General features: G+C 33.1%; 1 protein-coding gene across 1 annotated transcript; it reads right to left on the reverse strand.

Moving 5' to 3' along the window:
• Window positions 1-7,217: 7,217 nt before the first annotated feature.
• LOC103574273 (catalase-like) lies at window positions 7,218-60,209 on the reverse strand. The gene is made up of 7 exons (XM_053743127.1): window positions 60,061-60,209; window positions 47,453-47,627; window positions 47,225-47,366; window positions 46,405-46,735; window positions 8,055-8,246; window positions 7,736-7,972; window positions 7,218-7,661 (listed from the first exon to the last, which is right to left on the reverse strand). The coding sequence occupies exons 1-7, from the start codon at window positions 60,112-60,114 to the stop codon at window positions 7,260-7,262; spliced, it is 1,533 nt and encodes a 510-aa protein (XP_053599102.1). The 5' UTR covers window positions 60,115-60,209; the 3' UTR covers window positions 7,218-7,259.
• Window positions 60,210-72,089: the final 11,880 nt, after the last annotated feature.

The raw sequence follows: 72,089 nt of genomic DNA on the forward strand, positions 1-72,089 counted from the left end.
TTAAGAGCTTAAATTTGGTAGGAATTTTTGTTTCAGCATAAAAAACAATATTTTGCTTGACGAGCAACGAAAAAAATACTTTCGCCGGAAACGAAGCATCCTAATATATATGTATGAATATTATAGTACTTCGTTTCCGGTGAAAGTACTTTTTTTGTTGCTCATCAAGCAAAATATTGTTTTTCATGCAAAAACCAAAATTCCTGCCAAGTTAGCTCTTAATTCCAATCCTAAGTACTTTTCATTTGATTTCCAAGATTCTCATTTAAAATACACGTAAATTAAATTACTTTTTTTTTAACTTTCTAATACTCAGCTGCGTTGTATGATATCAACGCGGGTTTGGTCGCAAATTGTAGGGCATTTGGTGTTCTTTAAAAGTGCCCGTAGTAACTTAGCCGTAATTCCAGCTGTTTCACTTGTGACCGCTTTGGAAGTCATTTTTCTTATCAAATTGACCTTTATTGGCTTGCAGAACGTAAATTAATGAATGCACGCCAAAAATTTCAATAGGAATTTTATAGGAAATTTTATTCCCTTAAAAAAAAATCCTATGAGTCAAGTCACTAAAGTCTATAGTTTCCGAATTATAGTAATTTTTATAATTTAAAAAATAAAATGTCAAATGTAATTTGTTTTTTAAAATTATATTTTTTAAATTATAAAAATAACAAAACTTTGCTTGATGAGCAACAAAAAAAATACTGTCTCCGGAACCGAAGCACCCTAATGTATATATATATTTGAATCATTGATACTTACCGAGTAATGTCATATTCAAATCTATCTATATACTATGTACACTTACTCTCAGCTTAGACGTACCCCACACCTGCACTTCTCTTTCTAACGCCAAAGGGGGAACGGCAAGAGAGAAGCCCTAATTTTACGAGTAAGACTAAAACACACTAGTATTAGTTCTCTAATTTCTTTATTTCTCTATTTCCATTCGAGACCCGCAGTCGAGTGATTTATGAGCCATAAAACCTCGGCCCTGACATTATTTTTGTCACCCAATGATTTTGGCTGTCTTCCAAGAGCTCTCGTTTTAATTACCAAGTGACTCTTCTACTACCTCTGGTGCTGAGCAGTACCTCTCAAGTTGTTGCCATTCCATTCGTTAATCTGGGGGCCTAGACGACACGTGGTACCAGCACGGACAAGGCTATTGTTTGACCAACCAAGAGCTTTCATTTTAATGACCAAACGATTTACTTGTTTCTATTGGCTACCGACTACGACCGGTGGTCGTCCTAACGCTTTAAAACTCTTTTTCTAAACCAATGAGCTCGATGTTACTCCTCAGAATCCACCACCTCATGTACTCTTGTAGAGGTTCAAATAACTCTTCTACCACCTTTAGTGCCGAGCGGTACTCCTCAAATGGCACCCCTCCACCCGCCGGCTTGGAGGTTAAGCCGAGATGACGTGTATCATCCAGGACAAGTCTACATTTTACTAATCAAAGTGACCTCTTCCAAAACCTTCTTACGCTAAAATTGTATCAATTCCTACCTTTCTAAGGGTATGCTGAATTTTTCGGATAACGCATCCGTATTAAAATATTGTATATGAAAGGGACAATCCGAATATCAAATAATTTGATTATTTATTTTTTTTTTTCTTTCTTTTCTTTCTCTTTTCACTTTGACTTAATCTTCATCTATCCTGGGCTACCGCACGTGCAGAATAGAACCGCAGCAAAAGAATTACGTTTAGAAGTCACTAGAAAACCCCTAAAAACTGGACGCTAGTACAGCTGGTATATTTTTTTGTACAAGAGCAAAGGGCACGGTCCATGATTTACAACATTTCCCCTCGATTTTGGACTAGATAAACTCGAGGTTTTTCGGTCTAATTGCCCAATCCACTCGGTTCAGTCGAGTCTAAGCCTCAGTCGCGATTTAACTTCTTCGCTCGTCTCTTTTAAAAAGGTACTCGGTAAATTTCTCAACGATCCAAATATTATTAATCCATGCAGTCAGCCTAGAGGTGCTAATCAAATAGAAATTGCACGTGGAATCTCTGCCTTACTCATCATACGATTTGCAATAACTGAACGATCTTCCAACCAAAAACAACTTAATTGTACAACTGAAGCTGAATGAAATTCATGTAATCAACTGTAAGTTCTTAAGTTTTGTTTATTATTTTAGAGTAATTCTTCATACTGATTACTATTTCATACTCGTTACCGTAACGACGAGGTCTCCGTCGCTCAAGTAACGGACTTAAGTGTATTGACTCAAAATAAGAGACTGTACATAATAATTGTCTTTAATTGCATGTTAGACGTAACAGAGGTGAAATTGGAGGGGTTTGTTGATTTGTAAAATCGAATCATGTTTTTAAGAGATATTGTTGTCGAAGAAAATTTAGAAAAAAATTTTTTTTTTTCGAATTAAGTCAAAATCATCAACGTAACGTGAACACAAGAACTCAGTTATGATATCGTTGTAGATACGTGGTATTGTAAGCTTGCTTACAGCGGTATTGCAGTATCACTCAGGATATGTTTATTCATGATGCTTAGATGAATTGAGCACAAAAATTTAAACTTCCTGTATATGATCATGTATAATGATATATTCACACATAGCTTTTATTTTCACGTACAAGTAAAAAAATTTTGTGTTTTATCATATATGTTCTTGCCTGACCATATCTGATTTTATATGCGTTAAACATCGTGTGAAGAATTTTCGTGTCTCTTCATACCTGACTATATCTTATTTTACAAAAGTTAAACAACGTGTAAGAAATTCTAAGAACTATAATGTATGTTCATTCCTGATCATATCTGATCTTACACAAGTTGGACATCATGTAAAAAATTTTTATGTTCCTTCATATATTATTAGGTGTACAAAAAAGTTCTACCCGTTTTTCGAAGATGGAGTTATCTAACAGCTATTTATAAGTTAGCTATGAATACGTATATGTACATGCACAGCTGTTTGTACTCTTTAAATTCATCAAACTTTTAATATATTAATCTTCGATATATATATTTTTTTATTAAGTTAAAAATGGAAGTAAGTAATGAGCATATCCGCCATTGTCTTTTATATGAATTTCATCAAGGAAAAAGTGCTGCTGAAGCTCAAAGAATAATCTGTGCAACTTATGGTGACAGTGTTATTGATGACAGTACTTGTCGAAGATGGTTTCGGAAATTCACAAACGGAGATTTTAATTTAAATGATAAACCACGCTCTGGAAGACCTTCAACAATCAGTGACGAGAAATTGGAAGAATTACTGAATCAAGATTCTGCACAAACACAACAAGAACTTGCGAAAAAGTTAAACGTTACTCAACAAGCTATTTCTGAAAGATTACATGCTTTAGGTAAGATTCAAAAAGAAGGAAAATGGGTACCTCATGAATTAACTCCAGAACAACGAGAGAGACGAGTTGACACCTGCCTGTCGTTGCTTTCACGACATAAAAAAAAAAGTTTTTTGTGGAAACTTGTAACAGGGGACGAAAAGTGGGTTTACTATGAGAATCCTAAACGTCGAAAACATTGGGTAGACCCAGGACAACCAACGACATCAACACCAAAACGTAATGTTTTTGGGAAAAAAATATTGCTTTGTATTTGGTGGGATGAGTGGGGCGTGCTATATTATGAGTTACTCAAACCAGGAGGAACCATTGCTGGAGAACGCTACAGTTGTCAATTAAAAAAATTAGCAGATGAAATCAACAGTAAAAGACGATTTGCGGGACAAAAACCTCAACCAGTGATACTGCAGCATGATAACGCCAGGCCTCATAGAAGTTCAATCATCCACCACACTATAAATGATTTACAGTGGGAAGTTTTACCGCACCCGGCGTATTCACCAGACCTTGCACCGTGTGATTTTCACCTATTCCGTTCATTGCAAAATTACTTGGCTGACAAACACTTACAAAATGAAAACGAAATGCAAAAAACATTAGATGATTTCATTTCGACAAAAGATCAAGCCTTTTATCGCCGTGGGATCCATCAGTTGCCTGAGCGTTAGCAAAGGGTAGTAGATGCTGATGGTGGTTATTTTAATTAAAATTTGTATTTTATTTAAAATTTTTAAATATATTTTTTTTTGACAAGAAACGGGTAGAACTTTTTTGTACACCTAATATCATGTGACCATATACACTAACGCAAAAAATTAAAGGAACAGAAAAATTTTATAAATTTTTTAGTAATTTATAGAAGGTTGTAACTTTGCGAAAAATAATCGTATCAAGATTTTGAAAAAAACATTTTATAGCTTGAAATCTCTAGTTTCGGTGCATTTTGATCAAAATTTTTTAAAAGGTCTGGCTATTACGCTAACATGAGAAATACCGCAAGACAAAAAATTTCTAAATTTTTTGTTTTTTCCAAAGAGCCCACGGACCGTGGAGAAATTTTGTCAACTAAACCAATGCATAGGTCATTTGACAAATTTATTCAGCTTCAATTTGGCAATTTTTGTAACCTCGTAGGACAATGTGTCGCAGAGATATCAGCCTTCAAACAAAAAATGATCCTTTTGGCTTTGATCATCGATACTTCGGGTACCAATGATTGCACAGTAAATTTAAGGGTGGCGTTAAAAACTTGAATAAATTCCCTGCAAGACCCTTTCATCATTTTTTTTGGAAAAAACAATTTTTTTTATTTTGAACATCCTTTAGAAGTAAGTACAAAAAAATGTCTTTTTTTTGGTTTTCTAGTAAATCAACCGCTATTCTGCAAACATTGATAAAAAAAATATTTCTGTCAGGGACTTTTTTAGCTTAATGTACCCCTAATAACCCTATAAATTTTTGAATTGATCTATTGAGCCGTTTTTCGGAGGTGATCGATTAAAGTTTTGCTAAACAATTAAAGGAACAAGTTTTGTTCCTTTAATTGTGTAATAATAATCAAAATGAAAAAATAATTTTTTTTTACTTTCCTTTCATTTTTACATCGGTAACTCAGTAAATGTGAGGGAAAGAGAAAAAAAAACGAAAAATTTCCAAAAAATAGCCAGACCTTTTAAAAATTTTGATCAAAATGCACCGAAACTAGAGATTTCAAGCTATAAAATGTTTTTTTCAAAATCTTGATACGATTATTTTTCGCAAAGTTACAGCCTTCTATAAATTACTAAAAAATTTATAAAATTTTTCTGTTCCTTTAATTTTTTGAGTTAGTGTATAATCTTATATGGATTGCATACCGGTTACAATTTTTTTTATATCTTTAACTTCCCGCTAAGGAAAATCATTAATTTTCAAAAATTCGGGAAGTTATTGGTTTCGACCCGATTTTCGAAAATCGAGTTTTCATCAGATGTTGAAATTTCGAGATCCTAGGAGCTATTCTGATTATTTCATGAAGGATGACCGAGTGTGTGTGTGTGTGTGTGTGTGTGTGAATGGATGGATGTAAACTCTTCACATCTTTTTAATCAATTGACCGATTGAGATGGTTGAGGTGGCTATTGAAAGAGTTCGCTGGTCGTCAACTTCTCTGAAAATTTCGTATCGATCGATTGAACGAACTCTAAGATATAGAAGAAATACAAAAAAAATTTTTCAGTTTTTTAAAAATTTTTTAGAGATGGCTCGATCGATCGATTTCAAAATCTAATCAGCTCTAGAATTTAATAGAACGCGCCGATTGCCGTCTCAACTATCTTAATCGGTTTATTCATTCGAGAGATATCGATGGAGAAAAAATGGTAAAAAATGATTTTTTTCGAAAAAAAACGGCGTACAAAAGTATTTTCGAACTCGAAGAGCTCAAAAGTGTATTCACAACAATTTTTTCGAGCTCAAGAAGCTCGAGAACAGCGGAAAGTTTTGGGGCTATCCCGCAGGGCCAACCTATGCCCAGATTTTTTCATATCTGTTCACATATGCCCATATATGATCATGTATGATCTTATATTACCTGTATACCGGTTAAAAACTTTTTATGTATCTTCATATATGTTCGTATGTGCCCATATATGATCATATATGATACAACATCAAGCATTTTCACTCGATATTCAGTCTACACGAGATTTAAGCATAAAAATATGTTGACTTGAAAAAAAAATATCAATTTAAGATATAAACTTCTAAATAATTATTTACTTGATGTAAAAAAATTTTGATTTCTCAAATCGTTAAAAGAAATTTCTTGTAGCAAGAATATTTTTCTTGGTTCACGTTAGCTGCTATTACTGGGTAGATAAATTACAATATAATAGACGTGAGAAATCAAAATTTTCTTGGACCAAATAAATAATTATTTTAAAATTTTTATCTTGAATAAACATTTTTTTTCCTTTACCTAACATATTTTTATGCTTAAATTGAAAAATTTTTATTTGTTTCAAGAGTTTTTATTATTTTTTACTGTGAGGAATTTTTTTTCGAGGAAAGTTTTATTTCGAAAATGAAAATGAACTGTATTGTTTAATCGAGCAACTGAAAGCAGAACATAGTGAAATGATAAGTCATTCGAAAATGCAAGTAGTAGTAAGACGAATTGTACCTATTATGAAATCTGAAGGTTGCTTATTAAGAAAACTGAAAGATTTGAAAAGTATTTTTCAGCTTGTAAAGGTAAGAGACGGCAGAAACACCATATAAATGCGGTGTAACCACTGCATAAATATAGTACAAACGCCGTCTAAATATGGTGAGAACATTGTATGAAAACCGTGTAATCACTGTGCAAATGAGGTATAGCAACCGTATAAATACATTATAACTAACGTTTAAATACAGCATAACAACCATATAAATGGAGTATAATCATCGTACAAATACGGTATATTCAAAGCATAAATACGGTATAACCACAGTATAAATACGGTATAGTCCCTATATTAATTCGGTATAAACACTTCAATTTACGGTTATATAGTTTCACAAACATACCGTATTTATACCATAAGTATACCGTAATGATAACTTAACTCCGCAAGGGTTAAGAAGAATCTTAAGCAAGTCCTTATGAAGTCTTTGACAAGTATACCTATGAAATACACCTTCTTCAAATCTTGTTGAAAAATAAATTCTATTGATAAAACCTACCATGAAATTATTACAGACTTTTTTATTACTACAAACAAAATTAGCAATACCCAGCATTAATTATTACGTCAGATTAACTTTACAGTATTTTATTTGATTAGTTACATAGTCATATAAGAATTTATTATAATCACGCCTATGACTTATGTTAATGAAAACATTCGTCTATGAAATTATCTTTCAAAACAATCGAAATATATTTATAAGTTAGCGCATTTTTCAGAAACATTAATAAATTTTCCTGTCTTTTGTAACCCTTCTCTTAATCTCTTGCCAAAGTCAACGTCTACTTGAGAAAAGTTTTTAATAGCACGTTCAACGATGAAAGTTGAAGCTTTTGACAGACTTGCAACGATATTGTTTACTAGTCGAGTCTTTGCGTCAGCACCAAGCACTTGGCGCCAGAAGGTTGTAGCTTGCCCAAAATTGTCTTCATTAACAGGCTCGTAACGGTCTGCATCACCGAAGATACTAAATGGTGGAGATTTTACAGCAGGGAGTACTTCAGGTCCCTTGAAGCTATTAGGATAATAGTTTGGAGCTCCATTCTGATCATATATCGTCATCGTACCATCACGCTGATAGTTTATCTCTGATATGAACTGTATTAAAAAAAAACATTCATATTATATACATATATAAAAAAAAGTTTTAGTTTGTATGGAACATTTATTACTTTGTAAGGACAGTTTACAGGAATCTGAAGATGATTTGGTCCAAGACGATGTCTATGAGTGTCTCCATACGAGACAAGACGACCTTGGAGTAATTTATCTGGGCTTGGTTCAATACCAGGTACCAAATGTGCGGGATCAAAGGCCAATTGTTCGACTTCAGCAAAATAATTAGTCGGATTTTTATTTAATACTATTTTTCCAACAGGAATCAGTGGAAACTCTTTGTGAGGCCATACCTATTTTGAAATTAATTAAATTTCAATTATAAATCTCCATTCATAATACAAAACTAAAAAATAAAATGAACCCGACGATCACCTTTGTCACATCAAACGGATTCCACCGGAATTTGTCAGCCTGTTGTTCGGACATGACTTGTATGTAAAATGTCCATGAAGGAAATTTTTCCGTAGCTATCGTATTGTATAAATCTCTAATAGCATAATCTGGATCACGTAATCTTCTTTCTTCAGCTTTTTTATCATCGAGGTTTTTAATACCTTGTTCGGTCTGATAAGTAAATATTAGATATATTAATAATTATATAGAAGTATAAGCCTACTCCGTCGTTAGTTTATCAGTTTTTAAGTTCATTTGAACCAATTCATCAATTGCAAATCAACGGCGATAATCGTTTGAAGGAAATTGAATATTTTGTTCAAATTTGGAAGGAAGTGATGGTGTATACGGAGGGAGTCAGAAGATTGTTAGAATGTTGGAATTGGATTCGGAGGTCCGAAGGATTGTTTGAGTGAGTCAAGATTATGATAATTGTCTGTTGAATTTGTTAATTAATTAATTAAAATCACAATGTCGTTTTTATAAATTTTATCAGTCAAGTCAGTCAGTCATCCTTATGTTAATTTGTATAAACGAGTCAGTCCACAGTCTCATATCAGTCGAAATTCAGTCAATTTTATTATAATTGTTAGACCCGGGAAAAAATGCTCAGATATGATCATATATGATCATGTGTGATCATGCAGGACCATGTATAATCATCTATTACTATACACGATCATGCAAGACCATTTTTCAAACCATGTATGATTGTTTATGATCATGTACGATCGTATATGATCATGTATGATCGAGAGGATCTTTTTCGAATTCTATTAGATCTGAGTATTCATACGATGTTCTTTGAAAACATCAAATTCGTACACCTGGGAATATAATGTCTGCACATATTTGCAAAAATAATTGTATACATCATCATTAAAATTTATGTTATATAACATGAGTGTGTGCACTTATGTACGTGCGTGAGAAGTTATACTTCGTTAGCATCATTAAAAAATAGTTTCCATTTGCATGCAAATAATTAATCTCAATAAAATAATAAAGAGACTGGAAAATGATAGTCAACACAGTTGATAAAAATTAGTTGAAATTTAAAAAATTAAACAAATGAATATTTATATTCTTCCATTAAGTTGAACATGAATTTTATTTTATTATTCGAATGTTATTTCTAAATTATGTTCACTGCCATAGTTTCTTTCGATTGTGATAGTCCTTACAAATTTCCGCTGTAACAGGGTAAAATGAGTTATTCAATTTACAAAAATCATTATAATTCACTGATGGTCATTTACCCTACCCGTAACCCCAAACGAGCATTCAAATAAGTTTTTCGACTTGTCGCCGGGTGCGCTAATAGACAGAGCTGGGAGAGCTGGGTAACCAACGAGACGTAGAAACTGCCGACTACCCGAACATCAGGTATTAAAGTAATAAAATCAAGAGTATAAATTACGAGAATATCGAGGCGGAACAAAGGAAAAGAACACGAGACGATCTGGGCCAGTATCGACAATCAAGAAATATACCAACGAGATAGAACCAAGACGAGGACGAGATACAAGTCTCAGCTGCAAATAAAATCGTCAGATATTTATTAATTTAATTCTAGACCTAGGCTAGAATTAATAAATCAATAGTCATACAAAATCATACGTCGTGACCATTACGTGATCGTTGCGTTTAGGGCCGACTAAGTAAATTATTTATTAATTATTAATTATTCAACGTGGAAATAAGTTCATAAGCCAGACACTAAACAATTTAGTGTTCTTGAAGTTTCTCGAAGAATCCAGGCAACATAGCCAGATTTACTGCGTCGTAAAATTTTCCAGGCCATTCAAGAGAACCGCGTGCCCGAAAATTATTCCTAATCTAGTCAATAATCTAATCATTGATATTAAAGAAGTTTTGATTCATAAATTAATTAATAATAAAAAATAATTAAATGAAATAAAATCAATGAATTTATTAATATTAAATGTGATGAAAAGTTAACGTGAGAGTTAATATTCAAGTTTTGAGTATTGCAAGTTGGCGATGTTGGCGATGTTGGCGAAAATAAATTTATTAATTGATTGATAAAGGAAATGATAATGGTTATTAATGGTGACTTGAAAACAATAAATAAAATTAGGGGATCGTAATTAAAATAATGGAATTTTATATTGTTGAAAGAATATGTGAGTGGAAAAGTGTAATTATGAAAGTTAGTGATTATTAAAATTGTAAAGTTTATTCATGTAGAGGGTCAAGGTGACCACGTGAACGAGAAGTTAAAATCACGTCAAAGGTTCAGGGAACCGCGTGTATTAAAAATAAGTGTTTAGTCGCGTAGAGGGTCCAGTGAACTGCGTGACCTAAGGAAATCGTTATAGGTTTTAGTCACGTAGAAGGTCTTCGTGACCACGTGGTAGTTTAGGTTAAGGAAATCGCGTGTGTGTAAATAATAGTCCAGGGGACTCAGTAGTGTGAGAGTGTGTGTGATAGTCACAGATAGTCTACTCAGTTAGTTATAAGGTTCAAGATAAGTCGAAAGTGAGTAACTAAATGATAAAGGTTAAAATTGTTATTTTAAATAAAGTGTTAACGAATTATAAATTATCCGTCCTCTTCCATCTTTTACAAATCAAATTTTACAACGACCCTGAACATTAGAATCTGGCTGTGGAATACCGTTGAATATTTCAAGTGGTGCCCTTAAAAAGGATGACCAAGGTAGCAGACAACCTGTTATACCGAATTTGTTTTAACCATCTTAAGAACAGGAATAGAAATTTAATAGTACCATTAAAAGTCATAAAATCTACAATCACAGATTCGTACACGGAAAGAACAAGATGATACTAGCTATCATCTCAGATTATACTATAGGTTGATGAATTAAATTTATTGTCGACTCGCTGACCCGGCAAACTTCGTACTGCCTTAATCGATTGTAGAACGAAATAAAAAAATCAACTTTGTTTAGGTTTCCACTATATAAAATTGGTGTGTTACCGTACGATGGAAGGTGTGGGTTAATGAGTTATAAATTTAATTTGAACGGAATATAGTATAGTGCTGGATAGCTCAACTGGTAGAGCACTCGGCGCGATACTGACATGGTCTTGGCTATATTCTTAGTACGGGCTATCTAAATTTTTCTCAATTTATCTGTAAATTGTTTTATTGAAAAGGTTTGCATGGTTAGGTATCCACTATATTAAATTGGTGTATTATAGTACAATGGCCGGTGTGGCTCAATAAGTTATAGATAAAATTGAACGGAATATAGTATAGTTCCACGCCAAATCGGACACCATTTAGCTTTTGCACCACTGTTTTTCTTGTAACTTGTAATATAAGTTGAAAGAGGCCTTCATGATTTTTTTCAAAATTTTTCCCCTAACCGTTTTCAAAGTATTGAATTTTGAAAAATGTTGAGATTTGTTTTCAAACACCTGTAACTTTGCAAAGTGGTTTAAATAAAATTTTCAAAGAGACAAAAAATGTTCATTTTTAGACATCTTTTCAGTAAAGAATATCAAAAACATTTTTTGAACCATGCTTCTATTGAAATTTAATCTTTTTCGCATAAATTGTCGATTACCAAAAAACATGTACTGATCGATTTTCCTCATGATTTTTCACAGCAAACTCTCACCCATTCTTCAACTTTTCCAGCTACGCTCATAATGGAACAACGATAGGATCTATTTTTTTTTTTATTTTGTAACTTTCATATTCCAATTTTTTTTTAAGAAAAATGTCTTAAAATAATAGCACGCTCAGGATTTACTGTTAATAATTATCTGACACACAACTATCATCAAAATTCATTAATTTTCTTTCCTCAGAAAAATTATTATTAATTAATTAATAATGATTGTTATTTATTGAAATTATTATTTATTAATTAATTAGTAAAAATTTCCTGTGGAAAAAACTTTGAAAATTTTGATGAAAGTTGTGTGTCAGATAATTATTAACAGTAAATCTTGAGCATGCTATTATTTTAAGAAAATTTTCTTAATAAAAACTGGAATATGAAATTTAAGAAATTTGATAAGAGTAGAGCACATCGCTGTCCGATTGTTAGCATAGCTGGAAAAGTTGTAGAATAGGTGACAGTTCGCTGTGAGAAATCATGAGGAAAATCGATGAGTCGGTGTTTTTTGTTAATCGACCATTTATTCTTAAAAGTTAAAATTTCAATCAAAGCGTGGTTCAAAAATTTTCTTAATATTCTTTACCCAAAAGATGTCCAAGTTGATATAGTGAAAACCTAAACATGCAAACCTTCTCAATAAGACAATTTATTGATAAATTGAAAAAAATATAGATAGCCTGAACTGAGAATCGAGCCCAGACCATGTTGGTATCGCGCCGAGTGCTCTACTAGTTGAGTTATCCGGTGTTATATTATATTCCGTTAAAATTAAATTCATATCTTATTAAGCCACATCGTCCATCGTACGGTAATACACCAATTTTATATAGTGGAAACCTAAACAGAGTTGAATTTTTTATTTTGCTGTACAATCGATTGAGGCAGTACGAAGCTTGCTGGTTCAGCTAGTATATATATATATATATATATATATATATATATATATATATATATATATATATATATATATATCTATATATATATATATATATATATATATATATATATATATATATATGTAGAAGCGGAAAAATATTTAGTTGTAAATATTTTCTCCGTTTTTTCCAGCTCAAGTATTTTAAGTAGTTGTTTAAGTAAATATAAGATTTTAGAGCGTCGGAAATTCAAGGATTAGGCGGTAACAAAGGCTACCCAACATGCTGTTGCCAGATGATGAAACGTGGCCAGTTTTAGCTAGTCTCGGTTATTGCAATATTGTATGACGAAGTGAAAATGTATGTTGCGTGAGAATGAGAGAGAGAATGAGAAAAATGCAGAAGTAGGTAAATGCCGAAAGGACTGTTGGTACCTAGTCGTTCAGTCGGTCTAAGACCGTCGGGACTACTGTAAAGACGTACATGTCAATTTGTCCAAATAAAGAAACACTTCTGTAAAATTTAAACCTGCCGTCACACTGCAAATCTTAATTCAGTAAAATTCAAATTAATAGTATCAAAACCTACTGTCCTAATTTATCATTTTTACTACATTTGGGGGCTCGCAGTACGGCAATTATTTTACAAAAGTTTAATAAGCTACGACGTAAGACGAACGGCAAGTGACATTTAATTAAAGACGTGGAGTGTTGTTTCTGTTCAAATAGTTAAGTGAGTTGCGTGGAGACAATGGCTGATGAAGTTATCGACGATGTTGCGCGGGGTGTAAATGCGATGGAGCTGGAGGAGGATCAGCTCGCGCGAATGAGGGTCCCTGAGCTCAAAGCGGAGCTCAGACAACGGCACTTGCGAACCGTTGGTCGTAAGCGTGAGCTACTTGAACGTCTGCAAGCGGCACTTTTAGTTGAACGGGAACGAGTTCCAGAAGAAGAAGAAGAAGAAGAAGCAAACGACGACGACGACGAAGAAGATGAAGAAGAAGAAGAAGTGGTTGATCCCGAAGGGGACAATCCCCCGAACCGACCCCAGGTTCAGGAAACTGACGACGAAGAAGGTGCTCAAGGAACACCGCTTACCCGCTGGCCTCGAGCTAACCGGCAACGCGTGCTTTTGACATTCAAGGACGTTGAAGGTACATTAAAGAAGTTCAGTGGTGACGACCATACCGATATACGACGATGGCTCCAAAAGTCCGAGGAGATGGCCGAGCTGTGTGAATGGAACGACGTTCAAAAGGTCGCGTACGCCAAACGACTCCCAGATGGTTCCGCGGAATTGTTTGTGAAGTACGAAGGATGCGGCAAAACGTGGGCGAAGCTGAAGAAGGCACTGAAGGAAGAGTTTGAGCAAACTGTTGATAGTTTACAGGTGCATCGAGAACTTGTGAAACGAAAGAAGAAACCAGATGAAACATTACAGACGTACGCTTACAAGATGCTTGAGATCGCTGCTCAAGTTAACTTGGAAGTAAGTGTAGTTATTAAATACATAATTGAGGGTATACCGGATGAAGCGGTAAACAAATCAATTTTGTACGGAGCTCAAACAATTAAGGAATTGAAAAATCGATTCAGCCAATACGAGAGTATGAAGCAGGAAGCCTCAAAGACGAAGCCAAAAACGCCGGAACGGAACGATAAGTCTGGAAAACCCGATGATAGAAATAAAAAGAAAAACGGTGAAGTGAAAACGAACGCAGTAGCAGTGAAACGTTGTTTTAATTGTGGAAGTGATAAACATGTAAGTTCCGCGTGTCCTGATGCGCAAAAGGGCAAGAAGTGTTTTAAGTGCAATGGGTTTGGGCATATCGCTGCAGAGTGTCCAGATAAAGATAAGCCCAAAGATGTCTACGTCATTTCAAGACCCAAGAAAAAAAATATCAGAAGATTGTTTCTGTTAATGACTGTAAGACCTTAGCTTTAGTTGTCACAGGTAGCGATTTAACGCTTATTTGTAAGAGTGAGTACGAGAGGTTGGGGACACCGACCCTTAAAAAAACACAGGTATGTTATGAAGGCTTAGCGTCTGGTATGAATGTTACTTTAGGTGAGTTTACTGCTAACATGACTGTAGAGAATGATGTCTATACTGTTAATTATCATGTTGTACCTGATACTATCTTAAAACATCCTATCCTCCTGGGTACTGATTTTCTAGACCAAGTTGAACTCCGAGTCCGTCACGGTGACGTTACATTTTTAAAGATTAATAAAGACGATCATCTTGAATTAAATGAATCTGACGAATCTTACATTCACCGGATTAATGTTATTAATAAAGCTGACGATGTAGACTTATCTCATATTACGGACGAACGCTATCGGGAAAAGATTCGTAAGATTATATCAAATTATAAGCCAGTTAAAACAAAAGATGCCGGAATAAAAGCCACGATAGTTTTAAAATCTGATGAACCGGTTGTTTCTAGACCGCGAAGACTGTCTCCGTCTGAACGTCGGGAAGTTGACGATATTATAAACATATGGTTGGAGGAAGGCATCATCCGTCCTTCAAATTCAGAGTATGCGAGTCCGATTGTTTTAGTACGGAAAAAAGACGGATCAGCCCGTCTTTGCGTGGATTATAGAAAATTAAATAAACTTATTTTGAGACCGCTATCGTCTTTGCCGTTGATTGAAGACCAAATAGATAGGCTAGCAGGGGGTATATATTTTACAATTGCTGATTTGGAGAATGGGTTTTTTCATGTCGATGTCGCGGAAGAGTGTCAAAAATTTACAGCTTTTGTAACGCCCGATGGGCAATATGAGTTTCGAGTACTTCCATTTGGAATGTCTCTCTCTCCTACATATTTTCAACAATACATAAATGCTATCTTTAGAGATTTAATACGTGCGGGAATATTGGTCGTTTACCTAGACGACTTAATTATTATTGCAAAGACCTTGGAAGAAGCTTTAGAAAGAATGAAGATGGTTTTTGAAGTTGCAGCTAAGCATGGGTTGAAAATAAAATGGTCAAAATGTCAGTTTGTAAAGACTACTGTTGAGTTTCTGGGGCATATTGTATCCGGAGGTACAGTAAGACCCTCAGAGCATAAAACGTTAGCTGTAAGTAATTTTCCGGACCCAAATACGATTAAGAAAGTACAGAGTTTTTTGGGTTTAACAGGGTACTTTAGAATATTCATACCCAGGTACTCCTTTATTGCTAGACCCTTGACTGATTTGTTAAAGAAGGACGTTCTGTCTCACTTTGGTGCAAGAGAGATAGTAGCATTTAACACATTGAAAGACGCATTAGTATCTAAGCCTGTTTTAAATTTGTACAAAGTAGGAGCTGAGACAGAACTGCACACTGATGCCTCACGCTGGGGTTATGGTATGATTCTGATGCAAAAGCATTGTAACGATGGGAAATTCCATCCAGTGTATTATGCGAGTGGTAAAACTACCGAGGCCGAGTCTAAATATTGTAGTTACGAACTCGAAGTGTTGGCAATAGTAAAGGCCTTGGAAAAATTTAGGGTTTATTTATGGGCGATACCTTTTAAGATTATCACAGATTGTCAGGCTTTTACAGCCACAATGAAAAAAGAAAAGTTGTGTTTACGAGTAGCCAGATGGGCTTTACTATTGGAACATTTCAATTACGACATTCAACATAGGCCTGGTACGAGTATGATGCATGTGGATGCTTTAAGTAGGAATTCAATTGCGAAAGTTTTAATTGTACGCGAGAATAAAGATGGAATTTTGGTGCGTGTGAGAAGTGCGCAAGAGAAAGACGATGATTTAAAAACTGTACTAAGTAAGCAAGAGAGTGATGATATGAATGGGTATGTAGTGCGTAATAATTTAGTTTATAAAAATGTAGATGGTAATCTGTTAATTGTGGTGCCGAAAAGCATGCAGTTTCAAGTGATAAGACTAGTGCACGATAAAGGACATTTCGGTGTAAATAAAACTGAAGAAATTGTGAAAAAAGACTTTTGGTTTAAAGGGATGAGGCCGAAGGTTGAGCAGGTAGTCGAAAGTTGTGTCCCCTGCATTTTGGCTGAAAAGAAACACGGTAAACCGGAGGGACTGCTTAATCCCATTAGCAAAGGTGACGTCCCAATGGATACCTACAATATAGACCACGTGGGCCCAATGACCAACATTCAGAAGAATTATAAACACATTCTCGTTGTAGTAGATGCGTTTACTAAATTTGTTTGGCTATATCCAACGAAGTCAACGGATACGGCGGACGTACTCAATCGACTCCGTAGTCAATCAGCTATTTTTTGGAATCCAAGAAGAATTATTTCAGATAGAGGAACAGCGTTTACATCCAATGATTTCAAGCGGTATTGTGAAGAAGAAGGAATTCAGCATTCATTGATAGTCACTGGAGTGCCACGAGGAAACGGTCAAGTCGAGAGAATCAATCGAACCATCGTACCTTTGTTAACAAAGCCGACGTCACCGAAACCTGAAAAGTGGTACCGACACGTTGACATGGTACAACGCTACCTGAATGCGACCCCGAGTCGTAGCACAGGTAAAGCGCCTAGCCAGCTAACGTTTGGTGTAAACATAAGGCTTAAAGATGATTTGCGTTTACCTGAACTATTAGAAGAAGAATGGGCTACTCAGTTTGTGGAAGACCGTGAGGAATTACGCAAAGAAGCTAAATTCCAAATTACAAAGACTCAAGAGGAGAATCGACGAAGCTTCAATAAGAACCGGAAAGTCGCAAGGAGCTATCGAATCGGGGATTTGGTTGCTATCCAGCGAACCCAATTTGGTCCAGGATTAAAGTTGAAGGGTAAATTTTTAGGCCCATATCGCATAACCAAAGTTCTGAGGAACGATCGTTATGTGGTGGAGAAAGCCGGAGAACATGAAGGGCCGCAGAATACATCCACTTCAGCAGATCACATGAAGTATTGGGCCATGGAACCTGAAGAAGACAACAGCGACGATGAGTCAGAGTCCATCGACGACATCTGAGGACAGATGTTGCCGCAGGATGGTCGAATGTAGAAGCGGAAAAATATTTAGTTGTAAATATTTTCTCCGTTTTTTCCAGCTCAAGTATTTTAAGCAGTTGTTTAAGTAAATATAAGATTTTAGAGCGTCGTAAATTTAAGGATTAGGCGGTAACAAAGGCTATCCAACATGCTGTTGCCAGATGATGAAACGTGGCCAGTTTTGGCTAGTCTCGGTTATTGCAATATTGTATGACGAAGTGAAAATGTATGTTGCGTGAGAACGAGAGAGAGAATGAGAAAAATGCAGAAGTAGGTAAATGCCGAAAGGACTGTTGGTACCTAGTCGTTAAGTCAGTCTAAGACCGTCGGGACTACTGTAAAGACGTACATGTCAATTTGTCCAAATAAAAAAACACTTCTGTAAAATTTAAACCTGCCGTCACACTGCAAATCTTAATTCAGTAAAATTAAAATTAATAGTATCAAAACCTACTGTCCTAATTAATCATTTTTACTACATATATATATATATATATATATATATATATATATATATATATATATATATATATATATATATATATATATATATACATCACGATAGTCCTAAATTGGTTCTAAATCTATAAAAAAAATTAATGCCAAATTGTAGCTCTTAATTTTCATATTAACCCGGCTCCCTCGATAGCCAAAGTTTTAAATGGAAATAACACGGGAACAGTTCTGTTATTAATTTGAAATTTTTTTCATTATGAAATAATGAACAGATCATGTCGACCAATGATAATTCTTATAGCGAACTTAACGCTCTACAAATAAGGTCTGCTATGATTTTTCGCTATTTTGACTGGTTCAAAAGTTATTTGATGTCAAAATCAAAATTCTAGTCAATTTTATGGTTTTTTCCATTTGTATCGTCATTTAATAATGAAAAAATGAAAAAAGGGTTCATATTCATATTTTAGACGACTTCTCTGACCTTAATGTATGAAAGAAAAGTAATATTTAATTGAAAAACGTGAGTGTTAAAATTCCAATGAATCGAAAAAAGTACCACTATTGTCATTTTTTCTTAATCATAGATACTTTCATAACGTTGTTACATTAGTTTTTTTCAGTGCGTTAGGAATGACTTGACGATGATTATTTTCCAATTGTAATACATATTACATTTGTTTTTCATCCTTAGTATAATGTTTACAACAATATTGCACTAGTTCAACTCCTCTCTCAGCACAGACATTCACAACCGATAGTTTTTTGATGAACCGTAATGCAATTTTATAACTTTCATTATTAGTTCATTTAAAAGGATGAATTTGCAAAAATTCTGTTTGTAACTCGAACCTTTCAAAAAATTTGATTGATTTTGCGGTTACAAAAAAGTTGATATAGTTATACAATAAATCGTTTGTACTCGTACTTTGGAAGCGGTTTACGCTAAAATATTCACTTGTATAATCCTGATCGTCTTCTGGAATAGCATCGATTGGAATTTTTTCTCTTCCCGTATGCACCTTAGCCACAATTTTTAATTTTGATTTTAGTCGAATATCTTCATCAAAAATTGCTATGATCGCTAACTCTGGCGATAAGTACCATAAATGATTCACAAATCTATTAATTGCTATAATAGCAAGACTACTGTTGATCACGTTAAGGTTGTTCCGCTCTTTTATAAATTGTAGATCATGGTACGGAGCTTTTACACTATTAGACGATGTAAACTAAGCCTTAACATCAACAGCCGTCACAAAAACACATATTTGTCGAAGTTTATTTTCTTCACCTTTTTTCAATGATAACTGTTCATAAAACAGGTACAATTTCAGTACGTAAATAGTTTTTGCCATCCACGGTGCATGATGGCAAGCTCCTGGCTTACGAAAACTAAATTTTTCTGGGATAACACCAACGAAGACTAGAGTAAGCTCCAAAAACTGTTTGTAATCATCACGAGGCAGCTTTGTTGTCAGAACTTCAGTGGCAAAAGTTTTTATGGACCTGATTTTTTCTATTGTTAACACGTTCTCATTTTTCAGATCATCTAATCCTGTTCGTAGATTTCATAGAAATCTAACTATTGCATTTGTCCTCATGATGGAATTTTTGAGAAATTTTGCTACATCTAAACTCAGCTCGACGAGCTGAGTCAAAAAATACATTGGGTTCGAAAGTTTATATATGTATTTATATATACATATATATTGTAACGGGTTCTTCACCACCGGGGATCTACCAGAGTGAAGTCCGAATATACTTACTATTTGATCTCCTTGTTCACAAATTTAAACGTTGGGTGCCAGGTGATTTTATAATCACCACATAATCAATTATCAAAAAAGATGTCGGCTCAGGGTGGCGGATCGGGGAAAGGTCAGGCACTTAAGATTACGATAAATGATTGATCAGAATTAAACAAAAAAAAAAAATCGTATATTAACAGAAAAAAGAATTGATTGGTATCAAAACAACATATAAATGCAGTGGTCGGCTTGACTCGATATAAACAAAATTAAAAAAAAACGTAGTTGATCGAAAAACAAAGTCAGTTCATTGCTCAAAAAAAAATAACAGTCGGTTGACGAAATTAAAATACACTTTTTTTATTTCACGAACACAGATACGACGTAGTTCTTAACAAAATACTCGACCGGTGACGTCAGAGTATTTTGCATGGTAAAACTCGGCTGCCGCAACGAATGAGAAAGCGATAATCCACAATTTTCCGAAACTCGATGAAATAAAATAAAATAAAATAATATTTTATTTTGGTAACGTATAATTTCACTATCATATAACTATTATACGTAATTAATTATTAATTACACACAACGCGTTTTACTTGTTCATTAAAACACAATCAGTCGGTCGTATACTGTATTCAGTTCTCATGCCGAGGCTTCGGCTTATTCACTTGTTCGCAACATTCGGATTTTTGTTCAGAAAATAATGGGATTACTACACACGTAATAATTATTGCTCGCGATTTAATTGTTCTTTTTCGTTGTCAATCGAATTAATCCAAAAAAACGTGGCCGTTCTATTCAGCGTCTATCCCGGATCTCCCCTCTTCGATCGATTCCTCGATCAAAATTCATACTCCCGTCATAGATGTCACCTAATCTATTGCTCAACGGATAACCAGTCATTGGTCAAATAATTTTTAAACCACGGGTCGATGTCTTATTTTTCACGTGTCACAATATATATATATATATATATATACACGATATAACGCGCCGTTCTCCAACGATAGCGTCGACAATTCTACACCGATCTTAATGAAACTTAGTACATTTATTCTATGGACGATTACCTTGAATGAATTCGAGAATGAGCTAAATAGACCGATGAGTTCAGTAAATATGGTTAATTGAAATTTTGTAAAATTTTCAAAAAAAAAATTGTTTACCGCTTCAACCGGATATAACTCTTAAACGGAAAGAGATAGATTATTTTTGTTTGTTCTATTTGAAATCCCGCTCGATTGCCTTCAATTTTGACTTTGCAGCTCATTGATTTGTCCACTTTTTATGATAGAAATACGGTTTTAGAAATTCACAAAATATTATAAAAAATAATTTGATGAAGGTTGTCACTTTGATTACTACCACAGTCTTAAACCGATCGCTTTGAAGCTTGGTATACGTATTCTGTAAGTGACTACCTTGATCAAGTTGAAAAATGAGCTCAAACGGTCAATTAGTTTAGAAGTTATAGCATCCCAAAATTGTCAGAATGTAAAAAATTCACATTTTCACTTATTCTTTGTTCGATATTTTTTGAATGTTATTACTTATCAACTTTCTAGAAATTTCATCCGAAAGCTCTTCAAATAAGCTTTAATTTTCATTCCTATATATCTGTCTGGACCAATGAAGTTTCTTATCCTACCACTCATCAAATGAAATTTTGCTATTGCATTGGTTCTCCTACATTCAATAGATTCTTCAGAATCCTAACTATTGTATTTATTAGTAAATTTATGAAACTGATTGAATTGATATCATTATTACTGTGTAACACTCATAAAATCTAAATATTTCAATTGAAGTGTGTAAATTCAATTTTGTTTTATTGACAGTTTTTATGACTGATTCAAACTATGACACTTAGATCTATTATAATTGAAATTTTAACTCAAATTATTTTATTCAATTTCGTATCAAGTATTAATCCTATAGTAAAAATAAACAGAATACTTTTTCGTGGATAATTTGATTTTCTTTAATTTTTTTTTTCGTTGTTTAACTTACCATTCCGATAATTTTTTCAATTTTTTAATTTCAATTCTTAAATTTTTCGCATTCAACTTTTAATTTTTTGCCAATTTTTTTTTTTTTGCTCAATAACCTTGAGAATTTCTAAGGATATCCAAAAAAAATTTATTTTGTTATTAATGTTTATTTGAAAAGTTGAAATAATTAAATAATGACAAATCTACTTCCATTTCGGCTGCCGAATGGCCTTTTTTTTCATAATTCAATTTATTTAACGCTTCCGATTGCTTTTGAAATCAAAGAAAGAGTGTAACATTAGGCCCAACAGTATTCGGAAAAACAGCTTCGAATACATATCTTAGGACAATTTCGAAAATGTCATGCCTACGCGGAAGATATATTAAATCCCTCTCTAACAATTTATTCAATAATGGTGCAGCACCATTTCGAATGCCTAAGTTTGAAGGAGTGGTATCACAGCATATCGCTTTAACAGATATGTCAAATCCCCAATCAAGTAAAGTTTCGTAAACAATAGTAGCTTGTGCCATTCCAGTCCTATTTTCAATCGTTGGTACACCTAACATAATTTCTTTGTCCTCCGAAGTGATTATTACTGGTAATCGATGAACAGTTTCGGTATTCAACAAATTTGGTAATAACTTTCCGTCCTAGTGTACAACGAAAGATAATAACTGTCTTGTAAGTGTTTTTTTCGCAGAGTTTGTCGATGTCTTCGAATGGATGATCGATTGATAATCAGAAAGTTGATATCAACATCTAGTAGGTTCATATCAATAAGCGAGTGGCAGATAGTTGCTATTATAAATACAGCGTCTCTGCCACTTACTTTACACCGATCTAAAGTAGCTACAACTCTTTCACTGAGAATATAACTTCGTCTTGTTTTTTTTTGATTTTGATAATCTAGTAGTACTTGGAAAGTATATTTCTCCACTCGATGTAGATAGAGCACTTCCTTGGCTAGATAAAAGTTCAACATTTTTGTCTCAAACGAATAAGGATATTAATATGACGAAAAGAATCTTTACGTTAATAAAGAATAAAGAATTAATTGATCATTTGTTTCTTATAATTTACCTAATAATGATTTTTCTTCTTCGCTCTTTTTTTTTGTATTTCAAACTGGATTTTTTTGTTCAATTCATTATCATTATCATCGTCATCATATCGCGTTTTAATATTGGCAATAAAACCAATTTGTTCATCTGATCTTTGATTAATCAAGAGTTCCTTAGAATTTTCATCGATAACGTCAAATCCATTTGACAGTGCAATGTCAAATAATTTTTCCAATGAACATACAAATTCATTTTGTTTTTTTACAACCACGTCACTCCGATTTTTGTGTTTGACAAGTATGCGCCACCCATCGCCGTCCAATGTTTTCGGTTTATCTCGGCATCTTTCACATCTTGAACAGAAATTCGAGCTTTTTTCCAAAACACAATAATTTCATCAATGACAATCAGCAACAATTTTTTCTAGGATAGGAGCATTTAAAATACGTGTAGGAAAAAAAAAACACTTTAAAACCTTGCAGTTTCGATGGTAATTTGTTACCCACTATTTGGACGTCAACATCGCCAATCAAACAAATGTTTTGACGTAAACGAGAAAGCTCCATATTTTACTGATCACTTCAAATCAAATGGATAAAATTTATAGATTGAATCAAATAATGAGAAAACATTAGCATTAAGTAAACATTTGTATATGATTTCGATAGAGATGAGATAAATATAGGTTATGGGCATTTTAAAATCAATTTGATGCAAAAAGTTAAAATAAAATCTGATAGATGGCAGCATAATCAGTTTCTGAAATGTTCTTATCCTAAAATTTAAATTTAAAACTAGAATTTATCAATATTTTTACGAATTGAAATCAAAGTCTTTTAACATTTTATCAAAAATATTTTATGTATCTCAAAATTTAGAAAACATTTAAAATATACGGCAGGTCAAGAATAAAAGAAAATTAGTGTAATTATTATTATAGAGTCTCGATCACCTTGCAAGTTTTCTGAAAAAAAACCATCCAGATTAAAATTATAACCTTTTTTTTCATTTTTAAATTATTAAATGATAAAAATGGAAGAAACCGTAAAATTGATTAGAACTTAGATTTTGATCTCGCATAACTTTTGAACTAGTCAAGATAGTGAAAAATAATTGCGGACCTTTTTTGTAGAGCGTTAAATTTGCTATAAGAATTACTATTGGTCGCCATGATCTGTTCATTATTTCATGATGAAAAAAAAATTTCAAATTATTAACAGAACTTTTCTCGTGTTATTTCCATTTAAGACTATGGCTATCGGGGGAGGGGGGGGGGGGCTGGGTTGATATTAAAATTAAGAGCTAAAATTTTGCATGAATTTTTTTTTATAAATTTAGAACCAATTTAGAACGATCATGAAAAAAAATTCGAACATAACCTAAACAAAGACCACCCTAATATATATATATATATATATATATATATATATATATATTAAATTGTTAATAATTATTATGAATTGTTAAGTATGAAATTTGAAAAATAATAAACATTTTCAAAATAAATAAATTTCAATTCGATTATTTTATTTATTATCAAATTTATCTATTTATTTTTAAAATATTAAATAACTAATAACCGATATTTAAAGTTAATAATTTAGTAATATATCATTGTTATTATTATATTTACATCTGTGTTGTAACGGCTTCGATTTGATTTTCCGCCTTAAATTTCGATTAAATTAATATCTATTATGCGTGCTGTCGATAATGTTGCAAAGCCACCCTAGGGTTATCCGGAGTATGGTTCAACTAGTCGACCGGGAGTAGAAATTGGAGGTGCTTGTTTGTTTCCCTGAAAGCCACCCTAACCACAAGTTAACTTGATTAACTTGAAGCTACTGCAATATTCTAAAGCCAACTTAAGGCTGGGCCGCACCTAACGAAATCTCGAATTTAAGAATTCTAATTATTTATTGAATAATTGTCATAATAGTAATTTTCTTAGCTTCCGACCAAAAGCGGAAGACAAACTTCCTCGTAAGATTTTCATCATTCATGTACCATAAATATTCAAAACGTAATTAGAATTCTTAAATTTGAGATTTTGTTAGATGCAGTCGAACCTTAAAGGGAAGTGTTGGAGAGCAAACAGTTACCTTTAAGTTAATAGTAAGTTGTCTGTAATTCAAATTCAATTTAACCGTACGTGTTACTGTCAAGCAATGACGTTAGGTTGACTGAAAGTTTCACTTCAAATTAACGGCAGGTTTTTCTGTGAAATTGCATTTAGATGACGGCAGTAAATTTGCATCAACTTGCACGCAAGTATTATCCAGCCGAGGCTTGCCAAAAACTTGTCGTTAAGCTAGCCGAAAATGTTCCACTGCAGAACTTGTTGTGCAATTATATTTAAAGTGTGGCTATCAGGGTAGCCCTGCTTAGAGAAAAGTAGGAGTGGTCAAATTTACGAAGATGTCCGAGCTCATGAGGGAGTGAATAATTATAAACGGAAGATGATAGCGGATCGACTTAATTGTTGCTGGAACGGCTGAATAGCAGGTTGTAGGAGAGTACGGGAGTCAAAAAAGGCGAAAGTAAGAGTGAGAAGGCAGGAGTTGGCACAAGATGGGATAAAACACACCAAAGCGAAAAAAACACAGAACGAGACCGAACGAGACAAAAGAACGAGACCAAGAACAAATACTGGACGATTACAATGACGAGAAAGGATTTGGAAAAAATTATTGTAAAGGTATTTATTTTAATTTGTTCCAGGGAGTGCGCCGTAAAAATTAATTGAATACATCGTTATACGTCAGGTCTACGTCACGTCTCAATTTATTGGCTATAATTAATTAATTAATAAAAAATAATTAACTAAATTAAGTGAAACCAGAAGACGACAAAATTAATTAATAAATCTAAGCAGGCTGCCGGATTTATTACGTATTAGAAATTTCCAGGCAGGTCGTGTCACCCACGCACTGGAAATATTCTAGAAGTTCCCAGGCAGGTCGTGTAACCCACGTGCCCGAATCTTTGTTAATCTAGTCGTAATTCTAGTTAGAAATTAATTAAATAAAATAAAAATCCAGAATAAAATCAATAATAATTGTCTCGATGAAACTTGTAAAAGTCTCACGGTCAAAGTCACCGGTAGCATAAAAATTAGACTAAACAAACAATGAAAAAAATAAGTTTAATTAACACTCCTAATTATTAAAAATATATATAAAATTACATAAATAATTATTGTGATCATAAAGTACCTGAATTGACGTTAAAGAAAAGTACAAGAAATACTTGAGTAGAAATAGAGTCAAGTTGGGTGAAAAAAGTCGTGGAATAACGAATTGTTGTAATAATTATATGAAAATTAATAAAGGAAAATGGAAAGAAGAATAATAATTAAGGAAGAGTGAATAAAGTCATCAATATTCATTTTAATCTTTTAATTAATTTAATTATTTATTGTAAACACGGGAAAAAATGATTTTGCATAAATACATATAATTATGTATAATTATATATGAAATTACATATAATTATAAATGAATTTATGTATGGTTATACATAATCATATCTACCTCTATATATAATTATGCATGAGTTTATATATAATTTGATCCGATCAAACATGACTGATATAAACCCATACATAATTAGATATTGGTCTATATATAATTAGATCTGATCAGATATGACTCATATAAATTCATATATAATCGTGCATAAGTTTACATATGATTGGATCTGATCAGACGTGACTGATATAAACGTATATGTAGTGATATATGTCTATTAGGGTGTGCCATTTTGAGGCGACTTTTTTTTTCAACAAAAAAACAGGCTGAAAACTCGCAGGAAGGTTAGAAAAGAAGCCTGTTAAAAGCGAAGCTCTTAATATTAATATTTAGAGGTGTCTATTTCTAATTTTCCATTTCCTATTTAAATAACATGGGCAAAAAAATATTTTATGATTTTATTTTTCTTCCAAACTCCATAGCATAATCTTATAGAGAATTTGACGCTCTACAAAAAAAGTCTCTTATCATGTTTTGATAAATCCATCCATTCAAAAGTTATTAGAGCTGGAATTCAAATATATAATAAATTTCCAGATCTTTTTACTTTCCCAGCAAAACTATCAGACTTATCAGAAAATGTCATAGAATTTTTTTTAAAGACAATTTTATTTCCTACAAATTTTTTTAAATAAAGTTTTTTGAAGTTCCGCATTGTTTTCTTGTTATTTTCATTTTAAAGCCAAGCTCGTAAAAATAATAGTCTTCTAATCTATTCTGAAAACTTAACATTAAAATGAAAATAACGAGAAAACAATGAGGACTTTAAAAAAACTTTATTGACAAAAATTTGTAGCAAATAAAATTGTCTTTAAAAAAGATTCCATGAAATATTCTGATAAGTCTGATAGTTTGGCTGGAAAAGTAAAAAGATCTTGAAATTTGTTCAGTCACGAGCTTGATTAATTTAAATCAAGCTTCGTGCATTTCCGCTCGGTTCGGGAGAAGCCGAGCTCGCTACTGACTGAAGATCAGAATAGTGCCGGGTCACTCGCTATTTGGGCCCGGCACATACAATTTCTAACTCAGGATCGTGTCAAGACGTCCTGAGAACCCGCTACAAGCTGACCAATCACAAAATTTGATTTATATTGGTCAGCCTATGAGAGAGCTCGCTATCAACTGCTACCTTTTGGCGCGCTTTTAAGCCAATAGGAAAATTCGTTATATGCAGCAAGGCTGCCACGTCGACACCAAGCTTCTCGACGACTCAACGACGCTACCATTTTTATTCATTCTACAACTATCTGTCTAACCGCTTCGCTCAGAGATTCTACAACGTGTCTTTGCTACGTGCAACCTCGTGCTTGAACCGCTTCGCTTATTAACTTGTGTGAAACTAAATCAAATCGCTACGCTAAATTATCCTCAATACTTAGACAGTACATCAAGGCTGCTATTTATTGAGAATAAATAAATTGTTCTTGTGACGATAATTAATTGTTAATTAATTATCATTGAAGTAACCGCTACTGACCACGTGTCAATTTTTATACGTGAATAAAATAACTGAGTTGCATTCGCTATCGCGTATAAATTTATCTAGTCGCATTCGCTATTGTATATAATTCTCATAATTTTAAGGTGTAAATCAGTGTAAATAAATCTATAATTTATTGGTGATAAAATCTGTGTAATTTTTTAATAGTTTAAGTAACCTCGCCTAAACCAGATCCATTAGTTTATTCGCTCATTTTACATTTTGGTCCTTCGAGCCGGATCTGGCGAAAATTAAACAATTAAAAATTATTTAAAAAAAAAAAAAAATGTGAGAAAAAGTGCAGTGCCAGTTTGCATCGTGAAAATCGCTAAGTGCCGTGGGCATTGCTGAGCACTGCTAGAGTGCTGCCCGGGGTGATCTATTTTACACACCGGTGTAAAAAGGACACTTAATCAAAAAAAAGATCGAAAACTTAGCGTCGGGTTCATGTCATCGCGTCCATTTTGTGTGCCACGTCAAACCAAGATGGCCGCCGAAGCTCAAGTCGCTCTTCAAATGAACCGCATCGACACGATGCGCAATATGTCTGCTCGCTTAACTGACGCTGTACTAGCTAACCAAGGTGCCGCCGCTATTGATGCTGAACTCGCTATCCTCAATGATTTGTGGAATCGCTTCAACACAACTCATGAGAGATTATTCGACGGTGTACCTGAGATCGTTGAAAATGAATACCACACAGGTAATGCATACGGTACAGCTAATCTCATATACACAGAGCTCAGAGTGAGACTCAGCGCCGCTAGACCTGCTCCAGAACCTGCTCATGAAACCCAGCCCGCTAATCATGATCAGACCGCTTACTTTGGAGGCGCGCATAAATCCAACTTGCCGCAAATTAAACTACCAACCTTCCAGGGTTCTTATGACGAGTGGGACTCGTTCAAGGACCTGTTTACTTCGCTCATTATTAATGAAGATTCGCTAACCGGGTCACAAAAAATGCATTACCTGAAGACGCAGGTAAAAGGTGAGGCCGCTGCACTACTTGCTAATCTACAGATCACTGATGACGCTTTCCAACCCGCTTGGGAATTACTGAATACTCGCTACACAAATCCACGTCGATTGCTTGACATCGATGATTTGTTGGATCGTCAACCGGTGACTTCACACTCCGCTGCTGATCTGGATGCGCTGCTACTCGCTAATAAAAAATCGCTGGACGCCATCGCTGCTTTGGGAATACCAATTGGTGAGTTGGACCCATTTTTAATTCGCTTGACTGTTCGCTGTTTGCCATCAGACTTGAGAGTGGAATGGATGGCTTCGCTTGGGTTATCGAATGATTTTCCCACCTACCAACAATTACACGACATGCTAAAAGCAAAGGTGCGTGCCTGGGAAAATTCAGAGATTGGCGCAACCATAACCTCTACACAACCTAAGAGTGCTAGTGAAAGACGACCATCACCTAAGAATTACGCTAAGTCAGCCGCTACAACCAAGCAAGTGAAGTTTGGGAACAGTCGACCCGCTACCTCATCAACGCCATCTACATCTACTGGTTCCGCTAGCTACGTTGCTTTCACTCCCAGGGATCGTACGAATGAACCGGGCATGTGCCCAATCTGCAAGGAGAAGCACTTCGTTCTCTTTTGCCCCAGTTACCAGAAGGCGTCGCCACTGAACAGAAGAACGATCGTCCAGCATTATCGTCTCTGTTTCAATTGCTTGGGACGCCACCGCTACGCTGACTGCAGGACTAAGCAGAAGTGCCGCCATTGTGATCAGCCACATCACACGTCAACGCATCTTGACGATGGTGCTGCCGCTACACCAGTACAGGACGCTCCTGTAACTAACCCAGGTAACAAATAGTTCCAATTTTGGTAACTATTGGTTTGAATTCGCTAACTTAGTCTGCTTTCAGCTCATTCGCTCAATGTTTTACTCGCTACCGCTATTGTTAAGTTGAATTCGCTAACAGGAAGTACATGTACAGCCCGTGTACTTATTGATCAAGGATCGGAGTTATCCTTCGTGACGCATTCGCTAATCAAGAAGCTGGATATTCAACTCAGTAAAGCAGCTGTACCATTACGTGGAATTGGTAATGTGTCAGCTGGGCATTCGCTTGGGTCATGCAAGATGACGCTGCATTCGCTACACAACAACGCTTCTATTACCATCCAAGCTCATGTGCTTGCTCTATTGACTGTAAACTTACCGTCATTTACGCTAACTAAAAAGAAGAAATGGCCGCATATAACTGGGCTACAACTCGCTGATCCAGACTTCTTGACATCACGACCTATTGACATCATTCTGGGTGCAGCACCAGCTGCACATATAATCAACGCTAAAATACGAAAAGGAAGTGACAATGACCCAATCGCTCAGTCAACATCGCTTGGCTGGATCATATATGGATCTGTGGACACCGCTACATCAAAATTGACCGCTTATGGTCATCATGTCGCTGTTGATGATCAACTACAAGACTTGTTAAGCAAGTTTTGGTACCAAGAAGAGCCACAGACAGAATTCGCTACACGCTATACTGAAGAAGAAGAAGAATGTGAACAACACTTTGTCAATACACACTACAGACAGTCTGATGGTCGATATGTCGTTCGCTTGCCGCTTAAATCTTCGCCAAGTCAATTGGGTGATTCGCTCAGAGCTGCACAATACGCCTTACTACGTCTTCGCAAACGATTGGAAGCTGATCCAGTCTACAAGAAGTTGTACTTCGACTTCCTGAAGGAGTATGAAGACTTGGGACACATGAAACGTCTGTAATTAAAGGAATTACCACCGAACAGCTACCTGTTGCCTCATCATGGGGTTCTGAAAGAGCAGAGCACTACCACCAAGCTCAGGGTGGTATTCAATGGGTCCTGGAAAACTACATCTGGCGTATCTGTCAACGAGATACTTCATGTGGGCCCAAAGATCCAAGTTGACATCAGTGATGTACTTATTTGCATCCGCTGCCATCGCTATCTCTTCGCTACTGACGTTACAAAAATGTTTCGTCAAATTGCAGTTGACAAGGAAGATCATCATCTACAGTGCATACTCTGGTTTGACGAAGATGACATCCCAATAGTATTTGCACTCGCTACTGTTACTTATGGAACAACATCGGCTCCATATCTCGCTGGAAGAGCACTCTTACAACTCGCTGAAGACGAAGGGAATAAATTTCCGAAGGCTGTCGAACCGCTAACTAACACACGCTATGTTGATGACATCTATGGAGGTGCAGATGAACTCGCTGAGGCAATCCAAGTTGCTCTCGACACAAAAAATATGTGTGCCACAGGATGTTTTCCGCTTGCCAAGTGGGCAAGTAATTCAACTGAATTACTCTCTCTAGTCGCTCCAAGTGAAACCCAAGAAGATACACCAAGAGAGCTTGGGGATACTACAGTAAAAGTGCTCGGGCTAACCTGGAATTCAACACAGGATAAATTCCAGTTCGGCTATTCGCTTCCGGAAGCATCACCAACAACGAAACGCACAATTTTATCTGAAATTGCTCGCTTGTTTGACCCACTGGGTTTCTTGGCACCGATCATCGTGAGAGCCAAGATGTTCATGCAGAAGCTCTGGCTGCAGAACTTTGACTGGGATGCTACGCTATCACCGTCGCTTCTTCAAGAATGGAATTTGTTTCGAGATGAACTACATCAGATCTCGAAGATTCAGATACCTCGCTGGAATCATGTAAAAAATGGTGTATCAATCGAATTACATGGATTCTCTGACGCTTCACAACTCGCTATGGCTGCTGTAGTCTATCTAAAAGTTACTGACGCTACTGGAAGTTCCAATATTTCGCTAGTGTGTGCCAAAACACAAGTTGCACCACTGAAGCCTATAACTATACCAAGAATGGAGCTTAATGCCGCTGTCTTACTCGCTCAACTAGTACTCTACGTCAAGAAGGTTTTGAAACTTGAAAACGTTCCAGTTTTCATGTGGACAGACTCCGCTGTATCCTTAACGTGGATACGAAACAACCCAGCTAGATGGAAAGTCTACATTCGCAACAGAGTTACCAAGATCCAAGAATCGCTACCAAGTGTCAACTGGGATTTTGTTCCTGGGAAACTTAACCCAGCTGACTGCGCTTCAAGAGGTATAACAGCAGCCAAACTAGAACAGCATTCGCTATGGTGGACGGGACCAAAGTGGCTCAGTCAATCAAAAGATAACTGGCCATCCTTTGATATCCCTACGCAGACGGTATCACATCTTGAAGAACGTCCAGGTCTGGTTTTTACCATCTTCAAGGCAGATTCACACCCGCTATACACGCTACTAAAAAAATTCTCTAAGTTGTCACCATTACTTCACACGCTTGGAATCTGTCTTCGTGCCATCGCTAAATTTAAAAAAGTGCCACAGTCCACACTGGACACACCACTCTCTACAGTTGACCTGGAACTCGCTAAGACTTTACTGATCAAGTATACTCAAAGTCAGTACTATTCGCAAGAGCTGAAGCTATTGAAAGATGGTGATTCTCTACAGCGAAATCATCATCTCGCTAAATTGATTCCCTACGTCGACTATAACGGAGTACTCAGAGTCGGCGGTCGCTTGAAGAATTCGCTGCTGGATGATGAAAAGAAAAATCCAGCCATTTTACCAAGGTCATCACGCTTAAGTACGCTATTGATAGATCATTCGCATCAAAGAACACTCCATGGGGGAACTCAATTGACTCTCGCTGATCTACGGAGATCTGTCTGGATAGAAGGTGGTCGAGTTCCAGTCAGATCACATATTCTTCGCTGCGTCGTGTGCACGAGACATAGAGGTGTTCGTGCACAACAATTAATGGGACAATTGCCATCCGCTCGTGTAAGACCATCTAAAGCATTCTTACACACTGGAATAGACTACGCTGGGCCAGTAACACTGAAGACTTTCCAAGGTCGAGGTGCCAAAACCTATAAAGGATGGATCGCTGTGTTTGTATGTCTCGCTACGTCCGCTATACACATTGAAATTGTCACCGACTACTCTACTGACGCTTTCGTCGCAGCATTTAGAAGATTCACTAGTCGAAGAGGCGCCTGCAGTATCCTATACTCGGACTGTGGTACAAATTTTGTAGGAGCAGACGCCACGCTAAAGAAAGAATTCGCAGCAGGATCGAGGCAACTAAAGGAACTTCAGTATTTACTCGCTACAGATGGCACAGACTGGAAGTTCAACCCACCAAGCGCTCCTCACTTTGGTGGCATGTGGGAAGCAGCCGTAAAGTCAATCAAGTTCCATCTCATACGAACTATTGGTGAATCGCTATTGACTTACGACCAACTCGCTACAGTCTTAACACAGATTGAGGCTGTGTTAAATTCAAGACCGATCGCTCCGCTATCTGAAGATCCTGCAGATTTAAGCGCGCTAACTCCTGGACATTTTCTCATCGGTGAACCGCTAATCGCTGTACCTGGGCCCTCGCTACTGGAAAATAATTCAGCTACGTTGTCACGCTGGCAACAATTACAACAAATGTTCCAGAGATTTTGGAGTAGATGGTCATCAGAGTACCTGCAACGTCATCAATCTATTTCGAAATGGCATAATCCGCAAAACAACATCAAAGTGGGTTCATTATTCTTGTTGACTGATGAAAGATTCCCACCATCGAAATGGCCGCTTGCTCGAGTACTCGCATTACATCCAGGCAGAGATGGCCTGACTCGAGTAGTCACGCTGAAGACCGCTACCACGGAACTTGTACGACCAATCGCTAAGCTGTGTGTACTACCAGTGCACTCTCCAGAAGACAATCCAGTCGACACAGTCGCCAGCGCTGGGGAGAATGTTCAGTCACGAGCTTGATTAATTTAAATCAAGCTTCGTGCATTTCTGCTCGGTTCGAGAGAAGCCGAGCTCGCTACTGACTGAAGATCAGAATAGTGCCGGGTCACTCGCTATTTGGGCCCGGCACATACAATTTCTAACTCAGGATCGTGTCAAGACGTCCTGAGAACCCGCTACAAGCTGACCAATCACAAAATTCGTTTTATATTGGTCAGCCTATGAGAGAGCTCGCTATCAACTGCTACCTTTTGGCGCGCTTTTAAGCCAATAGGAAAATTCGTTATATGCAGCAAGGCTGCCACGTCGACACCAAGCTTCTCGACGACTCAACGACGCTACCATTTTTATTCATTCTACAACTATCTGTCTAACCGCTTCGCTCAGAGATTCTACAACGTGTCTTTGCTACGTGCAACCTCGTGCTTGAACCGCTTCGCTTATTAACTTGTGTGAAACTAAATCAGATCGCTACGCTAAATTATCCTCAATACTTAGACAGTACATCAAGGCTGCTATTTATTGAGAATAAATAAATTGTTCTTGTGACGATAATTAATTGTTAATTAATTATCATTGAAGTAACCGCTACTGACCACGTGTCAATTTTTATACGTGAATAAAATAACTGAGTTGCATTCGCTATCGCGTATAAATTTATCTAATCGCATTCGCTATTGTATATAATTCTCATAATTTTAAGGTGTAAATCAGTGTAAATAAATCTATAATTTATTGGTGATAAAATCTGTGTAATTTTTTAATAGTTTAAGTAACCTCGCCTAAACCAGATCCATTAGTTTATTCGCTCATTTTACAAAATTTATTATATACTTGAATTCCAGCTCTAATAACTTCTGAATAGATGGATTTATCAAAAAATGATAAGAGACCTTTTTTGTAGAGCGTTAAATTCTCTATAAAAATATACTCCGAAATTATTTATATAAGGTGCGAATGCCGAGCTAGAAAAATAAAAAAATAAAATTTTTTTTTCCTATGTTATTTAAATGGCAAATGGAAAATTAGAAATACGCACCTCTAAATATTAATATTAAGAGCTCTGCTTTGAACCGGCTTCTTTTCTCGGATTTCTGCGAGTTTTCAGCCTATTTTTTTGTTGGAAAAAAAAATTGCCTCAAAATGGCACACCCTAATGTCTATGCATAATTAAATCTGATCAGACTTCATTGATATGAAACCTTTAAATATTTAATAATGTATATAGGTTCAAATATATATATATATATATATATATATATATATATATATATATTGTAACATGATGAAAAATTCGACATCGACTCGTGGTTTGAATTTATTTCAAATCATCAATAGTTACCGGATGAGCGAATTCTAGTGACATCTAAATTCAACAATTTCAACTTTAATCGAGCAATTGATCCAACGCATGGATTGTGACGAGAGATCCGGAGTAGACTTTATACTGAACGGCCGCGTTGGTGCTTGTGAACAATTCAACTCCGACCAATCGACCAGTTTCGATTCCGACCGACAAATAAATTCCGAGTGAACAATAACACGACGACTGTGAACAAGCCGAAGCCTCGGCACGAGAACTGAGCAAGTGTACGACCGACTGATTTTGTGTGTTGAACAGGTGAAGCGAGTTTTGGGTAAATAATATTTAATTTAATAATTAATTACGCGCAATAATTATGTGATAGTGAAATTACGCGTTACCGAAATATAAAATATTATTTTATTTTATTTTATTTCACTCGAATATTTCTGAGAATTGCGGATTGTCTCTTTTTCATTCATTGCGGCAGCCGAGTCTTGCCATGTAAAATACTCTGACGTCACCGGTCGAGTATTTTCGTTAAGAACTACGTCGTATGTGGGTTTGTGGCTTAGAATAAGTGTATTTCCATTTCGACAACCGACTGTTATTTTTTTTTGGAGCAATGAACTGACTTGGTTTTTCGATCAACTACCTTTTTTTTCTAATTTTGTTTATATCGAGTCAAACCGACAACGGCATTTATTATTTTTTTTTGTAACCCAAAATTTGTGTGAAACCGATCAATTATATTGCCTATGTAATATACGACTAATTTATGTATTAATTCTGATCAATCATTTATCGTAATCTTAATTGCCTGACCTTTCCCCGATCCGCCACCCTGAGCCGACATTTTGATAATTGTTCATTTGGTGATTATAAAATCACCTGGCGCCCAACTTTGAAATTTTGAACAAGGTGCCAACTAGTAAATGTGCTCGGACTTCATTACGGTAGATCCCCGGTGGTGAAAAACCCGTATATATTGTAACATGATGGAAAATTCGACATCGACTCGTGGTTTGAATTTATTTCAAATAAGAAATAGTTACCGGATGAGCAAATTTTAGTGACATCTAGAATCGAAAATTTCGACTCCGACCGACTAATTGATCCAACTCATGGATCGTGATGGGAGATCCGGACTAGACGCCGTACTGAACGGTCACGTTTTACGATTCGAGAAATTCGACCCGACCAAACGAACAATTTTGATTACGACTCTTGAACAACGTGAATTTTGTTCTATAAGAACAATCCGAGTGATTAACGAACAATTCATTGCGATAAGTAAATTTTTTTTAACAAATAACCGCCGTCGTGAACAAGCGAATAAGACGAAGCCTCGGCACGAGAACTGATCAAGTGTACGACCGATTGATTTGGTTTAATGAACAAGTGCAACGCGTTTTGTGGAAATAATAATTAATTTAATAATTGATTATACGTACTAACTGTATGATAGTGAAATTTCACGCGTTACCGAAATAAAATATTGTTTATATTTTATTTTATTTCAATCGAGCAATTCTGAGAATTCCGGATTATCTGTTTCTCATTCGCATCGACTGTCTTGTAGCCTCGCCGTGTAAGAATACTCTGACGTTACCGGTTAAGTATTTCGTTAAGAACTAAGTTGTGTGTGTTTGTGAAATAAAATAAGAGTATTTCTATGTCGACAACTGACAACATTTTTTTTTGAGCAATGAACTGACTGTTTCGACCAACTATGTTTTGTTGTATTTTGGTTTATCTCGAGTCAAGCCGGCAACGGCATTTATTGTTTTTGAGTAACCGATAATTTGTGTGGAACCGATCAATTATTTGTCTATTGAATATACGACTGATTTGTTTAATTCGGATCAATTATTTTTTTTCGTAACCTTAACTGCCTGACCTTTCCCCGATCCGCCACCCTGAGCCAAATTTTTTTGTTTTGATAATTATTTATTTGGTGATTATAAAATCACCTGGCGCCCAACTTTAAAATTTTGAACAAGGTTGTCAAATAGTAAGTGTACTCGGACTTCACTCCGGTAGATCCCCGGTGGTGAAAAACCCGTTACAATATATATATATATATATATATATATATATATATATATATACTAGCCGTAACCCGCCCGCTTCGCTAGGCGTAAGTTAAAGTCAAGTGATGATTTTTTTTATGATTAAAATTATTTCTATAACTATGGCTTTGACCGATGACGTCCTCTGCAATCGTATTGATATAATCGCAAGAAGCTATAAAGAACTAATGACACAACGCAATTAGAAATAATACCACAATCATAATGATGGGATGAAAAAAATTATTTGCTTATTTGTTTTTGAGTTAAAAATATTCTCGTCGTTCTCATCAGATTTCGAATAAAAAGATAAGTTCTTAATGTATTGATTCAAATATAATTATTTTACTTGTTTTTAACACATTTATCAAAGTAATTCAGTTAAAGAGTGTATAAAGCATTGATATGGTACGTTGAAAACCTATTTTATTATATAAGTATACGACATAATTAATTTTCATACCTAATTTAAACTCTGTTACGTATATATATGAAAAACGGAACCATATTAATGTTTAATGCCCCCACATACCCCCTTGAAGCCGATTTTATTAGAGCTTTTTAAAGGGGGACACCTAGATGATAAAATCAATTTTGACACCGAATTTCAACTCTGCGACATGTACATTCAAAAAACAGAAGCATATTAACGTTTGATACCCACACAAACCCCCTTGGAGCAAATTTCATTAAATCCGCTTCATAGGGGATACCTACATGACAGAATGAACATCCACGCAGTACTTCAACTCTGTAACACATATATTTTAAAAACAAGAGCGTATTAACGTTTGACGCCCTCGCATACCCTGTTTGGAGCCGATATTATTATAACTATTTAATAGGGAATACCAACATGAGATAACAAACGTTCACGCTGAATTTTGTCTCGATAACACACATATTCAAAAAATGGAAGCATATTAACGTTGGACGCCCCCATGAACCCTCTTAGGAGTTGACTTTGTTATAGCCATTTAGTGGGGGATACCGACATGACATAACAAATGTTTTGGTTAAATTTCAACTCTGTAACGTATATATTTGGTAACGGGAGCATATTATCGTTTGATGATCCCGCAAACCCTTTTAGAATTTGAATTTATTAAAACCGTTTCATGAGGGATCCCTGCGTGACATAATGAACGTTCATATCGAATTTTAACCTTTTAACACATATATTCGAAAAACGGGAGAATATTAACGTAATACAAACCCTCTTTGAAAGTAAATTTTATCCAAACCGTTTTATAAGGGATACCTACATGACATAAAAAACGTTCCTGCTGAATTTTAAGTCTGTAAACTTTATAGTTCCAAAGATACTAAAGTGAATAGATTTACATTCTTACTTAGTTATAAATAAGTCAGATTAGACTCTTATTTTGACTGTTCAATAAAATGTAATAGACGATTCAATTGACAGAAACAGTTTATGAAACAAAATCTAATCTATTGAAAAAAAAAAAAAAAAAAAAAAAAAAAATATATATATATATATATATATATATATATATATATATATATATATATATATATATATATAAAAGAAAATTGACACGTGCTATATGAAAACAATTGATGCTAATGAAATAAAAACCATTAATGGCTGTAATTTATCTGTTTTTTTACTGTACTTAAAAAAAAAATAATTTATATACTCAAATTCTGATTTCTAATCGATCCAAAAAGTAGCCTATGTTTTAAGTGGCAGTATCTTGCATGTGTATAAAAAATTAAAAATCAATGAAATAAGTGGTTGATTAGTTATAAAGGTACAAACCGACAGAGAGACAGACAGATGAAAATTCCAAAAAGGGTATAAATAGTATGAGTGGGTCATAAAAATGAGATTTGACGAATAATTCGAAATATAAACACCATGTACAGACATAGATTTATATATTAGTATATAGATAGGATATATATTAGCCAAAATTATTTATTCCCGGGAAATTGTGGCGCGAACAATGGTTGATGGCTAAATGTCATTTGAAACAGTGCGCGTGTGTAAAATAAAGTCCAGGAGACTAGCGTGAATGTGTGCATATAAAGATCAAGGTGCTCAATTTTAATGGGAAATATTGTAATAATTAATTGCGATTTTCGTTGAGGTCAAACGATTTTAAAACTTTTCCGAAAGTGTGTATCGAAATATATCAGTGTGAGCTCTATTGGGGTAGCGCCAATCAACGTTCGTTGTTAAGGCTGTGTGAGTAACGGTTAATCGGTTCCATGCGTTTTGATCCCTGGACAAAATATCCCCGACAAAATGTTTCTAGACAAAATATCTCCAAGACAAAATATCCCTGGACAAAATATCTCTGGTTAAAATATCTCGATATTTAGATACTTAAATATTCTCAGGTTCCCAGAGAGGAAAGTACCACGGACCCAGGTGGGCCTAGACTTGGCCAAACTTTGTAGAACCTTGGGTCAGGCTTGTAAGCCAGTCTTGGTCCAGTTCTGGTAAAAGTCTGGAACGATAATCTCGGACCAAGCCTGGCTGTCAGCCCTGGCCCATGCTTGGTTACCAGACCTCGCCCATGCTTGGTTGCCAGGCCTAGCCCAGGCTTTGTTGCCAGACCTGGCCCATACGTCGAGGAAACGGATAAATTTAATTAAAAAAAAATTTTATTATTATTATTAACCTCGTAGAGTTCATGATCATTAGCGTTTAAACTACCTAAGGAGGTAAATGATGTGAAAAAAACTCGGTGAAAATCCTGCTAGGCTCTGGGCGCAAACTGCCGTCCTTTTTATTTCCGGGTCTGAACGGTAGCTACTAGACAAACCCACTAATTATTAAATAAATACTACTAATAAAGCACCATTTTTTTTTTTGATTCCATTCCATTGCAACATTGAATACAATCGTAAAAATTAATATTAAATTTGGTTCGAGGATGTTGGCACGGAGTGGCCGATGAATCATTATTAATAAATATTATTGAAAAAATGGATTGGATTGCCATCAAAATATAAATTAATTTAATTTAATTAATACACCAATCAAAAGATATATAATTGCATGTGTATATATATGTGTACATGCAAATATATATATTGAACATAAATAATAAAAACCTACTAATGTTGAACTGATAAATTTATATGACCTACTTATTAAATGCCTAAGGTTAGATTACCCAATCTTGGCCCAAGTCTGGCTGGCCATTGAATGGCCAAGACAGGGGAACTCAGTCTTGGCCCAAGACTAGGTTATCATTGTAACGGCCAAGACTAGGTTACCCATTCTTGGTCCAAGCCCGGGTAATCATTGCAACGGTCAGGACTGAGTACCCAATCTTGAGCCAAGCATGGGCCAATACACGTTCGCCAAAGCTAGGTTCCCACGTGCTGGGCCAAGTAGAGGCCCGTCGATCAACTCTCGCAACTCCTGCATGGGTAGTTTACATAATGAAAATCGAATCAACAATTTATTACATGTACATAATATCATGGTATTTTTATTATATTACGTAACTTCAATATTATAAAAATATTTTTTTATTATTGTGGTCATCAACATTTATACTTTCGAATTTTTTCGAAAATAGACCAACACATGCTTGTTACCGTGATGTGCCCTTATATCATGAATTTTCTCTGATTTTATTCGAAGATAGACCAATACATACGCTTATTATCGTGTTGTGCCCTTTTTTCATGGATTTTGTGTATGTTTATTAGAAAATAAATCCATTTTACACGAATGTATGGAAAATATATATATATATATATATATATATATATATATATGAGATGTTTTTGAATATCCATGTGCACATTACTAGCAGCGTAAAAAATTAATTAATGATCAAGAGGATATTTTATCAAAAGTTCACCTTGTCTTGGTAATATTTTGTCATCGAGATATTTTGTCGAGGATATTTTGTCGGGGATATTTTGTCCGGGAATCAAAACGCCTGCTACCGGTTTAATCGTGTGAGTAACGCTTTAATTGTAGTAGTACGTGCATGCACCCCTTTCTACTATTTTTTTTGCCCTTTCTCTTCTCGACAGGCTGGCGCTTTCTCGTTTTAAGATGAAGACGTACGATTCAAATTGAGAGTAGGGAATCAAGGTCAACCGGAAAAGGGTCAAAGTCAAGTTTAGTAATCAAGGAAAATGCCAAAGGTAGTTGGCTTATTAGTGTCTAATTAGTTGTTTTAAGACCGTCAGAGGTAGTTGATGTTAAATTATAAGGTTTAGGAAATCGTCAAAAATAGTTGACGAGAACGAGGTTTAATTAATTAGTCAAAGGTAGTTGACGTTGATAAGGTTCAATTAATTATATTGTAAAATGGTCAAAGGTAATTGAAAAAGTTAAGGTTTGGGGGATAAAGGTTATAAGGCTAAAATAAAAGTTTGTCCAGGATTAAATGAATAAAAGGTTCAAAAGTGTTAATTTAAATGAATCTAATTTATTTATAAATCATCCTTCTTTCTTCTCTTACAATTATCAAATTACACCAACCCTGAAGCTTTAAGATCCGGTTCTGGAAAACCGTATTTTTTCTAGTGGTGCCCTTAGTAAGGATGATCAGAGTAGTAGTACACCCTGTTATGGTGTTAATTAAATTACTTGGGTTTCATATAAATTTATTGATTGTGAAGCAGTTTCATTTGAAAATAATAGTACAAGATCATTCTAGTATTAATAATTATTAATTCTAATTTTCAATGCTCCTTATAAGAAACTATTTAAAAGTTTTCTATCTCTAATTTTAACTACTGAGTATAGCCCAGTACGGAGTAACATCGTCCTAAGTTACTGAGTTAGCTGGACAAAACTAAGTGAGTATACTTTTAATTTCTTCACGTATACACATATAGCACACGCTTTAATCTTAAGTTAGATTTAATAGACTTTTCTAGGGAAGTGAAACGAGCCAGCCAGCTTATAAAGTAAAATAAGGTATAAAATTTCATCACCAGGTCTTGGGAAAACCCAAGCTAAGCTATCGGTTATATTTTTACGCAGGGATATAGGCTATAAATTTTTTGAATTGAAAAAAAAAAGTATGAATGCTTTTTAATTTAATATCTAAACAGAATTTTAACAATAATTATTCAATTCAACTTCCAATTTGTAACTTCCCACTAAGAAAATTGAAAATTTTGAAGGAAAAGAGAAGATATTGGTTTCGGTCCGATTTTCCAAAATTGAATTTCCATCAGATCTTGACGTTTTAAGGTTCTAAGAAGCTATTCTGACTAATTTCAAGATAATGGTCGAGTGTATGTATGTGTGTACGAACGTAAGCAAATATCCGTAACTTTTGAACGGATGATCCGATTTTGATCGCCAAGGTAGCATTTGACGTGGCTTGTTAATTTCTAAAAGCTTTAAAAATTTGAGCTTGATCGGTAAGATTTGTTTGGAGATATTCCAAAAATAAAATTTTGTCAAAAATGTTTTTTTGCCGCCTCAACCATGAAACTCGGTTCATTCATTCAAGAGAAACCGTTAACGAAAGAATTAACAAAAAAAATTTTAACTTCCCGCTAAGAAAATCGATGATTTTCAAAAAATTCGGGAAGTTATTGTTTTCACCCCGATTTTCGCAAATAGAGTTTTCATCAGATGCCGACGTTTTAAGGTTCTAGGAAGCTATTCTGAGTATTTTCAGAATGTTCGAACAGTCTATAACTTTTTAACTAATGAACCGATTTGGATGATTCTAATGGCAATCGAAAGAACTTGTTGGTCATCAACTTTCCTGAAAATTTCAGATCATTTGATCAAATAGACTCAAAAATATTTGTGAATTACGAAAAAGTTTATGTTATTTTTTCCGGATAAATCAAAATGTAATGCACTAAAATGTGTCTGAAATTATACCGACTCTTCTTCTTCATAGTTTTTTTCGGTCATCATATAATGTCATCTAACTTGTTCTTTAGTTTAAATCATACTATCAGCAAAAAATAAAAAAAACACAGTTTTTAATATTTTTCTCGAATATTTCATATATTATTGCTCGGAAATGATTCAAAACTCATTCAAATCTTGATTTTGATCGCTGATATTAATTTCTGCTTCAATACTTCTATTTCATTTAACGTAATCCGGAATGACAATTTAAAAACCGCTTCTTCATTAATGATTTTTGATTCTCAAATTTTCAAACTTTAGCATAAAACACGACTTGTTAGATCTTGACAAGCTCATAATCAAATGATTGCAATAGCATTTTCGAGCTTGAAAAGCTCAAAAATATATTAACAGTATTCGTGCCAAATAGCAACTCTTGATTTTAAAATTTACCCATCTTCCACAACAGCCAAAGTTTTAAATAAAAGTAACATGGAAAAAATTCTGTTATTACTTTGGAATTTTTTTAGTTATGAATTGATGAACAGATTATATTGACACATAAATATTCTTGTGGAAAGCTTAACGCTTTACAAGAATGATCTCTTGTGATTTTTTGCTAACTTTACTGGTTCAAAAGTTATTCGAGGTCAAAATCGGAGTTCTAGTCAATTCTATGATTTTTCCATTTTTATCGTGAAGTAACGATTCAAAAATGTAAAAAGTGTTATAACTTATATTCTAGATAGCTCTACTTTTCAGACAAATTCCAGGGTAACCGTAGCCCTACAAAATTAGTTACACCAAATTTTTTGTTAATCTTGAGTTCTAAGTTTCAAGTATTTTTCAAATTTTGGGATACGCATGATACTTTAATCTTATGGTTGAAAGATTTTGATCGTAAGCGATAAAAATTTTGATAAACTCTAATTTTAAATTTAAACTAGATTCACGAATCATCTATGGTACTTATCGCCAGAGTTATCGATCATGGCGGTTCTGGATGAAGATGTTTTATTAGAATCAATATTCAAAATTGTGAGTAAGCTGCATACGGAAAAAAAAGATTACAATCGATGCTATTCCGGAAGAAGAAGACCTCGATCATACAGGTGAGAAAATGTAGCGTAAAATGTTTTCAATGCAAGAGTATAAGCGAATTATTGTATAATGATATCAATTCTTCTGTAACCGCCGAGTTAATCAAATTTTTTGAAAGATTTGAGTTACAAACAGAATTTTTAGAAATTGATCCTTTTGAATGGGCTCAAAATAAAAGCCATAGGACTGCATTAGGATCCGTCAAAAAACTATCAGTTGTGAATGACTGTGCTGAGAGAGGAGTTAAACTTGTGCAAGAGTTTTGTAAACATTATGCTAAGAATGGAAAACAAATGCAATTTGTATTATAATTGGTTGAAGATCATCGATAAACGTTTCCTGATGCGCTAAAAAAAACTAATAAAACAACTTTATGAAAAAATCTCTACGATTAAAAAAAAGATATGCTACCGAGTCAAAAAAATTAGTTAATTTTGACTTTTCTGACTTATTTGACTTACTTTTGACTTAACTAACTTGATTTTTAACTGCTATAACTCTTTTGGCTTGAATGTGACTTTTTTAACTTAGAAATTTAACTCAGTCGAAATTAAGATAGCATGACTTTAATTTGACTTGGTTGGCGTAAATGGGTACTAAGTAAGACAACTAAGTTAAAAGCAAGTCATGACCAAATGGGTTTTCATATTTTATGATACAAAATTTCAATCAGTTTTGACTTGTTTTTGACTTAATTGTCTTACTTAGTACCCATTTACGCCAACCAAGTGAAATTAAAGTCACGTTATCTTGAATTTAACATAGCTTACTTAAATTTCTAACTTAAAAAAGTAATATTCAAGTCAAAAGAATTGTAGCAGTCAAAATCAAGTTAATTAAGTCAAAAGCAAGTAAAATAAGTCAGAAAAGTCAATATCAAGGAATTTTTTTGACCCGGGAGCATATCTTTTTTTCAATCGTAGATTACCTATTCACGACTATTCCAAAAAAAAAATTCGAATATACCCTAAATAAGGACCACGTTAATGTCATATTCTGTTCAATTTATCTATATCCATTGAACCACACCGTTTAGCGTACGATAGCATTTTTAAATTATTTTAAATTGTTACAGGGTAAAGTAATAAACCTTGATAATTAAATAATTTGAATTTTGTTTCCCGCCGATAACCGGCCAATGACCTCGTAAGTTGCGAGTTAGTAACGCGACTAGTCACTGGGTGTCGCATGGATCACTAAGACCTGTCCGTTTGTCATCTCCTTAAGTTAAGAAAGTGGAAATAAGTTTAGTGAAATTTTAATCAGAATTCTTTACTGTGGAAAATTATTATTATTGAAATTTTTATATTGGGAAAGTAAAGTTCTAGTCTTTGAATAAAAGAAAGTGATGTCATGGAATAAAATAGAGTAAAGTAGAGTCATCTAATTTTAAGTAAAGTTAACAGTGTCTGTGATAAGTCCAGTGGACATATTAGTTTAAAATAAGTATACATCCAGGGAATGGTTTTATAATAAATTGGTGGTTAACGTCCAGGAAACGATTTGTTAATTTGGTTAAGGTTAATGTCCAGGGGACATAATTATTAAGGTTCAACGTCCAGGGGATAATATATTAGTGTGGGTGTGTGGGTGTGGAAACGTCCGGTAGACGATATAAAATTTAGTTTGTCATAGGAAATGTCTAGGAGACGATATAAAATTTAGTTTGTCATAAGAAACGTCCAGGGGACGCATTAGTTTTTCATGAGAATAATTAGTTCGTCATAAGAAACGTCCAGGGGACACATTAGTTTGTCATAAGGATATAAGTTTGTCATAAGAATATTAGTTTATTATAAGTAAAATAATAATTGTCATAAAAGGTAAAATAAAATAAAAGCAAGCTGCTTAATTAATTGAAATTAAATTAAAACTTTTATCGATACATTATTTTAGCCTACGTCATTATTCTTCTCCTCTTCTCACAAAATATTACAACTGAACCTGGGTAATTAAATTAATTAAAATATAAATTCATTAACATCCGGTTCTGGAAGGCAGATTCCATCTTCCAGTGGCGCCCTATTATTCGACCATAAAACTAGGTGCGACCAGACTTGGCAAGGTTAATCCCTCTGTCATAAAATAATGCGGTTAAGCAGGAAAGTATGTGCTCATCCACTTATACGGAACTAAATTCATGAAGCGTTTTACACCTTAATAGAATAATTTACAGCATATCTAGCGTTTTTTGAGAAAGAATCGTTAATGCTATGAAACATAATGAAAATCTGGAAAAATGTTGTTTGCTGTTATAGCTAATAACACGACAGGTGAAATAATAAAATTACATTTTGTTATGTTTAATGATCTCTGGATAACACTTCTCGGTTTCTAAAATACTTTGTTTTTTTACTTTCTTGAGTATTTTGTTTTTCCTATTTTTTGGATTAAATGCAATATTTCATGTTTTCATTCCAATTTTATACGTGCGAGATGAAACTAAAAAAAATCTAACCTTATAATGAAATTTACAGTAGATAAACTCGTTTTCAGTATTAACAAGTTTAAAGGTATTTGAGCCAAATCCATGCATGCAACGAAAACCATCCGGAATGCCACGATCGCTGAATAATATCATAACTTGATGAGTTGACTCAGGACGTAGTGAAAGAAAATCCCAAAACATATCCATGTCTTTTAAATGAGTTACCGGATTTCTTTTTTGTGAATGAATAAAACTTGCGAACAGTAATGGATCTTTTATAAAAAATATTGGAGTGTTGTTTCCAACAAGATCCCATATTCCTTCTTCGGTGTAAAATTTAACAGCAAAACCTCTAGGATCTCTATAATTTGAATAATTGTAAATTGAGCTTTTCATATTTTCAATTAAAGCCGTAATCAATAAGAAAAACATGTAGATATACATACATACATACATACATACATACATACATACATACATACATACATACACACATTCATACATACAAACATACATACACACATACATAAATACATACATACATACATACATACATACATACATACATACATACATACATACATACATACATACATACATACATACATACATACATACATACATACATACATACATACATACATACATACATACATACATACATACATACATACATACATGCATGCATACATACATACATACATACATACATACATACATACATACATACATACATGCATGCATGCATGCATATATATTGTACATAAACCAGTTATTCTAGAGTCTTAAAAAATTTCTATTTTAAAGTCCTAGGCAGAATAAATTAAATGTAACGGAAATTTTCTGATACCTTACTGTGTCTGCTGATCCACTTTCTCCGCCTACAGCAGAAAATCGTACGGCTATCGGGGTTTTTTTTCCAATTTTTGAAAATAATTTAGCTCTTGAATATTGTGTAATATCATGGGTGACCTCGAAATAACCAAAAGCACCTGTAAAATTTAAACAATCATTTTGAAAAAGCATTGAACCAAATAGTAAATCATATTAAAATATGAAATTTTGATTATTTTATTACCAGCTCCTTTAGCGTGAACTACTCTTTCTGGAATTCTTTCTCGATCGAAATGCGATATTTCATCTAAGTACACAAAATCTTGAAGAAGCAATGGTCCTCTTGGGCCAGCAGTAAGACTTGCTGTTTTATTAGCAATAGGAGCTCCACTGCCTGTTAATAAGACAGGTAGCTTGTCCTTAAACAGTGGCAATCATATAATTTTAAATACATATACATCAATAAACCATTAGAATGATGTGACATTTTATTCCGATTTACAATTTTTTACACTATTTCGCTTGTTTCTAACATATAATTGAATTAGTTTACTTATCAGTTATACTCAACGTATATCGTTGTCTGTATATTATCATAAATATCTCACATTAACTATCATCATAATAAATGATATACAATGCTGACAATAAGCCAAGCCTTGGCCTGTTCATCATTTTCCATGCGTTGACAACTGACCATTGGCCGGGACTTGTGCCGACAGTCTGGTCATGTTGAGCTAAGCCTTGAGAAGTAACCATCACCCCTACCCCTAGCCCAGGCTTGGCTTAATAGTCTGATTTTACTTTAGATGTGTATACATATATACGAATGTGATTGCACACTAATAAATAGAATCCTTACCAAAATATAAAGTTTAATAAAAATTTAATAAAATTTGGTGAGATTTCAGATAATTTTAAAAGAGCTGATAACTTTCTTAATGAATGTATTTAAAGTATAATTAATGAAATTTTATATAATTCCAACGACTTTATAAGATTTTATAAATCTTCATGAAATTTTATAAACTCTAAAAATTTTGTGCAGTTACATTTATTGAATTTTATGAAATTTAACAAAACTTTTGTAAAAACCATAAAATTTTACAAAACTGGAAAAATTCTCATACATTTATTCTCATCAATACTAGATTAATTCCTGTAAATTTCTACACGGAAAAAAAATTTCCGGAAATTCCCGTAATTTTCATTATATGGTATCGTAACGGTGGACTATAAAATTTAAATCATAATTTTTACAATAGATTATCGTAAATTTTGTTTTATAATTAATACTACTACAAGATAGAAAAAATCAGATACTATAGAGTAAATTATACAAGTTGTGTTAATAAAAATTACAATGCAACTATCGTAAAATGAACGAGTCGGCAATGTAGAATTTCTTTAAATATAAAAGTATAATTAGAAGTCAACAGAGTAAAATTTATTTTCTTAAAAAAGTAGAACTTACAATAAAAAAAAAAGAAAATTTATCATTTTGTATTTTTTTTTTTTTAATAATTAAATTGAGAAGGTAAATACAATGTCGAAATAAAAATAAAACATGTTGAAGTAATAATAATAAAACATTTATTTAATATTTTTTGAAACATACTTTTTTTGTATATAAAATTTATTAATTATTATTAATTATTAATTAATTTAACTTATAAGTTATGATATCACATCAGGTTCAAAAAGTATTATACTTGTTTCTTTTTGAATAAAAATAACTCATTCCTTTATATCCAAAATATGCACATGTAGAAAATTAAAAAAACCATAGGTGCAATTTTTTCGAAAAACTTTGTTTTCAAAATTGATCATTTTTAAGCAAATCCAAAAATTATTAGGCGTTGGCAAACTTCAGAAAGAAACATTAAATGTCCATAATTTGAGGGTATTGAAATATTTACCTCATCGCCAAGTCGGATAAAATTATTCATTGTCGATAAATAAATAATATTCTGTAACAAAATTAGGAGAGTTGAATTTATTAAAAAAAAAAAAAAAAATTCATTCTTTTAGAATCATTCATTCTATGACAATGATGCTATTTGTTTATAAAAATAAACTTCATGTCCAGATAAATAATTTTAAAACGAACGAAATACCCACAGAAGATTTAGTTTAATAAGAAATGAATAGTAATAAATATACTTACGCCACCCAATTACTATATTATTATATTCCTTGATTTATGTAGGCTTGTCATGAAGAAAGCACAGTTTTTTTTTTTTTAAGTTTTTATTTATCATTGTCTGAAGAATGTCATGAAAAATAACCTCTATTTCTACACTATAGTGGAGGTAAAGATGCACTGATTTATAAAAATATATAGTTGATCCACACATAATACGAACGAAATAGATGTTATCATTTGTATATACATATATACTCTCACACAAGCATCACATCATGGTATCGTGACAATATTTGTCTTTCATACGTAAACGCTTCAGATGGCATATACTATACCATTTTAGAAAATTTACAATCCTACTATCGTAATTTTTGTGGCTTGTATTGTAAAAACATATAGGCAGCACTGTAAATTAAGAGGAAGAATAAAAGAATAAATATTATAATTAAATCTTATTTTTTATTCTTTTACTATTTACGATAGTAAGATTATAATATTTCTTATTGAATTTTATACAACAAACTCTTAATGAAATTACGATAGTGAATAGTAAAAAATCTTTTAAAACATGTAAATTTTCGTATCATATATTTGAAAATTACAGATAATAAAAGTATAGTCCAGGATTACGATAGTTATATTGGAATTTTTCGTCGAATTTTTTTTCCGTGTATAATAATTTCTAAAATTATAAAAAGTTTTATGAAATCTTTTCTCACAAAAATAATATTTTATAAGAATCGATAGAAAATGTATACAATTTTATTAAACTCGATATAATTTCAAAAAACTTGATAGAATTTTACAAAACTTTACGAATTAAATAAAAATTTTCATTAAATTTTATAAAGTTTTATACAGTTTTATAAATTTTAATAAAATTCTGTATAACATTACAGGGTTCTATGTAAACTTGCGAAACTTTATAAAATTTTCTAAACAGATATCTATATAAACTTTTTTCGACTTGCTAACTTTGCAATGCATTGTTCTTTCAAAAGGGATTATTGAAACGAGTTATCTTTTATCATGAGTGTCATACTGCGTTTTTATTTGATAGTATGCAATGGTATCAATAATGAAAACTAAAATTGGAAATTTTAAGTAAACTTGTCTTTTCAATCCATATATATATATATATATATATATATATATGTAGCGTTGCTACAGTAATTACGATCAAACATATGTAAAACATTTATTTAACATAATTAGTTGGTTTAAATAATTCACTTTATTATATTTAATTTCACCCTTAACCGTGAAATTGGTGACCCCGAAGTGACCTCATTTCAAGGGAAGCGCCGAACACATGAGTTACACAGTTTGTAAAAATTCCACGCGTTCTCGTATCATTTTGCCGCGAATATTTTGTCACGTTGCCGATTAATCGGCGAGACCGTGATTTTTATTTACAATTATTTTTTTTTTCTAGTGTGAATTTGTTTTTGAGTTAATTAGTGCGGTGATTTTTTTTATCATTGTTCGAGGGACCATTAGTGCAAATCGAGTTGTGATGAAATTGTTCGCGAGCTTCGATAATAAATTGTAATTAATTTTTCGTGCAGTGTCGCGTATAATTTTCCTTCGTTACCGGAAATACTATAGTGGATGCAGCTGATCCACCGGCTACATATTCCTGAGCCGTGCGTCATCGATAATCTTTCGGTAGCACAGTATCCAATTACAGACATTGTTGACGGGTGATGTCAGGCTCTGAAACCGACAGCGACAAGAAAATAAAATCTAAAACATCAGACGAAGACACCTTCAAATCTCAATTATCGGGATCGTTGTCGTTTGAGTCGATAAAAACAAATATGGCCGTGAATATTATGGCACCTCAGTTTAGTACGGAAAACCCGAAGTTATGGTTTACGCAGGTCGAAGCGCAATATTCAACGCACCAGGTAACAACAAAGCGTACCAAATTTGACCTGGTAATTCCATTGCTTGACACTCGTGTCACCGCAGAAGTCGAGAAGATAATTCTTCAGCTTCCTGCGACAACTCCGTACAACGATCTCAAGACGGCTCTGATAAAATGCTTCACAAGATCCGAAAAAGCACGAATTTCTCAGCTCCTTGGCAGAGAGAGACTTGGCGATCGGACTCCTGCGCACTATTTACGTCATCTGCGTACAGTAGTGCCCAGCATTGATGACGCTATCACTGAAGCACGTTGGTTTTTGCATATGCCAAATGAGATTCAAGTATGTCTTGAAGCTATCAGCGACTCAACGCTTGATAAACTCGCCGAGCCTGCTGATCGTATGGTTGAGTGTATATCGCTCAAGCTCCAAGTTGCCGCCACCACAGCAAATTTATCATCATCAACCGCCGAGCACGGCGAGATTGCCACACTGCACAGAGAAATCGCGCAACGCACGATTCAAGTCAAAAACTTAAATGTTAAACGCGGTAGATCCAGAAGTCGATCACGGTCACGTGTACCAAAGAAGTTTGACTTCTGCTGATACCATCACAAGAATGCTAAAAATGCCCAATCGTGCATTCCCGTCTGCAAATGGCAGGGAAACGTCAATTTTGAGCCTCCTACCACCGTAAAAGCTCTTCGTCGATTGCGCGGCAGAGTGAATTTCTACAGAACGTTCATCATGAACGCTGCAGAAATTCTAGTACCGTTAAACAAAATTTTGGAAGGACTAAAAGTCAAAGGCTCTCATCCAGTCAATTGGACAACTGAACTTCAGGAGTCTTTCAAGTCAGCTAAACGAGCTCTCACGGCTACTACTTTATTGGTACACCCTAAAATCAATGCTGACTGGGCAATATTTACCAACGCACCTGAAGTAGGAATCGGAGCGGTATTGCAACAAAAAGTGGATAACAACTGGCAACCACTGGCATTATTCAGTCAAAAAGTGTCCCCGTCGATTCAAAATTGTCGACGGACGACCGCGAGTTGAACGCGATCCACAAGGCTGTAGAATACTTTCGGCATATATTTAAAGGCCGGTATGTTACGATTTACATTGATCACAAGCCGCTTCAGCTCACTTACAAACAGCGCACCGAAAGAGCATCGCCTTGGCAATATCGTCGACTCGATTTCATCGGTCAATTCACCACCGATATTCGACATGTGTCGGGTACCGACAATATTGTCGCTGACACATTGTCACGTATCGAAACAGTATCTACTGCTATAACGTCGCAAGAACTTGCCGACGCTCAACAAACCAACTATTAACTTGTTACGTTAAACAACTGCTTTGAATTTAAAAACGATTTGACTTGATAATGGACCTGCACTGTATCGTGACACCGCGTCAGGTACATTGCGTCCATATGTTCTAGAGCCGCTAAGAAAGAAAGTGTTTAATTCACTGCACTCGCTAGCTCATCCCGAAATCGAAGGTTCGCTAAAACTCGTCTCAAAACGATACGTCTGGTCGTCGATTAATAAAGATTGCCGTATATGGGCAAAATCTTGCATTGATTGCCAGAAAAATAAAATTTGTAGTAATTTAAAATACATATTATTATAAAAAAATGACAATTACTATTTTATTTTTTAAATTATTGAAATTCCTATAATTCGGAAACTATGGACTTAAGTGACTTGACTTTTGAGGCTTTTTTTGAAGGAAATAAAATTTCCTATGAAATTCCCATATACATTTTTGGTGTGCATTCATTGGTTTACGTTCTGCAAGCCAATAAAGGTAAATTTGATACGATAAATGACTTCCTCAACGGACATCAGTGAAACAGCTGGAATTACAGCTAAGTTACTATCGGTACTTTTGGAAAACACCAAACACCCTACAATTCGCGACCAAAACCGCGTCGATATCATAAAACGCAGCTGAGTATTAGAAAGTTAAAAAAGAAGTAGTTTAATTTACGTGTATTTTAAATGGGAAATCTTGGAACTCAAATGGAAAGTACTTAGGATTGGAATTAAGAGCTCAAAGTTGGCAGGAATTTTTGTTATAGCATAAAAAACAATATTTTGCTTGATGAGCAACAAAAAAATACTTTCGCCGGAAACGAAGCACCCTAATATATATATATATATATATATATATATATATATATATATATATATATATATATATATATATTATAACACAAAATCTATCCAAGCATACGTTAATACGCCAAGATTTCTGCGCTACAAACTTCGTCCTCTATCTTTAGCCTCCAGTCTCAATACTAACACGGCGCCAGGTAATTTTTATCACTGGAATCACTAAACCAGTAAATCTTGAGAATTAAATAAATTTTCGATCTGTGGAACTATCTCAAAACCACGCATAAATAAAACTGGACAATTTTTGATCTGTGGAATTATCACCAAAACCACGCAACTAAATAACAAAAAACTATAACTAGAACTTAACAAAGTGCTCAGGACTTATAAGCAAAAATAAAAACAGAGACTGGAAAACTAAAAACAGAGTAACGGTATGCCATGGTGTCGCTCAGTGTTAAGTTTTATGGAGAGAGGTAGTGGTCCGAGTTACATCATTCCAATTTCATGTAGATTATTAGTGAATATGCAATTTTTATTAAACAACAAATAATCTCAAATCTCCATTTAACAATTAACAAAATACTGTAGCTTCGTACAAACAATTCTTTTTTATAACAAAATAATAAATCTAATAATAATGAAATTAATCTTAACAAACATGTAAATTGACATCTAAAGGATATGCATCGATTGATTAAAAATAAATTAATTAACTACTAGAGCTAATTAACAATCAACTAATATTCAGTAACCTGAAACAATAAATTATAAAAACCGGTATTCTAGAACATTCTCTTTAACAAAACTAGTAAAACTAACGTACATGGGTCTGATATCGACGTCAATTAGACGACAATTGGTTTAATAATTAAACATATTTCCTATAATTATTTTATAAAATAATATTAACAATCTTTATTAGATCGGTGTACGGACCAGTTTTTTTTTATTATTAACGATGGTGATTTATCATCATTATTACTACTACTATTATTAGGCTATGGACAATATTCAATTATTACGATTATTTATAATTTCTTATTACTATTGACTAATTATTTGTGATTTTCTTATTACTATTATTATTATATTGACTACTACTACGAGTATTAATTACTATTTTATATTAATATTTCTATGACTATGATTACATTTGTTTACTTATGACTAAACTTAAAACTATGGTGCTTACTTTAATTACTCTTTGTACTTAAAAACTATTTTTTATAACTAGAAGAAATTCAATCTTTTGACATATTATTTTGTAATTTTCTGTTTCCCTTTGATTTAGTCGCCCAGGGACTTAGAATAATTTCTCGATCGCCGCGCTTAAGCAAGCGACGCTAGAGGGCGACGAAATTTATTCCTTTTCGTATGTGTGGCGGATGGATCAGGTAATAAAAGCGCTCGTAAAGGCCGTATTGGCAACTTAGTCTCCCGAGACGTTTTCTGGAGGAAGACCATTCCCTAGACAACATCTGGAACTTCGACTACCCCGAGTCCGACCGGACCAAGGTAAGCGAAATTTGATTCTTGGGGAGATTTGAGGGTCCCCACTCCGAGGCCTTCTGCCAAGGGGTGGTAGGTGAAACTAGCCGATTAGGTGGGGGTTAGACGGAGACTATCCGCTTACCCTCGGGGAAGGGGAATTCGTACAGGGCCGACGGGGAAGTTGACCAGACACCCCTGAAGCACCCGGGAGAGGGTAGAACCGCGTCACTAGTCCGCGTTTTTTTTGGGTGTGTGAGTTGACCGCGTAACCGTGATTTAAATAATTTAAAACCGTAATAATTTATTGTAGAGGTAGTAGAACAAGGGCTCGAAGTCCATGTAAAGTTCTGATTTGAATAAAAATTTAAATCGTCATATTTAATATTGCCTGTCTCTTTGAAGACCCCTTTTGTTTTCCATCCTGGACTCCAGCAAGCAGTACCCGAGCCAAAAGGGGTAGTTAGTATTCTAACTTGCTTATTAAAGGTTACTACGATATTTCAGTGAACCAATTTTATTTTGCATTGATTTGAAGTAATATTTATTGATTAATACTGGCTAATTATTAAATTCAGATTCTTATCAATTTACTGGTTCATCTTTCTGGTTCTGTGTGGTTCATTTTTGAATTATCAATTGGTTAATAACTTTTAATTAGCCATTGAAAGTAACCCCAGTTTTACCCGTTACACAATAAATCGGGAACACGACTCTTACTGTAACAATATTCTCAAAATTCTCTCAGTTCTTAAAGATTTTCTTTAATCAAAACAGAATAACATCTCAAGACTCTGACTCGAACTCAATTAATTATTCATAATTATAATAATTATTTCATACCTGATTACTGCTGAATAAAATATCAAGTAACGTCTCACACTGTTTTAAATAATACTTCTGTAACAATAATCCTAACCTGTAGCTTTCCGCAATGCCATGAACTGTAACGCCATTTCTGGACACGTCTGCTCGCTTCGAGTGACCAGAGCTGAATGCTCACGTCCGTCCTCTTCGAAGGTCTCCCTTCGACTTCCCTTTTCTCAATCCTCACAATCCAAAACCTCAAACTAAATCTTATCCTTATCAATAACTGACCTCTATATTCTAAATCCATCAATCAATTTCCAAATTCTACTATATCGGTAACTGGAGGCTTATACCTCACCAAACGTACTCGCGAAACCTAATTCTGAGTATGGATATCCTTGGTAGTTGCTCTCCTGGAACAGACTTCAGCTGGGATCGTAAAACTTAAAACTAAGTGACCTATGACTTCCTCAGCGGTACAAGTGGTCATGACTTGTCCTCTGAGGCCTGTCAGACAAAAACAATTAAAAATGACCAAACGGCTTCCACAACAGTAACGGTCACAATATAACTGTTGAGGCCTGCCAAACCAAAACTCAAAAACTGATCCCAATCTGCATCCATCAAATTCCTTTTTTACTGGAGTGCTAGCATTTCAGCTAGACCTCTGCAATCTACCAAGAAGTATCATAGGGATAGAACTAGGTTCTATCATCAGATGATACCGGGTGACTAACTCAAGTCCCGCTCCACGGTAACACTGACTTCTCCACATACTCAAAATTCCAAAACTGTGAACTAAAACTCAAACTTTATCATTATCTCAAACTTTAAATCTCAAACCATATTCCATATTCAATTTCCATAATTCTGATTCTAAATCTTTACTATAATTTTTCTTAACAAACCCATAACTGTAGCTAAACATTACTCCATATTTAATTCTTAAACTATAACTTAAATTAAAAATTGTATCAAAATCGTTAATATCTGTACGCTGAATTCTAAGTCTTGAGTTACCATGATCGGAAATAAAGTAAGATCAGTTGGTGTTTGTGACTTTCACTTTGATTTGACCCCCATACGAAAAATAACGTCACAATATATATATATATATATATATATATATATATATATATATACATATATATATATATATATACATATATATATATATATATATATATATATATTTGGCGACAATACTTTAGGTTTAGATTGCAATAATCACTGCCTAAGTCGCCAACTACCAAAGAGTGAAACGTTGTGAGTGATAATGAGAAGAGGAGAGATGGAAAAAGGTATTTGTGGGGTGAGAGGCGTTTCGTCTAAGTATACGATAGCTGAGACTCCTCGGTTAGGTGTGTCTATCGTATACCCCATCTAAGACGCCGTGTTGGAAGTTACATGTTGGAAATGTTTTATATTGAAATAGGCATAGGGACGAGGTATTGCGAGAGGCGCGAGTTGTAAATGCCATCTCGCGGAGTGAATATATATATATTAAAGTGTTTCATATGTAGGCGATATTTTATTTTTGTGTGTCCTACCTGAAAAACTGACAATTTATAAAACAAAAAAGTATTCCTGCTTTAAAAAAAATTCTAAGTTGATGAGGGGCTTAGCGCATTTACAAATTCGATTTTCTATTTAAATAACATGGGAAAAAAAAATTTTTGCCTTTAAAATCAGTCAGAATACTATTTTTTTAGAAGCTTGGCATTAAAATGGAAACAACAAAAAACAAAACGGAATTTCGAAAAGCTTATTTAAAACAATTTGTAGGAAATAAAATTGTCTATAAAAAAGATTTCATGACATCTTATAATAAGTCCGATAGTTTCGCCGGAAATATGAAAAGATCTCAAAATTTACTCTAACTTGACTTCGAGCTCCGCTAACTTTTTAACAGATCGATTTATCAAAAAATGATAAGGGACTTTTTTTGTAATGCGTTAAATTCCCTACAAAAATATATGCTGCGCTTATTCGTACAATGAGCCATTGTCGAGGTAACAAATTCCAAACTAAAAAAAATTGTTTTTCCCATGTTATTTGAATGGGAAATCGAATTTTAGATGCGCTAAGCCCCTAATTAACTTCGGATTTTTTTTTCAAGCGGGAATATTTCTTATGTACTATAAATTGTGAGTTTTTTTAGGTAGGAAAGAAAATAAAAAGTATCGCCTACATATGAAACACCCTGATATATATATTTATATAACTAAAAATCAATTGCTGTTCTTTAGTCTCGTTAGAACTCAAGAACAGCTGAACCGATTTGGCTAATTTTGGACTTGAATTATTTGTGGAACTCCAAAACAGGTTTGAAAGGTGAATAAATATGAGTTTAGTATAATGCCGAATAGCTCAACTGGTAGAGCACTCGGCGCGATACCGACATGGTCTGTTATCGATTCCCAGTTCGGGCTATCTATAGTTTTCTCAATTTATCTTATAAATTGTCTTATTGAGAAGGTTTGCATGTTTAGGTTTCCACTATATTAAATTGGTTTTTAATATAGTGGAATGACGTTTTCTCAGATTTCGCATAACTTTCTAGTTATTTCGATTTCATTATTAAGTTTTGAAAAAAAATAGTGTTCTGATCAATTTTAAAAGCTTAACATTAAAATGTAAAACTAGGAATTTATGCGAAATTTGAGAAAACTTTATTCTAGATAATTTGTAGGGAATCAAATTTTCGATAAAAAGGATCTTACGACATTTTGTGATAAATCTGATAGTTTCCCCGGAAAATTAAAATGAACTCGAAATTTACTATTAATTTGAGTTCAAGCTCCAATAACTTTTCAACAGACGAATTTATCAAAAAATAATAAGAGACTTTTTTTGTAAAGCGTTGAATTTCCCACAAAAATTTATCCTGATCTTATGTGTACAATGAGCCATTGCCAAGGTATAAAATACCGAAAGTTTAATATATTTTTTTTCCATGTTATTTAAATGGGAAATAGAAAATTATGATCCGCGACCTCTAAATATCAATATTAAGAGCTCATATTTTCACAGGAATTTTATTCTGACATCCTCTAACAGAATTCTACGGCCATTCGAAAAAAAAACCTTAGTCGATTTTTTTGACACACCCAAATATATATATTTGTAGCGTTGCTGCAATAATTACAATCGATCAAGTTCGGCAATCCACACGGAACATCGATTTTTCTATATTCCATCTCAACCTCATTTGTAGAGACACAATAAGTAAGACTGCTGAACTGCATACATGCATCTAAGCACTTCTATTGTATTCTCAAATTTTACTGTGTTAAATACGTTGGTTAAATAAAACATTTATTTCACATTATTAGTTGGTTCAAATAATTTATTTATGATATTTAATTTTTACCCTTAACCACTATATATATATATATATTAGGGTGTTTCAAAAAAAAAACAACAAATTTTTTTTTGTTATGGTATCCAAAAATTGAAAGTATTACTAAAAATAAAAATTTTGGTACCAACCCGGTTCTTTATAGTGATATTAAGGTTTGCCTCAATCCATTTTTCTATTTTTCATTTTAATAACACGGTAAAAAAATTTTTTTCTTTTTAGGATTTCCTAGCTCACAATTTATTCAACGGATTTCTATGCCCAGTAAAAGTTTTTGTATGAAATTGAACGCTCTACACAAAAAGTCTCATATCATTTTTTGATAAATCCCATTGTTTAAAAGTTATTTAAGCTTCAAGTCAAATTTACAGTAACTTTTGAGATTTTTTTACTTTTCTGGCGAAAGTATCAGTCTCTACATTGTTCACAAGTTATTTGCATTTCAATTTCAAGCTCCTGAAAAAAAGATTTCTGATTGATTTTAAGAGCTTGACATTAAAATGCAAATAACTTGTGAACAATGCGGAATTTCGAAAAATTTTGTTATTAATAATTTGTATGGAATAAAATTACCTACAAAAATGTAATTTTGATATTTTTTGAGAAAACTGATACTTTCACCGGAAAAGTAAAAAATCTCAGAATTTACTATAAATTTGACTTGAAAATCAAATAACTTTTAAGCAATGGAATTTATCAAAAAATGATGTGAGACTTTTTTTGTAGAGCGTTCAATTTCCTACAAAAACTATTATTGGGCATAGAAATCCGTTGATTGAATGGTGAGCTAGAAAATTATAAACAAAAAAAAGTTTCCGTGTTATTTAAATGGAAAGTAGAAACATGGATTGAGGCGAACCTAAATATCACTATTAAGAGCCCGGGTTGGTACCAAAATTTTTATTTTTAGTTATACTTTCAATTTTTAGATACCATAAAAAAAAAATTGGTGTTTCTTTCGAAACATCCTAACATGTATATTTCGTTAATAGTCGGATGCAAATGAGTATTATAATAATAAATAAAAAAATAATGCACATATACCTTCACTGTCTTCTTGTATTCGTTTAATTGTTCTGAAGCTGGATCTCGAGCCATTTTTGTCTTTTTGTCACTACAATCACCGATACAACGTTTGTTAAAGAATGAAAAAATAGTTTGGAAAATTAAAGAATGATCAAAGTAAACCTGGATGCAAGATCCACAATAATACACTTGTACTCTCCAACAATAGCCACGAGGTTTTATTAGTAGTGTTGTGTTGGGCTAGGTGGGAGAAAACAAACTTAGTGTGCAAAAACAATTTACGTACCTTCATGAACTGTAAAGTTCGACAAGGTCTTAGTGTAGATAATCGCATAGCCGAAGTAGGATTGTAACAATTTTATTGTTCTTTTATTGGAAAATTAATTGCAATCATGGAGTCATATTTTCTCTTCTTCTTATGAAATTATCTGACCTTAAAAATTATGACTATATTTAAAAGAAAATTGAAAAAAATAACGATTGCCTAAAAAAAATTTTCATTTATTAATTATTTGAAAAAATTATTAACAGTGCAATGTGATTAAATTATTAATTATAGTTGCTGTAATCATTATATAATACTTTATTAGAGATTAGAAAAATTTTTTTAGCCATTGCCTCCTACTTTTTGAAATCTTTAGTTCTTTTGCACGTCTTGAACGCGAAGCGGAGAGGTTGTGCTTTATAACGGAATTGTCAAGGTCACGCGATTTTCGTGCAATAAACTGTATATATTATTTTTTACTCTAATTCACGAAAATCGATTTTTCATAAGATGAATTCAGGTTCTAGACAGCTATCAACTAAGTCTAATAAAACACTAATAATTTTAAGTATATATATATATATATATATATATATATATATATATATATATATATATATCGTTATTACCATTTCATTATCAAGGTCTTAAGAAAAATAGTGTTCTGATAGATTCTAAGAGCTTAACATTAAAATGTAAAACTAAGAATTTATACGAAATTTGAGAAAACTTCATTCCAGATAATTTGTAGGGAGTCAAATTTTCTACAAAAAAGATCTTATGATATTTTGTGATAAATCTGATAGTTCCGCCGAGAAATTAAAAAGAACTCGAAATTCACTATAAATTTGAGTTCAAGCTCCAATAACTTTTCAACAGACGAATTTATCAAAAAATGATAGGAGCCTTTTTTTTTAAAGCGTTTAATTCCTTACAAAAATATATCCTGATCTTGTGTGTACAATGAGCCATTTCTGAAGTATAAAATACCAAAAGCTTAACATGTTTTTTTTCCAGGTTATTTGAATGGAAAATAGAAAATTATGATTCGTGACCTCTAAATATCAATGTTAAGAGCTCATATTTTCACAGAAACTTTATTTTGACATCCTTTGACAAAATTGCACGGCCATTCGAAAAAAAACATTTGTCGATGTTTTTGACACACCCTAATATATATGGGTCATTCCATCAAATAAAGTTATTTTTACGGGGTGACCCTCGCAGATTTGGTTCAAACTTTCTGGAGTTGTTCTGTCTGTTAAAAAAAAACATTCTCTGAAAATTTGAGCCTTCAATGTGTAGCTGTGTCAAAGTTTCGGAGAAAAAAACTTTTTTAAAAAAATGAGCACATAACAGTTGTTCGTAGGAAAAATTTTCAGCTTTCCAATAAAAATATCCATTTTTTATTTTAAGTTACAGGAGACCTTTTAAAATTCGATTAAAGAAGAAAAAACGATTTTTATGGCTGTGCGGCGCTTGATACATCTATTTTGACATTTTTTTCTGAAAGCTGAGACTTTTTTCCACAAAATATGTAATTTTTACAATGTGCATATTTTTTGTTTGAACAAAATTAAATAAAATATAAACTCTCTTTGATAAAAAAACTTTAATTCTTAACTTTTTTGACATCTTTATACATTTTTAACACAAATATATATTCTAGGCTATTAACAATAGGTGAGAAAAGGTGTACTGCTTGTGTTTCTTTCACCGCAATTGACTTTAAGTATCGTACGTCTAAAACATTTATTGTCTATAAAAAGTCATTATTCCTTGATTAAAGGAAGCGATTCGAAACGATTTGTAATGTTAAATGCCCATAAAAAAGGTGATTAAAAAGTATTCAAAGTATTCAAAAGCATTACAAAATATTAAAAATTTTTTTTCTAATCGTTTTAAATCGTTTCTTTTAAGAAGAATTGATTATAAAAGTGAAATCAACGCCGGTAAAATTTTAAATACCCTGGATGCATAAATCTTGCCGTGTCAGGATATGTTTTCTAATATGTGGCCGCAGTAAAGCTTTGACAACAAAAATTATAAAATTATTTTTCATGAACCCAGCATCAAAGCCTTAAGTTTCGGAATTAGTGATTTGAACTTTGATTCTTGCGTTTTGTTCAAAAATGATTTCAGGCTATTGATGTTAACTGCCTTAATGACAGTTCTTACTTTATCATCGTCTTATGAAAATTTATGTAAATAATAAATAGTATTTATGTTTTCTGTTTAATTATAAATTGCAAATCATAAGGTACGCGTACATTTATGGTTGATCACACCATTGATCTTTTATTAATTTAAGTCTAACTGGCTGCTGCCACTGAAACTAATTTTCAATGCAGATAATATTAAAAAAATAGTGTGTAACACGAGATAAATCACGACTTCAGATTGCAGTTATTGTCAGCTTTTGCTTACGGCTTGTGCAGCCTACTTCACTCTCGTCTGATGTCGTTTTGTTTCATCTCTTGCCATACAGTGAAGCGTTACAGTTTGATGAAACTATAAAATCAATGACTTGTATTTAAATAATTATTGATTTGGTTCAAACAAAAAATATGCGCATCGTGTCCGTATGAAAAAACAATAGGTGGTTAAAATATATAAAATCATATATGTTTGCAACAAAAAAATATATGATATATTATATTGTATATTATAAAAAATCATATAGAGATTTTCGCCGATTTAATATAAAATTATATACAGCAGTAAATATATGTATTCCATATATGTAGCTTATATGCTTTTTATATGAAGCTATATATACATTAACATTTACCTTATAATATATTGTATTGATATATTTCCTTTTATATTAAAAAAATATATAATTTTTATATAAAATGAAATATATGGTAGCATATAATTTATATTATATATGGCACTATATATTTTCTTTGTTATATCTTATTCGGTGTATGTATATGGGTATATCATATATTTGCATCAAATTAAGTAATTTTGAAAATTTTATCTGCAATTTAAAGAGTATATTATAATTTAGCTCTAATTCAATTGGAGTGGGTCATACGAATAAGAAACTTTTTTTTCCATACATTATATAAATATATGTTTTTATATACGATCAAAGTATATTTTTCGTTTATGATAGAAATATATATTTTTATGTATCAAAAAAATATAGTTTTCGTATATAACAAGAATATATATTTTCATATATGATAAAAATATATTGTTTGTATATGATTGACATATATATTTTATGTATGCTAAACATATACGAACTCGTATATGATGAATATTATATTTTTTAATATAAAAAAAAAAATGTATCAGAAAATACAGTTAAATTGACCACATTTATTTTATGATATTTATCATATATTTTGACCATATATGGTATTTTCATACGGGTGAAAATTACATACATTGTAGGAAAATGTCTCAGCTTTCAGAAGAAAATATCAAATTAGATGTATAAAGTGCCGCACAGTCATAAAAATCGTTTTTCCTATTTTAAACGAATTTTAAAGGGTCTCCTGTAACAAAAAATGAAAAATCGATAATTTCGTTGGAAAGCTGAAATTTTTCCTTCAAAAAACTATTGTGTGCTCATTTTTTTTTTAAATTGTTTCCTTCAAAAGAGGTAATGGAAAAGTTGAAAACAAAAATTTAAAAAAATTAAAAAAATCCTAACTTTGAAACTGCTGCATGTTAAAGGGTCAAATTTTAAGAAAATGTTTTTTTAAATATATGGAAAGACTCCACAAAGTTTGAATCAAATCAATGATGCTCGCCCCGTAAAAATAACTTTATTTGGTGGAATGACCCATATAAATATTGTAACGGGTTTTTCGCCACCGGGGATCTACCGGAGTGAAATCCGAATACACTTACGATTTTGGCAACCTTGTTCAAAAATTAAAATGTTGGGCGCCAGGTGATTTTATAATCACCAATAAACAATTATCAGAAATCGGCTCAGGGTGGCAGATCAGGGAAAGGTCAGGCACTTAAAACTACGATCACTGATTGATCAGAATTAAAAAAAAATAGTCTTATATTAAGGAATAAAATAATTGATCAGTTTCACAAAAATAATCGGTTACATCAAAATATAAATTGCCGTGATCGGCTTGACTCGATATAAACAACAAAAAACAAATTGGTCGTAGAAATCGTTTTTATTCAACACAAACAGTCAGTCGGTTCCTCAAAAAAATAATAGTCGTTGACGAAAAGAAAAAAAAATTATTTAAATGTCCGGAGACACACACACAGCGTAAGTATTACTGAAATACTTGACTAGTGACGTCAGAGTATTCTTACACGGCGAGGCGACAAGATTGCTGTTGCTAATGAGACACAAATAATTCGTGATTCTCAGAACTGCTCGAATGAAATAAAATAAAACATAAAATAATTTTTATGTTTCGGCAACGCGTTAAATTTTACGATCATATAATTATTACACGTAATTAATTGTTAATTACACAGCATGCGTTTTACTTGTTCATTAAACCAAACCAATCAGTCGTCCACTTGCTCAGTTTTCGTGTCGAGGCTTCAGCTTGTTCACGAAAGGCGATTATTGTTCACTCGGGATCAGTTTACTACCAATTCTTTTAACGGGTCGTTGATCAAAACTCGAGTTGTTCGTTACGGCGTATATCGAATTGTTCAAACATCGGAATCGAAATTGTTCTTTTGGTCGAGACAAATTGTTCAAATACAAAAACGTGGCCGTTCAGTACGGCGTCTACCCCGGATCTCCTGTTTCAATCCATGCGGTGGATTGATTGCTCGGTCAAAGTCGAAATTGTTGATTCTAGATGTCACTCGAAATTGCTAATTCGGTAACTATTAATGATTTCAAATAAATTCAAATCACGAGTCTATGTCGAATTTTTCATCATGTTACAATACATATGTATATATACATGTATATTGCGGTGCTTCATTTTCGGCGAAAGTATTTTTTTTTTGTTGCTCATCAAGCAAAATATTGTTTTTTATGCTAAAATGAAAATTCCTGCCAAGTTTGAGCTCTTAATTCCAATCCTAAGTACTTTCCATTTGATTTTCAAGATTTCCCAATTAAAATACACGTAAATTAAACTACTTTTTTTTCAACTTTCTAATACTCAGCTACGTTTTATGATATCGACGCAGTTTTGGTCGTAAATCATAGGGCATTTGGTATTCTTAGCTGTAATTCCAGCTGTTTCACTTGTGTTTGCTGCGGAAGTCATTTTTCCTATGAAAATGACCTTTATTAGCTTGCAGAACGTAAACCAGTGAAACTACACTGAAAATGTTAAATAGAATTTTGTAGGAAATTTTATTCCCTTCAAAATAAGTCCTATGATTCAAGTCGCTAAAGTCCATAGTTTCCTATTTATAATTATTTTTATAATTTGAGAAATAAAATATCAATTGTAATTTTTTTTTTTTATTATATTTTTTTAATTACTAAAATGACTATAACTCGAAAACTATAGACTTTAGCTACTTGATTCGTAAGACTTTTTTTGGAGGGAATAAAATTTCCTATAAAATTCCCATTAGCATTTTCAGTGTACTTTCATTGGTTTACGTTCTGCAAGCCAATAAAGGTAAATTTGATACGATAAATGACTTCCTCAACGGACATCAGTGAAACAGCTGGAATAACAGCTAAGTAACTATGGGCACTTTTGAAGAACACCAAATGCCCTTCAATTTGCGACCAAAACCGCGTTGATATTATGAAAACGCAGCTGAGTATTAGAAAGTTAAAAAAAAGTAATTGTATTTACGTGTATTCTAAATGAAAAAAAATCAAATTGAAATAGCAAGTACTTAGTATTTGACTCAAAAGCTCATATTTGGTGAGTTTTTTTTTTCAATGTAGGTTGAGATTTTGCTTGAGCACTTAAAAAAAAAAACTTTTGCGGAAATGAATCACCCTAATATATATATTAGGGTGGTTCGTTTTGAACAAACATTCTTTTTTTGCTCCCACAGCAAAATATCATTGCACACATAAAAAAAAATTCCCTGAAAGTTTCAGCCCTTAATCTTACGTCTAAGTGCTTTTATTTTGATTTTGAAATTTTCCCATTTATAATACATAGAAATATTAGGTTTTTTTTTTAATTCCCTATAACTTGGCAGCATTTCATAGCACTATAATGCCCATAGAGGTGATTTGTAAATAATTAGCCGCACTTTAAATGTGCTCGCGACAATTTTATTATAACTCTTATATTTCAGTTTTTATGCGAGATAGAAATCATATTTTTTAAAAAATACTATATTTTTTGCACGTAAAGACTAAACGGTTAGAGTTACGGAAAAAAAGTGAAAGAAAATTTTATAGGAAATTAAATTCTCTACAAAAAAGGTCCCATTCATGAAATCTATAAAATCCATAGGTTAAAAGATATAAAACATTTAAGAATTTTTTTTATTATATGTTCAGAGAATAATAAATATTATGTGGTTTAAACAATAAAATTATACATTTTTTTATTATTTTCTCATTTGTTTACCGTATATTTCTGACTGTAGAATAAAATAACCTTATACATTAATTAGTTAAGAGCTCTGTGACATATAATTTTCTTTTTTACATGATAGATATTTTTTGCGGTGGTCTTGGACTACTTGTAAAATTAGTTGCCTTTGTTCTTCGTCTTGTGTGAGACATTGATTGTATTTTTCGATCAATGCCACCCCTCGTTACACTGTATCATTCACAACTTTTAGCTGCTTAAATGTTTCTAGGCATTTTTTATAATCGTCATTAGACTCCCATAAGTCAGGATCGATTTTAAGAAAACCAGTGGACAACTCAAACTGTTTAAAAATGAAAAGAGATTTCTAACTAACGAAATCACTTATCTCTTTCGTAGCCAATGAATCAAATTTATTTTTGTTTAGAATGAGACGTTTTTTCTTAATAGCATGTGTTTCTTTATTTTTAATCGAATTTACCATTTTTACTTTTTGTTCATGTGATAAGGCTGGATGAAACAGTTCTAAACAAGCAAGTTGTTCGTTCAGGTACTAAAGATGACGGGATAATTTTGCTAGAGCAGCTTCAGCAATTTTCGAATGCGTGTTCTTGTAAATCAATAAATTCTGAAATAATTTCAAATCACCATTCGGAGCTTTTGTCGTATCCATAGCAGTAAACTAGCTTTCAAGGTAAAATAAAACCAAATAAACATATTTCTCGGAGAGCCTCAACATCTGATTTTTTTATTGAAAATTGTTTTCTAAACAAATAAATTTTCAAACAATACAATGCTTTGAATAACCACCTCGCGTGGTGCATTGCGCCAGGAGCTCTAAATTTTACGCCATTTTTGGGAACACCTCCCAAAAAAATATAAATAAGCATCAAAAACTCACGATAATCATCTCTTGGTAAATGATCCTAATGAAAAAAATTGTAAATAATATGAAATACCAATTGATACCAATTTTTTTATAGTATTTATCATTTAATTACCATAAATTGATGAAATTAATTATTAATAACTGTAAACTGACTATTATTAAAATATTTAAAATGGTAACCGGCCAAAATATCCGAGACAAGAAAATACTAGATAATAAAATTTTAGCACATGCATCCGTACAAAAATATCCTGAATAAAAAACCCTGATCAACCAGGATAAAACCTGAAAATATCTATATTTGTCTCAGATTTTTTCGTTCGGGATATTTTTGTCCTGAATTTTTATATTGAAGATAATAATCATAGAACATGATGATCGGAAATCATTTAAAATAAATCAAATAATTTTTATTCAAACTAGTATTCTATGTGTTGCATTATCTTACTAATATTTTAATTTTTATAACTAATACCTTAAGTTGAGTTTCTATAAAACGAAGTTTATCTTCTTTTGTTTCACTAAGAATGTCTTTTATTGCTAAGTCATCAATTCCAATATCATATTGAGGTGGATCAATATTTTCCCAAAAATCTTGGAATCTCTTAAAAATAGGCACATTTAGGCCTGTTGTAATTGGCCAAGCAACTTCTAATACATTGCGTAAAATTATTTCAAAAATGTGGTGACGACATGCGAAATACAATAAATCTCTTTGTAATTTTTGGGCTAATAAAGTGCATGTTTCGTTCTGAAGACCTACATTAAGATTATTATAAAAATTAAAAAAATGTCTTGAAGTGGCATCATATTTTTACGAAACAACATTAATTTACAAATTTACAAACAAGTAATTCTATACCGAAAAAAAAAGAATATAAACAATTTATAGAAAAAAGCAAAAACCGATATTTTTCGTCAATAATTAATAAATCTCGAAGATTAATACGAAATAGTTAGAAGCGGAATTTATCATCACTAATTAGTATTTTCATATATTCTATGCAAATTAGTTTATTAAAAATGAATAATTTTTGTGAATTTGAAATTACTACTATGAATTATCTTTAAAAGTAAATAAAAATCTTTGATTTTAGATATCAATTAATAATTAAAGTGTGAAATCTAATTAATTTATGACATACATCAATCAAATAAGTAATATTTATTAAATTAACTGTAGCAAATCATGAAGTTTGTTTTCTTATATGGTCCAAATTTTGATAAAAAGAAAAGTCTATCTTTTATTAAATTATGGCCTTGTTTCAAAATTATTAGTATATAAATATGAATTCAAAGTAAAAAATATGTTGCCAACTGATAAATTTTCGAGCCTTCTTTTTTCCTGTTCATATAATTAAATAATTTACCAGTGTTAACGCTGGGAGTGTCGAAACACATTGCTTTTACTCTATCAACAATATTCCACTCGTTCAACACCTCAAAAATAACTCCAGATTGATTAAATCCTGTTGCATTGTCAAGTTTTGGAACGCCAAGTAGTTGTTCAGTACCAACTCCGGAGACTACAATCGGAAGTCGTTCCACTTTTTTTTTGCTTAAAACAGTGGAAAGTGATTTTCCGTCCCAATGGACGACAAGGCACTTAGCGATATTATTATCATTTTTTAATGCCTCCACAATATCTATTCTGAATTTATTACGAGCATTAAAAATGGTTGAATAGCTTAGATTAAAATCATCGATATCTAATCCAAGACTGCCGAGTACCGAAGCGATTATGTACATTGCTTGCCTATTGCTGGTTTGTGTACGATCTAATGTAGAAACAAGGTCCGGTGTCATGATGTTTATTTTTTTAGTCTTAGCTGGAGGACTCTCGTCCTCATAATCAGAGTCAGCACACTTAAAATCACTACATTTTGACGATTGACTACTGGCAATATCTGATATCGAAGTCAGTGATAATATTTGACTCAACTCTATGGATGAATCTTCTGGTAACTTATTTTCAATCGGTGCAGATTTATAACTCCTATTGTTTTCACGACATTCTGTTAGATATTTACGCAAATGATCTGGCAAAATTTCAGTTTCATTGCGTTTGGCAATATCGAATAATTGATCCAATTTTTCATTGAAACTTTTGATTATTTTTTGTTGAGTCGGTGATTTTTTTTTTTTTTTTGTTACGATTAACTTTTAATTCTTTATATAAGTTATAAAATTTTTCAAATTTTTTTATGTGATGTTGTATACGACCGATCGGAATACAAAATTTGTTCCATATACCGTGCACATCATTAATTACTTCAGTTGAGCTTTGTCGAATTGTCAAATTCAAATAACGATGCTTGTCCATAAAAACTTTTATAATATCACGATAAGTCGGTAATTTATTTTCATTTAGTTTAGTAGACTTGAATCCGATTAAATAATTGTATACTTTATTAATGCTCATTTTTTCCGTCATAATTTAAGTATTTTTTTAACTTTATGAATGAATTATTTTAATATATTACGTAAACAAATAATGTTGTTGATTTTTTAATTATTTATTTAGAGAAAATATTTATCTGCACGCACAGCAATTAATAGCAAAAAGTAACCTCAAAAACTAAACAGTATAATTGAAGACATAGTCAATAAAGTAAGGACCTTCAAAAAAAAATTTTATTTATTGAAAGCTCAATTGCATAGCGATTAACCAAATGCGCCTCTATTGTGAATAATTATAAAAAAGTTCGAGGTCAAACAGCGGTGCACTTACAGTGCCTCTTTTCTGCAAGATTTTGATTTAGAATTTCATATCTTCTTAGACGAAAAAGGAGTTGACTTGCCAATCTCTGCACTAGCTATTATATAGAACAGATTTTTCATTGCCAAAATTAAAGGAGGAAAGTGCACAACAAAACAATCACACAAATTATTATCTTGCTGTATATAAACATGAGAAAATAATAAAAAATGCATCATTTTTTAGTTTAAACCACATAAAATTTATTATTCTCTCAACATTTAATAAAAAAAATTCTTAAATGTTTTATATCGTTTAACCTATGGATTTTATGGATTTTATGAATGGGACCTTTTTTGTAGAGAATTTAATTTCCTATAAAATTTTCATTTACCTTTTTTTTCGTAACTCTAAGCGTTTAGCCTTTACGTGCAAAAAATATAGTATTTTTTTAAAAATATGACTTCTATCTCGCATAAAAACTGAAATATACAAGTTATAATAAAATTGTTGTGAGCACATTTTAAGTGCGACTTATTATCTACAAATCACCCCTATGGGCATTATTGTGCCATGAAATGCCGCCAAGTTATAGGGAATTAAAAAAAAACCTAATATCCCTATGTATTTTAGATGGGAAAACTTCAAAATCAAAATAAAAGTACTTAGACGTAAAATTAAGGGCTGAAACTTTCAGGGAATTTTTTTTTTATGTGTACAATGATATTTTTGTGTGGGAGCGAAAAAAAAAATGTTCGTTCAAAACGAATCACCCTAATATATATATATGTCGGCTCGGACTCACTCCGCGAGATGGCATTCACAACTCGCGCCTCTCGCAATACCTCGTCCCTATGTCTGTTTCAATATATAACATTTCCACCATGTAACTCCCAACACGGCGTCTTAGGTAGGGTATACGATAGACTCACCTAACTGAGGAGTCTTAGCTATCGTATATTCAGACGAAACGTCTCTCATTCCACAAATACCTTTTTCCATCTCTCCTCTTCTCATCATCTCTCACACCGTTTCACTATTTGGTAGTTGGCGACTTAGGCAGTGATTATTGCAATCTAATCCGAAAGTATCGTCGCCAAATATATATATATATATATGTCGGAGGGTCAGCAGGTAGTTGAGGGGTACTCTTAGTACCGTCTTTATTAACACCATTATTTGTAGACATTTTTATTTAATCAACAAGATATCAGATGAGCAACAAAATATTTATCGTTACACACAATTACTATCGAGAAGATTTCACAACTGATTATAGTATTAGAAATAATTCAAGTATTACAATATGGTATAAACTAAGATTAAAGTTACACAATGTTAAATATTCACTAAAGGCTAAATATTACAATAACTACACTCAAATAACTATATGGATTATAATACACAAGTAGTACAACAGTATTTACTAATTTAACATACAACTCAATCGTAGAGTTAACAAAATATACGCACCAATAAAATTAGACTTGAGAACGAATACACGGTCAGCAGGAAACGAGATGCTCTCGACTCAAGCTCAAATAGAAGTATAACGTAAACCGCTTTTCTTTTCACGACGGAGACGTGAAACAAACCCGGAGTCGAATGTGGTCACCCAAGTGTATTAAAAAAATTATAAATAACAATAATAATTATTACTAAAAATAATAAATAATTATAAACAAACTAAAGATGTGCCTGGACCAGCTCCTCAGGCTGGGTTAG

This window comes from Microplitis demolitor, chromosome 1, assembly GCF_026212275.2.
Source record: "Microplitis demolitor isolate Queensland-Clemson2020A chromosome 1, iyMicDemo2.1a, whole genome shotgun sequence".
Classification (NCBI taxonomy): Eukaryota; Metazoa; Arthropoda; class Insecta; order Hymenoptera; family Braconidae; genus Microplitis; species Microplitis demolitor.

Excerpts from the sequence above, each read along its gene's own strand:
- LOC103574273 (XM_053743127.1), bottom strand. The coding sequence starts at position 60,114 with ATGGCTCGAGATCCAGCTTCAGAACAATTAAACGAATACAAGAAGACA. Across the intron at positions 46,736-47,224 it reads GGATCAGCAGACACAGTAAG|AGATCCTAGAGGTTTTGCTG; the intron begins GTATCAGAAAAT and ends TTCAAATTATAG. Across the intron at positions 7,662-7,735 it reads CTGTAAACTGTCCTTACAAA|TTCATATCAGAGATAAACTA; the intron begins GTAATAAATGTT and ends TTTTTAATACAG.